Genomic DNA, 72,089 nt, shown 5'->3' on the forward strand with positions numbered 1-72,089 from the left:
TTCTAGAGCCAGCTAAGTGATTCCTTATTAAGTTTCCTTAATTTGTTTCAATTGTATCAACTTACAGCCTTGGGGTATTACCCGTCATTTCTGAAATTAACCTAAAGTCTAAGGTATCTAGGTTTCAATTCTAACCATTTAAACTTAATTGACAAGTTTACCTAACTATCCCTAAACAAACACTGAATTTAAACTTGTAATCAAACAATAACTAAACAAAAACAGAATACTAATGCAAAGAAACCTAGAAATCAACCTACTTAGTAAGCAATTGAATAGATTAATCAACTAAGGCTAGGGTTTTCTTAATAATTAATAAGAGATCCGCCAAGTAAATTATTTAATTACTCCTAAAACTATTCTAATCAACTTCAAACTAAACATTGAATATCAAACAAACAACTATAAGAGACAAAAGAAAAACATAATAGTCAATTTTATCAAAACCCTAAAACTGATTAAACTTAATTAACCTAAACTTATGCAAATTGAAATTAAACTTCAAATGATGAAATTCTACCATGCTTTAATTACCCTAATAAATAGATGCAAACAAACATAACGTTGCAACTACCTAAAACATGCTGCTAAACAAGAAATTGTACAAGAAAGCAGAAGGTAAAAAATAAAAAATAATAAAAACGGGAAAGGAAATTACCTAAGGCTCGTTTGGAATCGACTAGTTGGAACTCGACCGATTAAAAGGGTAAAATAGGAATTTAGAAAACCATCAATCGACTGTTCTTAACAAGAACAGTCGACTAATGGACATCATGGGTTCATATGACCCAATACTGACCAAGAATTGAAAAATGAAAGTTAGGGTTTCTGGGGTCTAAGATCTAAGATTCGAGAGGTTGGGGACTGATTCGAAGGGAATTGTGGTGATATTTGGAAAGAGTAGGTAAAGACGGTTATGGGGTATTAATTTGGTGGAGTTTGGAGGTGGTCCGCCGTCGTGAGGCAATTTTCGATCGGTGGACCATACCGGAGGCGGTGAAGGGATTTAGGGCGACTACGGTTTGTTATTTGGGAGTGAGAGACGGAAATGAAAGGGGTCTAGGGGGACTTTGGTTCGGACAGTTATATGTAAAAATGAAGATCAATTCCCAGCCATTGGATTCATATGGATAAACGGCTAGGATAGTTTGGGGCGAAACGGGGTCGTTTTGGGGTAAGTTGCTTGGACCGGTGAAATTGGTATTTGGGCTTGGGGGTTTGGACAGGGTAAAAGGGAACTGGGGACCACCAGATTTGATCTCTGGGTGGCCCAATTTTGAGAGACCAACCATTCCCTTTTTCTTTTATTGCTTTCTCTTTCTTTTTCTATTTTTTCTTTAATTTTAAAACTCTAATTAAATTAATTAAGCCATAAATTAAATTCTAAATTAGTCTAACCTATAAAATCAAACTAATTATCTATTTATAATAATTACAAAATTAGTTAAACCTAAATTAATGAACGGAAAATTACTAATCTAGCATTAAAAGCTAAAAATGTAAAATGAATGATATTTTGTGATTTTCATTTTAATAAACTAATTAATTAACCAATTAATCCTAAAATATGAACACAAAATCTAATATGCAATGCATGATATTTTTGACATTTTTGGGGCATTTTTCATGATTTTAACAAAATTAAGTGTGCACAAAAATGCAAACAATTAATAAAATCCTACAAAAATCCTATAAAATTGAAAACAATTTGGAAAAAATCTATTTCTTTATCTTTGTAGGAATATTTTTAGTAGGGCAAAAATCACATATTCACATTGCCGGACCATCAAAAATGACCTAAGGAACAATAGTCACCGCCTCGCCATGACCATTCCACTTTTTTGGCTTTTTAGGGTCATAAAATTGAAATTCTACCTGATTGCTAGGTTTTCGTATGCTATAGCCCACGCCTTCTGCATGGGCCCGGGCGACCGGACCCGGATCGTCTAAAATTTTGTCGCACCATTACAAACGACCTAAGGAATAATAGTCATCGCCTCACCATGATCATTCCTTATTTTGTGGCGTTTTAGAGCCATAAAACTTGAATTCCTCCGAATTTCCAGATTTTCGTGTGCTATAGCCAACGCCTTTTTTATGGACACGACAAACTTACTGAATCGCCTAAAATATTGTTGGACTATCAAAAACTACCTAAGGAATAATAGTCATCGTTTCGCCATGATTGTTCCTCATTTTTTGGCATTTTAGTACTAAAAAACTTAAATTTCGCCCGATTCCCAGATTTTCGTGTGTTGTAGCCCTTGCCATCTGCATGCATCCGTGCGACCAGACCCGAATCGCATAAAATTTTCCGAACTATCAAAAACAATCTAAGCAACAATAGTCATCGCTTCGCCATGACCGTTCCTCGTTTTTAGTGTTTTTGGGCTATAAAAATATAACTTCGCCTAATTTCTAGATTTTCGTATGCTATAGCACACGCTACCTGCATGCATCCGGACGACCAGACCGGAATCACCTAAAATTTTTTCGGACCATCACAAACGACCTAAGAAACAGTAGTCATCACTATGCCATGACCGTTCCTCGTTTTTGGCGTTTTAGGGCCATAAAATTTAAATTTTGCATGATTCCTTAATTTTCATGTGTACACTATCTACATGCATCCGGAAGGTCGGGCCCGAATCGCCTAAATTTTTTCGGACCATCATAAACAATCTAAGGAATAATAGTCATCGCTTCGCAATAGTTGTTCCTCGTTTTTTAGCATTTTAGGGCCGTAAAACTAGAAACCCCCCCCCCCCTCCCGATTCCTAAATTTTTGTGTGCTATAACCCACGAATTCTGCATGGGCCCGGGAGACCAGACCCAAATCACCTAAAATTTTGTCGGACCATCAAAAATGACCTAAGGAAAAAAATCGTCGCCTCACTATAGTCGTTCCTCGTTTTTGGTATTTTAGGGCCATAAAATTTGAATCCCCCCCCCCCCCCCCCGATTCCCCAATTTTTATGTGCTATAGCCCACGACTTCTGCATGGGTCCGAGCGACCAGACCTAAATCGCCTAAAATTTTGTCGTACCATCAAAAACGACCTAAGGAACAATAGTCATCGTTTTAGGGCGTTTTAGGGCCTAAGGAACAAATGGGAACCGTTCCTCGTTTTTTGGCGTTTTAGGGCCATAAAATTTAAATTTTGCATGATTCCTTAATTTTCATGTGTACACTATCTACATGCATCCGGAAGGTCGGGCCCGAATCGCCTAAATTTTTTCGGACCATCATAAACAATCTAAGGAATAATAGTCATCGCTTCGCAATAGTTGTTCCTCGTTTTTTAGCATTTTAGGGCCGTAAAACTAGAAACCCCCCCCCCCCTCCCGATTCCTAAATTTTTGTGTGCTATAACCCACGAATTCTGCATGGGCCCGGGAGACCAGACCCAAATCACCTAAAATTTTGTCGGACCATCAAAAATGACCTAAGGAAAAAAATCGTCGCCTCACTATAGTCGTTCCTCGTTTTTGGTATTTTAGGGCCATAAAATTTGAATCCCCCCCCCCCCGATTCCCCAATTTTTATGTGCTATAGCCCACGACTTCTGCATGGGTCCGAGCGACCAGACCTAAATCGCCTAAAATTTTGTCGTACCATCAAAAACGACCTAAGGAACAATAGTCATCGCTTCTCCATTTGTTCTTCTTTTTTGCGTTTTAGGGCCATAAAACTGGAATTCCATCTGATTTTCAGATTTTCGTATGCCGCCATCTGCATGCATCTGGGCGACCGGATCCAGATCGCTTAAAATTTTATTGGCCCTTCAAAAATGACCTAATGAACAATAGCCATCGTTTTGTCATGACCGTTCCTCGTTTTTTTATTTTAGGGCCATAAAACAGGAATTTCACCTGATTCCCATATTTTCGTGTGAGCGACTATATTTAGTTTAATTCTTCTAATTTTTATCGCCTCTCAATAAGGAGCAAGAAAATAATGAAGTTGTGTGCTTGGAATATAATGGGATTGCAATGACCATAGAAGATCATTTTTCATTAAAACATACATAAATTAACTTGGTACAAGATCCAAAAAGGATTGAAGTGCCACACTTATTTAAAGTGTAACAAAAGGCTATTATGTGTGACACTGCATCCTTAATTTCTTCTAATTTCTAATTAGTTATCCATTATCTCTTCTTCAAGCAAAGTTTCAGCTCCTGTTTTGATCATCTTCTCATCAAACACACATGGCTTAGTGCATAGGCACCTTCTGAGGATTGTGCTACAACGACCATTTGTAAATCCCTCACAGATACAAGCTTCTATGCATGGTGTTTTGGTAATGCATAATCCAGAGAAGGTGATGCTTTCTGCTTTGCATTCTCTAGCTTGCACCTCTACAATCATTCATATTTACTAATAAATGTTAGAACAAAAGAAAAGATGGAATTGAAAGAAAGCCTTTAAACATGAATAAATTCACGGTTCTCAAAGAAATATGTTGAAGAGAAGCCTTGGAGCAACGGGTTCGAGCGTGAAAGCAGTGAAAATAGTCACTAATGCTTGTATTAGAGTGGATTGTCTACATCATATCCCTTGGGATGCGGCCGGTGGCGGAGGTAGGATTTCGCTGTGGAGGTTCAAAAAAGAAAAAGTTTTTAAAAAAAAAAAGATTGTGGCGAGTGGAAATTAAACCACAACCTTACAAACATTTTGAACCTCTTTGACCACTAAGCTATGCTTTTAGGCTCTGTTAAGGAGATTCAAAGTATAAAATATAGAGGTAAAAATCGGATTTTGCCTTATATTTACAGTATAATTTTCCGGCGAAGGGGGTTCGGTAACCTCCTTCCGCCCCCCTAAATCCGCCCCTGAGTACGACCCTTCCTCGGACCAGAGTGAATGCGACACACTTTGTGCACAGAAATATATTGTTCCTATACTATTTTGAAAGAACTAATGCAAACATGTATGTTTTTTCAGGATTTTTCAACGCCGCGAGACGTATACTACAAAATAATTAGTCACTCTAACAACAAATACATCAAAAAGATGACCACACTTGAAAATTTATGCGCGAAAAGAAATTACTTGAAAAAATGATAAGTGTAACTTCATATTCATATTTTATTATTTTTATGGGGTATTAGAGGAATAAATGGAGACAAACCATAGGCAACAAAGAGCATCATTGCCAAGACTGCAAATGCCATGAAACACAAGGAGCGAGCCATCGTTTCTCTGAATGAGTAAAAAAGGATAGGAATTTTAATAATAAGAAAGATTGCTATTTAGAGTTGTGAATGAGCAGTAACTCAATAGAGGTATTTATAGGCAATGAAATAAGAAAGCAAAATAATAATAATAATAATAATAATAATAATAATAATAATAATAATAATAATAATAATAATAATAATAATAATAATAATAATAATAATAATAATAATAATAATAATAATAATAATAATAATAATAATAATAATAATAATAATAATAATAATAATAATAATAATAATAATAATAATAATAATAATAATAATAATAATAATAATAATAATAATAATAATAATAATAATAATAATAATAATAATAATAATAATAATAATAATAATAATAATAATAATAATAATAATAATAATAATAATAATAATAATAATAATAATAATAATAATAATAATAATAATAATAATAATAATAATAATAATAATAATAATAATAATAATAATAATAATAATAATAATAATAATAATAATAATAATAATAATAATAATAATAATAATAATAATAATAATAATAATAATAATAATAATAATAATAATAATAATAATAATAATAATAATAATAATAATAATAATAATAATAATAATAATAATAATAATAATAATAATAATAATAATAATAATAATAATAATAATAATAATAATAATAATAATAATAATAATAATAATAATAATAATAATAATAATAATAATAATAATAATAATAATAATAATAATAATAATAATAATAATAATAATAATAATAATAATAATAATAATAATAATAATAATAATAATAATAATAATAATAATAATAATAATAATAATAATAATAATAATAATAATAATAATAATAATAATAATAATAATAATAATAATAATAATAATAATAATAATAATAATAATAATAATAATAATAATAATAATAATAATAATAATAATAATAATAATAATAATAATAATAATAATAATAATATGTCTGTCACCGGTTCCGAATTAGGACCTCAGTTAGTGTTGATTTAGCCCGTGTACGGGTAAAAGTACTCTTTATAATATACTCATGACTTGAAACCAAAACTTATATCTAAGGGTAAAGGAATCATATTAATTTCACTACAATTCTTGATGGTTTAAAGGTATCCCAAGGTTGGAGCTTTATAAGGAATCAATGGCAAAAATAAAACTTTTTCTAATGATAAATGTTGTTTTAGGCACCACTACGACACAAGGGTAGTTAACACTTTAAAAAAAAAATCCAAAATTTTTCAAAAATTTGCTTGGCCTATAGAATCTTGACGATGGAATTGGTTCTCAAATTTGTCCAAATTACTGCAAGTAATAACAACACGGAATTAATAAAGTAAAGAAGCACGAACAAATTTTACTTGCAATATAACTCTAGTTCAAAGGTGTAAAAATCACGACCTAATCGTCTAATAACATTTAATTCAAACACCACTGAATTTACTCTGCATGTTCCTTAGTTTGTTCATATTCTCCTGAATAATTATGTGTCCTCTAAAGAATCAATGGAAGTGTGTAACTTCTGGGTTCACGTGAATTCATGTCTCCCCATTTCCAGATCATTAATAATATTTTGTTTTAAATGCTCAAGAAATCGAGGTTTTAAATTCCACGATTGTCTTGTTGTTGTTGTTTCCTATCTTTTTGTATAATTGAAATCGTGGTGTTATATATTCTTTTTAAGAACTTAAAGATTAAACTCGTCCACTATAAATATTGAATTCATCGCTTCATAATAGTGTACGGTGCACTCAATTTCACAAGTCACACCAAAACTTAGGCCAAAAATTTAATAGAAGTTAAAGTTGTTCAATTTCGTATAATACAAAAACAAATTTGATGTTTTACCAGAACATAACAGATAAAAATTGTGGCATTCAAATTTTACCACTACTCTCGCGACACATGAAAGAAGAACCAGGTGCAGAATCACATGCTGCAGTTTGAAGTACAGTACTTTACTTCATAGGAGTTGTCAACTCATTTTCACAATGTGAGAATGCAGAGTCGGGTCAAGATTTGAAGTTTATTAGTTCGGAATTTTAGTCATTTTAAGTTGTTGGGTTCTAAATTAATATGTACAGAGGCGGATCCATGATTTAAATTTTATGGGTTCAGCTTTTAAGAATTTTAGCATTAAACGCATTATATTTTTAAAGTTATAGGTTCATATCTACTTTGTTTGCAATTTTAACGAATTTTTACATATAAACTTTTACTTCGCTTCGAAAGTTAAGGGTTCAATTGAATCTGTTAGTAACAAACTACATTTGTCCCTGAATATGTATGTATTTAATGAATTTCTTAAGATCATACAGAGTTTGGATCAAAGTCGTTATTGGGTTATGCTCACCCCAAATGAATAAACTAGATGAAGTTAGGCTCAACTCAAATGGATAAACTAACATAAACTAAGTTAACTAATGATTTGTATTCTATTTTCTGAAAATTTAAGTACAACTTATATATGATTAAAAATTTAATCTTAACTTTAGTTTATGTTTATGAGGGAATTCAATTTAATATCAAGTCGCTCCATTACTCTCGTGCATGGGCTGAATTAGGAGGGGTAAGGACATATGGATAAATTTCATTCGTCAGAAAATTATACTATTGCAACGATCCGACCAGTCATTTTAAGAATTAACGCCCCGATCCCCTATTAACTGCATTCCCCATATTTGTTTCTGCTATTGTGAGTTGCCGGGAGGATTTATTTGGAGTTTTGGAGAGTTTTGGGACACTTAGTCCCTAAATGAGAGTTTAAGTTTTGAAATTTGGACCGTAGCCGGAACAGTATGAAGACGGCCTCGGAATGGAATTTCGTTGGTTTCGTTCGCTCCGTTGGGTGATTTCGGGCTTAGGGGTGTGTTCGGATTGTGTTTTGGAGATCTGTAGCTTATTTAGGCTTGAAACTCCGAAAGTTGAATTCTTGAAGTTTCCGGTTCGATAGTGAGATTTTGATATCAGGGTCGGAATGGAATTCCAGAAGTTGGAGTAGGTTCGTTGTATAATTTGGGACGTGTGTGCAAAATTTCAGGTCATTTGGACGAGGTTTGGTAGACTTTTTGATCGAAAGCAGAATTTGAAAGTTTTGAAAATCTTTAGGCTTGGATTGGAAAGTGAATTGTGGTTTTAGCGTTGTTTGATGTGATTCGAGGGTTGGAGTAAGTTCATATGATGTTTTAGGATTGGTTAGCATGTTTGGTTGAGGTCCCGGGGGCCTCGGGTGAGTTTCCGGTGCTTAACAGAAGTTGAATTGGACTTAGAAAAATTTGGAGTTTGGTAGAACCTGTCATAACCGCACCTTCGTGAGACCGCAGGTGCGGCATCACAAAATGCGCTTGGAGGACAGCAGGTGCGGTCTGAGGAATTTTAGGATTGGTCGCAGATGCGGCCCAGGCACCGCAGAAGTGGCACCTCATCTGCGCAAAGAAGATCGCAGGTGCGGAAGTTGTTGTTTAAAGGATTGTCGCAGATGCGTCTTTTGTTCCGCAGAAGTGGGACCGTAGGTGCGATCCCTTGGCCGCAGAAGCGGATTTGCTGGGCAGAAATAAGATATTACGAGGGCTTGAAATCAAAAGTTAGAAAATCGATTTGGAGCTCGGGTGAGGGCGATTTTGGGAGGATTTTGAAGAGGAAATCAGTGGGTAACGATTCCTAATCCCTTTCTAGTTTTATTCCTATAATCTAATCTTAGTTTTGTCATTTAATTTCGAATTTGAGATGAAAAATTGAGGAAAATTGGAGAAATGTTCTTAGGCCTAATTTTGGGGTTTTGATCTAGATTTTGATGTCGGATTGGAACAATTTTAGTATAAATGAACTCGTGGGAGTATGAGGATTCTGAATTTGTAAATTTTACCCGATTTTGAGATGTGGGTCGGGGGAGTTTTGGTCATTTTTTCTAATTTCGCATATTAGCTTAGAATTAATTAGTGAAACCAGTTACTTGAAGTTATATTTACATTATTCAATAGATTTGAATATATTTGGGTCATTTGGAGTCTAGTACTCATGGTAAGAGCGTGATTTTGGGTTGATTTTGAGTCGGTTCGAGATAAGTGGCTTGCCTAACCTTGTGTGGGGGAACTCCCCTTAGGATTTGGTATTGTTGATATTTGAGATGCCTTGTATGTGAGGTGACGAGTGCGTACTTGTGCTAATTGTTGAAAATCTTGTTTTCATTAAGTATCTATAACTGTGTTTCCTTTCCTGTTTATACTGCTTGCAATTTAAGCCTACTGTTAGCTTAGGGAAGCATGTCTAATTACTTAATTGCTTACTTGCTCAAACTGCCTTATTTGGATTATGTGCAGCATGCTAGGTTAGAAATACCTGTTTTACCTTGGTATGAAATTTGAATTGAGTATTCTTCGTGTTGCTGCTGTGTGTTTACTTTAGGACTACAGGACGGTATCCCGAGAGATCCCCCTGCCTTTTTATTTTGGGACTACGGATTTGTATTCCGGTAGATCCCTCTGCACATTTATATTGGAACTACGGGACTGCACCCGGTAGATTCCCCCAGTACTGGGTATTTACATTTGGGAATACAGATCGAGATTCCGGTAGATCCCCGCGCCTATGAGTTGGACTAAGGGACAACACCCGAGAGATCCACTAGATATTTACATTTGGGGACTACAGGATGGTATCTTGGGAGTTCCCGGTTGTTATCTATGTGTTGAGTTGTACCCTTCTGTGATTATTTGCCTCTGTTATAGTTGTTGCTACTCGTATTACCTTTTGTTACTTCTCTACTGCTTCTTTTCCTTATATATTATTGTATATGACCGGTAGAGCCCTAACCTTCCTTGTCATTACTCGACCGAGGTAAGGCTTGGCACTTACTGGGTACCGTTGTGGTGTACTCATGCCCTTTCTGCGCATGTTTTTCATGTGCAGATCGAGGTACTTCGACTCAGCCCTACTACCCTTGAGGCGAGGCGATTCTCCAGAGACTTCGAGGTATATCTGCCGCGTCCGCAGACTGAGGAGTCCCTTTCCATTCTCTCTTATAGTATTAGCCCTTCAATATTTACTTTTGTTTAGACATTCTGGAGTTAGACACTTATAGTTATTCAACAGCTTGTGATTTCATGAGATTCCGGGTTTTGGGAAATGTTGTTCAGTTTTGTGATCTTGTATTAGTATATGCCGAGCGGCATCTTAAATGCTTCTATATTTGCTTATCTCCAGTTTTTATTAGTTTTTTCGTATTTTGTTTCTTTTCCGAAATTTTTAGGTTTACCTAGTCGTAGAGACTAGGTTCCGTCAAGACAGTTCACGGAGGGCGAACTTGGATCGTTACAACTATATAAAGACAATCTAGTGTACAAAATATTACACATTTATATAGGGTCCGAGAAAGAACCGCATTCCTAGGAGTATGTTATAGAAAGTCTACCCTAATGGAAGCATTAGTGACTGTTGTAAGTCCTCAAATATGTAATGTATAAGTCACATGGAGATAACTTCATTGTTTTCCAAGACTCCCCTTCCAAAATTTATATGTTGTTTATCGTTAAAATACTTATTCATTATATAGTAGATGATAAATTTTTTAATTTTATTAATTTTTTTATATTTTAAATTTCCATAGTAAAAATCCTCACGTCACGTCGTAACTACGCTCGTATAAGAAAGAAGTTTAATATCAGCTCTACTTTTTTCATGAATATCCAAATGGTCCTTAACAGACAAACGAGAAGTTTTATTTTGTATTTCATATAATTGACATTAGTTGTATGAAACTCTTTTTTATCTTATAAATTTTTGGGTTCCAATCTTACACTCGTGAATCCACGGAAAACTGGATCCAAACTTATGTGTTCCACAATGTCAGAATCACATGCTGGTAATACTTGAATAAGTAGTTTGTACTTCGTACAGGACTTAATAATTTGCCAATACACACGTTTTTATAAAATTAAGTGGAAAAAAACATTACATGTAGGACCAAACATATGTCACACCTACTATAGTACTATGGTGATAAATTGTGGTCTGTCACAACGGTCTAGTAGTACTACATAACTTTTTTTTTCTTTTTTTTTTCTTTGGATGAAAGTTTTACTCTTTCATTTTAAGTGTCTTAGTAGGTGTTTGGACATAACAATTGTAATTTTTTGAAAAAAAAGGTAATATTTGGATTAAGTAGAAAAAATAGTAATTGAAATTTGAAATTATATTTGACAAAATATTGCAGTTTTGTGAGCGGGGAGAAAGTTTTCTGAAAATTTTGAAAAAGTGATTAACTCATTTTCGAAAATTTTCAAAAACTTATAAAATTTTATGGACAAAGATATTTTTGAAAAATAATTTTGAAAAGAAAAAAAACTTATGCACAAACGGGGCTTTAATTTGACTGAACTTGACATTTAAAAAAAATCTGAGAGTGTGTGGATCTTATGTTCTTAAACTATATATATATGACCTTTAAATCTTGTAAACTTAAACATATTATGTGAAATATTAAAATTAAATTATTATAAATATTAAAAGTGATATTATTAGTCTTCAATACAGACTACTAAAAGCAAAGAGGCAAGTGAGATAGTCGAATTTGGGATCACCATTTAAGTCATAGCCACAGTGTACTTTGCAAGTTTAGTCACTTCGACCAACTTTAGACATGCGTAATTAAAAATCGCAAAATTTGGCCAAGCAAATATTAAAGCTTGAAGTTTGCCTTGTCAAGGACAATCATTCAACATTTTTGCATGAAGTTTGGCTTGCTAATGCAAACTTCCGACACTTTTGCCTGAATTTTCTGATATTTTTATCTGAAGTTAAGACATGATCACATATTCTCGACTTTTTTTATCTACAATTAGTTAAAATAAAAAAATCACCTTTTATTATTTGTTTTTCATCTCTAACAGTTTTTTTTTTTTTTTGCTTCTTCCTTCTTCATAGAACATTATCTTCGTGCCGGTACTCTGGACTCTCCTTCCGGATATTTAAATAACTATTAAAATAAGACTACTACAACAACAACCCAGTATAATCCCACTTAGTGGGGTCTGGGGAGGGTAGTGTGTACGCAAACCTTACCCCTACCCTAGGGTAGAGAGACTGTTTCCAAATAGACCCCCAACATCCTTCCCTCCAAGAACTTCCCACCTTGCTCTTGGGGAGACTCGAACTCACAACCTCTCGGTTGGAAGTGGGGGTTGCTTACCATCAGAGCAACCCCTCTTGTCTAGAATAATTTTCTATTTTCAATATATTGTGTCGCAATATATCGGAAACTTTGGTATAGATAATCTGGTGCATCCTTTATCGCAAAGAAAGGGCCGCGATCGCGAAGAGCAAAGTGTTGTTCCTGGCCTTGTGAATCGCGATCGCAGAAGGAAATTCGCGATGGTGTAGAAGGATTTTCTACTGTCAGTGATTTGACTTCGGGAGCATATAACTTGCAATCTATAAGGAATTTGGAGATGATTCAAAAATGAAAATTGTAGACTTTTGAATCTAGTTTTTAGAAAATTGATCCGTTTGTCATTTGAAATATTTTACAGAAAGGTATGCCTATTATACTGAAGGGTGCCTGTGAAGAGGAAACAAAATTTGTACATTGCGATCGCGAGGTTTTGGCCGCCATCGTGATGAAGGAAAACGATGTTGTAACTTTTGTTAATCGTGATCACATGGATAATGACGGCGATCGCGAAGAAGGAGGCCTGGCAGGTGTATTAAATATTTAATTTCGGGATTTTGAGCTCATTTCATCACTTTTAAGTTCTTAGAGCACATGTGGGGCGAAATGGGGTGATTCTTGAATATCGTTTTTGCCATATATCATAAGATAAGTTATATCCTGCTTGTTTTAAATAAAATACATGGGTTATATATGGATTTTAACATGGAAATTTGATAGAAATTATGGAATTTTTGGAAGAAAACCTAGAAATAGTATTTTTAGATTTTGATCACGAAATTGATATGGAATTAGGAATAAATTATATATTTGAGTTGGTAGTATTATTGGTAATTTTTACTTCGAAAATTTTCGGAATCCAAATACGTGGGCCCGAGGGTTGACTTTGTTGACTTTTCGAGCGGAGTTAGGAATCATTATAAATTGTTAAATTGTAAGCGTTGGAGTATATTTTGATTGATTTGCATGTTGTTTGACTAGTTTCAGATTGTTTATCTTTGAGTCGAGAAGTTAGAGGCATTGAGCCGGTTATGAAATTTTAGAGCGAGCTAAGTCTCATGTCTAACCTTGTGAGGGCGGATTACCCTGTAGGTGTTACTCTTATTATATGCTACATGTTGTGGGAGTTGCGCACGTATGAGGTGACGAGTATCCGTGCGCATGCTAGAATTCCTGATTATGTCTGGGTAGACTAGGATTCACGCCATGCTTTATTTGTATTAGTTGAGTTATTCTTGCTTGCTTAGTTACTTGATTTCGCATTACGATCTGAGACTAGGCTTCCTTAGAATAATGGAGTCGCTATTGTAAGAGATTTGACGAGCTAGCTACTTGATTAACCACGGAATAATTGTGCTTCTCTTATGAATTTTTCTCGCGTTATGCGTTTTCATCGAAAAGCTTCTTTAAATTTCATAAATCACATGTATATTCGTGAGTGGGTCCAAGAACCCGTTAAAGCTTATTATTCTAATAGGATCAGGTCGTTCGCCTCGACAGAATATTGTGACACACTCTTATGAGATCGGCTTGTTCGCCTGGGCTGTATCATATTCTTATGGGATAGAGCTGTTCTCCTTGTCATTTTTATAAAACACTCATATGAGATCGAGTCGTTCGCCTCAACAACTTCATGAAATACTCATTTAGAATCGGGTTGTTCACCTCGGCAGAATAGTGAGTAATATTTGACAAGAAGCCACCTCCGTGAGTTTTTCTGATTTGAGTTGTGACGACCTATCTGGTGGGGATAATTTTATATATATACTCTGGTTGAGGAGGTATCCGATAATTGAGAGCTAGTGTTCATCGTTTAGAGGATGATCGTACCGTGTACCTATATTTGCTTACATTATTTTTTTACCATGCCTCATACTTGTTTACTTTCTACCGTACTTGATTTATTGGACCACTAGTAAGTGCCGATGTCGACCTCTCTTTACTACTTCTCCGGGGGTTAGGCTATATACTTACTGGGTACGCGTTGATTTACGTACTCATGCTACACTTCTGCACTTATTGTGCATGTATATATTTCCAGTGATCTTTTGGGCGCAAAGGCGCGGCTATTGCGGGAACTTTACGGTGAGCTGCATCTCATGTTATGATCCGCAACATACAGAGTCCCCATTAGTATTATCTACATTTTCCTGTCTAATTTGTATTCCATACAGATGTTGTATTATTATTGTACCTTCTAGTAGATGTTCATGCACTTGTGACACCGGATTTTGGGGATGTTCTAGAATTGTTATGGATTATTTTACATTGATACACTTTTACTTATTATTTTTAATTAAAGTGTGCGTAACTACGATTTATTTTAATGCACTGACCTCTCTATTTAAATAAGATTCATAATTTTAAAAATAATAAAATAAATAATTAAGTGTTGGCTTGTCTAACAGCAACGTTGGGCGCCATCACAGGCTATTTTTTTGGATATGTTATATATGACCATAACAAAAGAAAAAAGTCTTATTTGATAATAAATATTTTATACATAATTAAAGTTTGTAAGGGTTGGACGAGTTGGATTATGACCCGAATTTTAGCCCATCTTGAGCCAGCCATCTCAGCCCAAGTATGACCCGCTCATTTATACCCGTTCAAAATCAGCCAACTTGCTCATTTATTGACTTTACCCATTTTGACATGTCCAAAATCAGTCCAATCCACCAATTTGACACCCTTATATAAAAGATTATAAAGGAGAAAATAACATAAGTGAAAGTTAGCAAAATGGACAATATAAACAAAGACCATAGAAGGTCATTTTCATTAAAAGTACACGAATAAACTTAGTGCAAGATTGCACAAAGGATTGAAGTGCCACACTTATTTAAAGTGTAACAAAAGGCTACTAAAAGCCAATTAAAACACAACATTAGCTACACTTTTAAGAAAGGTAGCAACTTTATTATGTGTGACACTGTGTCCTTAGTTTCTTCTAATCTCTAATTAGTTATCCATTATCTCTTCTTCAAGCAAAGCTGCAGCCAAAGTTTTTGCTTCCTCAACCAAAGTTTCAGCTCCTGTTTTTATCATCTTCTCATCAAACACACATGGCTTAGTGCATAGGCACCGTCTGAGGAGTTTGCTACAATGACCATCAGTAAATTTCTCACTGATACAAGCTTTTCTGCATGGTGGTTTGGTAATGCATATTCCAGGGAATGTATTGCTTTCTGTTTTGCATTCTCTAGCTTGCACCTCTACAATCATTCACAAGTACTTACCAATGTTAGAACAAAAGAATAGATAGAATTGAAAGAAACCATTAAAACATGAATATATTCAAGGTTCTTACATACATACATACATACTACATACATACATACATACATACATACATACATACATATGTGTATATATATAAGGGCAGCCCAGTGCACAAAGGGTCCAGGGAATCGAGTCGCATCCCAAAGGGTGTAATGTAGATCGACAGCATACCCTAAAAAATATATTGTCCCTATACTATTTGGAAGAACTAATGCAAACATATTTTTTTCAGGATTTTTCAAACCTTCCAGACGTATACTATAGATTAATTCGTCATTTTAACAACAAATACATCAAAAAGATAACCACACTTGAAAATATACTTGACAAATCATAAGAAGTGTAACTTGATGTTCATTATGATAGCTAAACCAGTCATAGCTTTTATATTTATTTTCTTAAAAGCAGAGTTGGGTAATTAAGTGACTGGATAGCAAGAAATAGAATCATATTATAAATTATATTTATTATTTTATGTGGTTTTGGAGGAATAAATAGAGACAAACCATAGGCAACAAACAGCATCATTGCCAAGATAGCAAATGCCATGAAGCACAAGGAGCGAGCCATAGTCTCTTTGAATGATGAAAAATGATAGGAATTTTAATAAAAAGAAAGATTGCAATTCAGAGGTGTGAAAGAACAGTAACTCAATAGAGGTATTTATAGGCGCTGAACTAAGAGTAGATAAAATTTAAAGCAAAAAGTAAACAAATAAAATGAAATAATTATTGCACTGGAATTGTTGGTAATTTGAAGTTTGGAGATACATATTTCTTATTTTTTTTCTTTTTCTTTTTTGTCTTTAACCAATGTCCGATATTAGGACCTCAACTAGTGTTGATTCGGCCCGTGTATAGTAAAAAACAATAACATCAATAATAATAACCCAGAAAATTTTCACTAGTGGGGTCTGGGGAGGGTAGTGTGTATGTAGACCTTACCCCGACCCTGAAGGAGTAGAGAGGTTGTTTTCGGAAGACCATCGGCTTAAGAAAATAAAAAAGACAAAAGGAGATAATATTAGTATCACCTTAGAAATCATAGGAAAAATAGGAACAACATGAAATCCAGAAAAAAGATGCAAAGCAAAGCAAAAATTATAGCTAGTAAATAGGTCATGCACTGAAAAGCAAAAAGCGTAATAGTAAGACACAACGTTGTCACTATCTGTCTTAGACAAAAAACCTGTCAGCCTAGTCTCACAAAGGTACAAATTAAGACAAGAATCAACTACCTTCTAACCTAGAACTCTAATACCCGTGTATAGTTAAAAGTACTTCTTATAACATGCTCATGACTTGAAATCGAGACTTCTATCTAAGGGTGTAGGAATCATATCGATTGCACTACCATTCGTGATGGTTTAAAAATATCCCAATGTTGTAGCAAAATTAAAACTTATTCTAATGATAAATGTTGTTTTAGGCACACTACGACACAAGAGGAGGGTTAACTGGATAGTTAACACTTAAAAATTCTTCCAAAGTTTTTTAGAAATTTGCTTAACCTATAGTATCTAGACGATGGAATTGGTTCTCAAATTTGTCCTAGTTACTGCGCAAGTAATAACAACGCGGAATTAAGGAAAGAACAACGCACAAACTTTTACGAAAATACTATTGTCACTCAAAGGTGTAAAGATCACGACCTAACCTAATAGCATTTAACCCAAACTCCGCTAAAATAAAGAGCCATTACTCATATTACAACTTTGTAACCTAAGAGATTAAGTCCAATCACTTTCCCCAACAATCACTAGGTTGTTGCCCTTCGATTTAACTCTAACTTGAAATAGATTATTTGGTATCCTAAGCTCAAAGAGTCATATGGTGCAAATTATTCGGTGTACCTTTATAAAATCGAGTTTTCAAATTCCATGTTTGTCTTGTTGTTTTTTTCTATCTTTTCCTACAATTAAACCCGGTGGGTAATATATTCGTTGTAAGAACGTCAAGATTAAATCTGTCCAATGTAAATACTGAATCTATCTCTTTATAATAATGCACGGTGCACCCATCTTCTTAAACTACTGGTTTTTTACCCCCACCAGTGGCGAAGCCACATGGTCACAAGGGTGGTTAGTTGACCACCCTTTGTTGAAAAAGTGTACTGTTTATATAGATCAAATATTATATTTTAGAGGTATATAACACATATTGAACACCCTTTGTCGGAAAAAATTCCACTTCTTTCAAATTTGAATATCCTTAAAAAAATTCCTAGCTTCGGCACTGATCTCTTCACCATGAAGCTGAATCACTTAATCTACTTGGTTCTTCACAAGTCACACCAAACTTATGCCAAAAATTTAATAGAAGTTAAAGTTGTACAAATTCATATAGTACAAAGATAAATTTGATGTTTTACCAGAACATAACACTGAGCTCCACTGCTCTCGCAACAGGTGAAGGAAGAGGTTTAATATCAACCTTTATCTTCTTCATGAATATCAAAATTGTCCAAATGGCAGAATCAGATACTGCAGTTTCAAGTACAGTTTACTTCATATGAGTTGAGAACTCATTCTCACAATATAAGAATGCACAGTTCGGGTCAGAATTTGAAGTTTATGAGTTCGAAATTCTAGCAATATAAAAAAACGGAAAAGGCTTAAAACTGCCACTCAACTTTCAGAAATGGTCTATCCATGCTATCCGTTAAAAAATGCTCATTTCATGCCACTACCGTTACACATTTGGCCCATCCATGCCATTATTGACTAACGACTCAATTTTTATATTTATTTTAATATTTATAACACCCACATTTTCACGTGTCATGTCGTTATTGGTCCGAGTTAACCCATGCCCCACTTAATTTTAACCTTGGTTAGGTCCATCTACCCAAACCCACCCGATTAAAACATACCCGAATCATTCACCCAACCCAAACTCTTCATACCAAATCCCCTTCTCTCCAATCGTCTTCCCCAAGATGTAAATCTTGGCAGTGGTTGTTATGACGATGATGGTGATGACCACCGTAACATATCCGAACACCATCTCCACTGCCACCGCTTGTCACCGAAAACTTCCACTTTGCAACCTTGTCTTCTTCTTCTTCTTCTTCAAGTATTTCTTCATCATTTTCTTGAATTGCTTCAATCACCTCTTCTTCATCGTCCAGGGGGAAATCTTCATTTTCCTCTTATGTTTCTTCATCTTCATCACGAATGAGATGTAATTTCAGTCCTCCATCTTGGCCAGAAGTAAGGAGAGTTACGAGCCGACCAATTTTCACCTCTGTCAACTCTAACCTTCTATCTTTTCTCACCGCACGCATGAAGAAATTTGACTTTCCATCTTGGTTTAAGGACGATAATGGCGGCGGAAACTTCTTTTCTTTCTTCTTCGAATTACATCTTTGCCAGCACCTTGAACTAAGTGGGGAAGACGACCGGAGAGAAGGGGGTTTGGTATGAAGAGTTTGGGTTGGGTTATTGATTTGGGTATATATTAACCGGGTCGGGTTTGAGTAGGTGGACTTAACCAAGGTTAAAATTAAGTGGGGCATGGGTTAATTCAGACCAATAACAACAGGACACGTGGAAATGTGGGTGTTATAAATATTAAAAAAATAAAAATTGAGTCGTTAGTCAATAATGACATGGATGAGCCAAATGCGTAACGGCAGTGGCGTGAAATGAGCATTTGTTTAATGGATGACATGGATAGACCATTTCTGAAAGTTGAGTGGCATTTTTAGGCCTTTTTCGTATAAAAAATAAAAAGTTGCGGGTTAAATAGTAATATAATCAAATAGTATTTTCTTTTTAGTATTTATGTTATATCTCTTCGTTTTATACACTTTTAAGAAAAATATTAAATAACCCTAATCATAAGAGTATACGTTAGTCAAAATTTACCTTTTTTTATACCATAGAAGGTCATTTTCATTACAAATACACAAATAAACTTAGTGCAAGATTGCACAAAGGATTGAAGTGCCACACTTATTTAAAGTGTAACAAAAGGCTACTAAAAGCCAATTAAAACACAGCATTAGCTACACTTTTAAGAAAGGTAGAAACTTTATTATGTGTGACACTGCATCCTTAATTTCTTCTAATCTCTAATTAGTTATCCATTATCTCTTCTTCAAGCAAAGCTGCAGCCAAAGTTTTTGCTTCCTCAACCAAAGTTTCAGCTCCTGTTTTGATCATCTACTCATCAAACACACATGGCTTAGTGCATAGGCACCTTCTGAGGAGTTTGCTACAATGACCATCAGTAAATTTCTCACTGATACAAGCTTTTCTGCATGGTGGTTTGGTAATGCATATTACAGGGAATGTATTGCTTTCTGCTTTGCATTCTCTAGCCTGCACCTCTACAATCATTGACAAGTACTTACCAAAGTTAGAATAAAAGAAAAGATAGCTAGAATTGAAAGAAACCATTAAAACATGAATATATTCAAGGTTCTTAAAGATACATACATACATACATGTGTGTATATATAAGGGCAGCCCAGTGCACAAAGGGTCTAGGGAATCGGTGTCATGACCCAGATATCCCACCCTCGGGAGTCGTGATGGCGCCTACTAATGGAAGCTAGGCAAGCCGACCATTTGAACAAATTAATTTTTCCCCATTTTAATTCTTTAACAAGTGTGAATCAACAGTTTATAAACAAACAACGAAAATTTAAAACAAGCGGAAGAAACAATTAAACCATTTAAATGATTCCAACATAATTTCTTAATAAAAAACTACCCAAGACTGGTGTCACAACTCCACAGACGGTCTAAGAATTCTATAACCAAGGTCCGAAGAATAAATGCAACATTGTTTTTGGATTACATAAGTGAAACAGGAAGAAAAGATAGAGGGAGACGCTAGGGCCTGCGGACGCCTGCAGGACTACCTTGGATCTCAGTGTGGACTGAAGGTAGCCACCAAGCTACGGTCCAAAAGCTGCTGCTCCGGGATCTGCACACAGTGCAGAGTGTAGTATCAGCACAACCGACCCCATGTGCTGGTAAGTGCCTAGTCTAACCTCGGCGAAGTAGTGACGAGGCTAGGACAAGACTACCAAATAAACCTGTGCAGTAAAAGCATATACATATATAGCAAGTAATAATAAAGGACACTATCAGTTTAAGATGGGAAGGGGATATGTTATGGGGAATATCATTTGCCAACAGTAACTCAGGAAGAAAACACAAAGAACAATTTAAAATTCGAAGCAGAAGGAATAAGGAAAAAAAACAAATCAATATCCTTTTATTGAATATCGTGATGGTTTAAAAATATCCCAATGTTGTAGCAAAAATAAAACTTATTCTAATGATAAATGTTGTTTTAGGCACACTACGACACAAGAGGAGGGTTAACTGGATAGTTAACACTTAAAAATTCTTCCAAAGTTTTTTAAAAATTTGCTTAACCTATAGAATCTAGACGATGTAATTGGTTCTCAAATTTATCCTAGTTACTGCAAGTAAAAGCAACGCGGAATTAAGGAAAGAACGACGCACAAACGTTTACGTAAATATAATTGTGGTTCGAAGGTGTAAAGATCACGACCTAACCTAATAGCATTTACTAACTCAAACTCCACTAAAATAAAGAGTCAGTACTCATATTACAACTTTGTAATCTAAGAGATTAATTCCAATCACTCTCCCCAACAATCACTAGGTTGTTGCCCTTCGATTTAATTCTAACTTGAAATAGATTGTTTAGTGTCCTATGCTCAAAGAGTCATATGGCGTAAATTATTTGGTGTACCTGTATAAAATCGAGGTTTCAAATTCCATGTTTGTCTTGTTGTTTTTTTCTATCTTTTCCTACAATTAAACCCGGTGTGTGATGTATTCATTGTAAAAACGTCAAGATTAAACCCGTCCAATATAAATATTGAATCTATCTCTTTATAATAATGTACGGTGCACCCATCTTCTTAAACTACTGGTTATTCATCTCTTTCAATGGCGAAGCCACATGGTTAGACCACCCTTCGTCAAAAAATTGTACTGTGTATATAGATAAAATATTATATTTTAGAGGTATATAACATATATTGGACACCCTTTGTCGGAAATTTTTTTCACTTCTTTCAAATTTGAATACAACAAATTCCTAGCTTCGACACTGATCTCTTCACCATGATGCTGAATCACTTAATCTACTTGGTTCTTCACAAGTAACATCAAAACTTAGGCCAAAAATTTAATAGAGGTTAAAGTTGTTCAATTTCGTATAATATAAATGTATACGGTGAAATCGGAGGGTCCAATCTCTCATTATCAAAGCACCTCGGAAGACCGTCTCGAAGTCCCGAGGCTACAAGGCTACGATCAGGACTCCTCCCTCGAGGTTTGTCGACACTCGATGTTGAGATAATGTCAACCACGGCCACAGTGGAAACGGGGAGTTCCCATGGCACGTGGCTAGGACTGACGAAACCTAGAGAGCTACTCTAAGACCCGAGTCAGGGTGTCATCTAATTGTCGCGTCTCCATACCCTTGTAATTAATGCTTGTTATACTATGAAGGGATTTCCCTCCTATATAAAGGGGATCCTCCCCACTTTGTAGACTTTGTTGCTTCAGCTACTCCACACGAAAAATACATGAATATTCTTTTTGCCCTCTAGCATACTCTCTTAATATTATTGTTTTCATTTATTGTCTTCATATTTGTTCGTCATTCGCCATAAAAAGCCTTCGCTGATTATTTCATAACTGTTAGCCCTACCCCGATCACCCACGACAGCTCGAGCCCGAGCCCTGGCATCAACCTCGAGGCCACAAATCGATAGGCTCGAGGCCCTGAATAGCTCACGTAGCGGTTTGATTATAGCCTTCTCCCTAACTTTATTTCGTCTCTAAGTCTCACATACCCAGCATCAACTGCTTATCAAACTAGCATAAAAAATAGATCACGTATTTTTAGAGTCCCATCAACAAATTTAATTGTCATTACCATTTTCACGGTAAACAGTTTGGCGTCCACCGTGGGGCTAAAAATAATAGTGATTGTTTTCTTGCTGGTTTTACTACATAACGCAAGTTATCTTTCACGCTTTTTCTTTTCCAATATCTTCGATTTCAGGTAAAAATGTCTAACTCGGTAAACGGAGATGAAAACAACAATCTTGAGGACCATGGGGAGAACGGTGTGGCTATTCTAGGTATTGTTGTGCCGCCACAAAACCATGGGAATGCGCCGGAGCCAATCCCCGTGGACGCGGCCTCACGCGACGCCCAACGCATCGGCATAAGCTCCAACACTGACAGGATCGTGCACCAAGGGGATCAACAAGAAGCATAGAAAACCCCAACTAGGGAAGAACGTGAGGTTAGCCTTCATGTTATTTTTGAAATGTTGCAGGCAAAACATCTAGTTATTGCTCAGCTGCAAAGTCACCAGAAAACTCCTGGCACGGTAGCACCGGGGACAGCTCCCCCGGTCGAACAGGTACCTGAGAGATCGAGCAATAACGGGTTGATAGCCGACCCTGTCATCGTAAAAATACTCGAGGACCTCACCAAAAGAATCAAATCAGGCGAGAAAATGATAGAAGCCAACGACAAAAAGGTCGAGACCTACAACTCCAGGGTCGACCAGATTCCGGGCGCGCCACCGATCCTGAAAGGTATGGATTCGAAGAAGTTCATACAAAGGTCGTTCCCTGAGAAAACGGCCCTAAAACCCATTCCATAGAAGTTCAGAATGCCGGAGATCCCAAAGTACAAAGGGGCCTTAGACCCCAATAAACACATTACTGCCTACACTTGCGCAGTAAAGGAAAACGATATAAAGAACGACGAGATCGAATCCGTATTACTGAAATAGTTCGGGGAAACACTCTCGAAGCGGGCCATGATGTGGTATCACAACTTAGCTCCTAACTCCATAGACTCATTCGCCATGCTAGCAGACTCCTTCATAAAGGCACATGTCGGTGCCATCAAAGTAGCAACGAGGAAATCTGGCGTTTTCAAAATTAAGCAAAGGGAGAACGAGATGCTGCGAGAATTTGTATCTCGTTTTCAAATGGAACTAATGGAGCTACCGCCAGTCTCCGACGACTGGGCGGTGCAGGCTTTCATTCAAGGTCTGAACGAACGAAACTCTATGGCTTCAAAACAGTTGAAGCAAAATTTGATCGAGTATCCAGCTGTGACCTCGTTGGACATCCACAACTGGCACCAATCGAAAATCAGGGTCGAGGACGACCAGTTGGGAGCCCCCTTGGGCTCAGTATACCAAAGCTGGAGCCAAAACAAAACAAAGCAAGATATCAGCCATACATCAAAGACAAGAGAACGCCTCGAGGCGCACCCCACCTCGCAATGATCGAAGGATAGATCGAGGACAGGATCCTCGGGGACTCACCAACAGAGCCAGGTTCGATAGGAACGCAGGGCCAACGGGGGCACCTCACTTGTCAGAATACAAATTCAACGTTGATGTATCGGACATCGTGTTTTCCATCAGTAAAATCAGAGATGCCAGATGGCCCAAGCCTGTACAATTAGATCCTTCACAAATGAATCATAACTTACTGTGCGAATTTCACAACACGCACGGCCACAGGACCGAGGATTTCCACCGAGGATTGACACCAACTCCGAGAAGAGGTAGCTCGACTACTTAAAAAAGGTCATCTCCGGGAATTCCTTAGCGACCGAGCCAAAAATCAATTCCGGAAAAGAGAGGCGGCTAAGAAGAACGAAGAAAACAAGCCACAACATGTCATCCACATGATCTTGGGAGGAGTTGATGCCCCACTGGAACCCGTAATGAGAAGGACAAAAATATCCATCACCCGAGAAAAGCAAACCTGGGGATATATTCTTGAGGACGCCCTCACATTCAGCAAAGAGGACACCGAGACCTTGTCTCAACCTCACAATGATGCACTGGTAATCTCTTTCCTTGTGAATTCTTTTCAAATAAAACGTGTACTCATGGATCTAAGTAGCTCGGCCAACATTATCAGGTCGAGGGTGATAGAGCATCTCGAACTGCTTAACCAAATCGTGCCCGCCACTCAAGTCCTCAACGGATTCGATTTGGCAAGTGAAACAACAAAAGGAGAAATCACACTCCCTATCACCGTGGCCGGCACGACCCAAAATGCCAAATTCCATGTAATCGAAGGAGTCATGAGGTATAACGCGTTGTTCGGACGATCGTGAATACACTGCATGAGGGCAGTACCGTTCACTCTACACTAAATGATGAAATTCCCGACAAAGGATGGGATTAAAACTGTCTACGAGGAACAACATGCGGCAAGGGAAATGTTCGCGGTACACGACGTGGCACCGACACCCATGCATCCGCTCGCAAAAAATCCAAAGGGTAATCAAGGCACACCCTCAATCAAGCTCGATTAAACAAAATAAAGGACCGTACTGCATCCTCATCTCAAGTGATTGGAACATATCAGTCCTCAAAACATCGTCAGCGCGTCTCACACTAAGGTATAGCCATTTCCTTTTTCATTTCATATTTCATACTAACCCTTATGCAGGCGCCCGATCGAAGCAGTCAGAATGTTAACCCAGCTCGAATACCTTGAGGTTTTAAAGCATCCGTTGCACTCTTTTCCTTCGACCGAGTTTTTGTCTCGAAAAGGGTTTTACCGGCAAGGTTTTTAACAAGGCAACATCTGCATGCTACCTAAGGGAGACTCAACAAGTGTCCGAGGCTTCTTTTACAATCAACCTGGAACACTGAGGGGTACCCCCCCCCACGAAGGTCATCCGCTTGTAAAATCCAAGAGATGTCGAATCGGGTCCCCATAGGAAAATGATGTATCAGGCCAAACGGTCGAACGAACTGTGTTCGTATAGCCGGGCCCCCGACAGTGAAAACATGTACACTTATACCAAATAATTGAAGAATATTTTTTTATCAAAGCATCTCATGCTCCAAAAGAGGCCCAGCACTTTCGCAAAAACAACTCCTCCGTCGAAAACGCCCCAAACAATCGGGGACTAGCGTCAACAATTCAACACCTAAACGACCTCCGGGTCAGGACTCTAAAATCATAAGCCCTTAGATACGGCAACGCGAACATCGTGAAACACCTCCAATGCCGAAAGTACCCAAATACTCGGGGACTAGCGTCAAAATCTCAAAGCAACACACGACCTCAGGGTTGAGATCTCCAAAATCGTAAGCCCTCGACGAGGCAATGCAAAGTTTGCAAAAAATGACTCCCGAGTCAAGAAACTCTCGACGACTCGGGGACTGCCATCAGGTGCCACCTCCATTGAATTAACAAAACCCGAGGCCATAAGACCCCGAGCAGGCAAACTCGGTCTCGTAAGACCTAGATAAGGCAACAATCATATCTGTAAGACCTCAAGCAAGTCATGAACAATACTTGTACCAAGTATCCAAAACTGTAAGACCTCAAAGGCATGAAAAAATTGTAAGACCTTACTAAAGGCATAAACCCGATCTCAAAGTTTCGGCTATATATTGAACTTGTAAGACCCCTAAAAAGGCATACCCTCGATATAGATGCCGAAACTACTTCACTAGGGATCAAAAATGGCTCCGACCAAACACAAGTGACCCCGGTCACACAGTTGTACCGGCCGAACTAACGCGACTCGGGGACGCCCGACCGTCGCTAAAAAATCACAATCCATTACATCGCATCTACTTCGAAAAGCACCGGTTAAATAGGCTACCCTCAGCATAGTCAAAAAAGCTTCGACTATGTCAGCTCCAAATCACAGGCTTCGAGCTACTCAGCCTCCGATCCAACACTCCCGAGATGCTCGAACATCGCCCTATGTTACTCGAAATTGAGGTTCTTCCCAAACCGATGATGAGTAAGGCAAAAATTACTTCAAAAGTCCTTAACGAGAGGAAAATAAAGCCTACATAAAAGGTTGCATCAACCAAACACGTAAGAGCCATTGTAGCCAGCCTAATGAGCCTTAGGGCCACACAGGCAAAAGGTTACTTCAACCAAAAGCATAAGAGCCACTGTCGCCAGCCTGAAATCTGAAAACTTGAGGGTCAAAATGAGCTCGAGTCGTAACCCGATTTGGAGACTGGATCCAAAATAGTTAACCCAATATGCCTAAGGGCAAAAGCGTAAGAGCCACTGTCGCCAGACCACTTACATTAAAGGGTCGCATCGGCCCAAGGCGTGAGAGCCGTTGTCGCTAGCCCACTTACATTAAAAGGCTGCATCAGGCCCAAGGCATAAGATCCATTGTCGCCAGCCCTCTTACATTAAAAGGCCGCATCGGCCCAAGGCATAAGAACTATTGTCGCCAGCCTACATACACTAAAAGGCCACATCGACCGAAATCATAAGAGCTACTGTCACCAGCCTAAGCTTCGGCCATTAGAAGGTCAAATAAGCTTGAGTCGATGCCTGACTTAGGGACTGAGCCTAAAACAGGTGGCCTAAATATGCCTAAGAGCGAAAGTACGTAAGAGCCTATGGGCTAGTCCAATGAGGCTCGGGGCCACATCACTACTCTGAGGATTCCTACCAACGCAAAAACCAGCTCGCCTGGTCAAAATCAAGATAGAAAAAGATATGAAAAAAGTAAAATCGCATGGTTTTCTTTCATACACATGCAAGAAATGCAACCTCCAGCTACAAACATACTTTGAAAATGCTACAAACAGATGACAAAACTTATGCCCCCCCTAGAGGTTACGATCTACCAGTCTCATCCTCGGTTTCCTCGGCATCGGGCAAAAGCAATCGAGCATCACGCTCATCCGCCCATTCTAATGCCAATTCTTCCGAGAGGGCGAAACCCTATCACGGATCTCCTCGAGGGTCTTTCTTCGAAACTTGCAACAAGCATATTCTTCAATCCTCCCTTCGCGATCAAGGATCCTTCTCAGCTCAGCTTGAGCATTAGCAGAATCCTTTGAGTAGATCGTCATCTCCTGGTCAGCCTTAGTCCGGCTCATTACAGCTTTTGCACAGGCATCAATGATCTCAGCCCTAACTTTCAAAAGGTCGGACTCGAGCTTCGCAATCCTTTTTGTCTGAACCAAAGCATTGTCGCGAGCTAGGCGAAGTTGATTTTCAAAAGTAGGAACTTTGGCTAGAGCATCCTTCCCCCTAAAGCCTGAGCCTCCGCCAGAGCTTTCAATTCATCACGCTCATGCCTGGCCCGACCAACTTCATCTCGAAGGTGTTCCAGGGCCTCCGTCTTTCTCTGCAACTGAAATAAACTAAGTATTAGCCCCAGGATCCAGGAGGCGGAGTGCACACTCACCCAAGACAGAAAGCTACCTGCTCTTTCAGGTGGTTTTCGTAATTCAAGCTTCGGCCCACCTCATACTGAAAATGTGCCAACTCGACTTCTTTTTCATCACAAAGGAGACTCAGGGATCTCTCCTCTTCCAGAGCTTTCCGTAGCCTGGCTTCACAACAAAGTAGCCCGGACTTAAGCTTGTTGAATGCATGCAAAAGAAAACTCAATAAGGAAGGGAAGGCGCAAAGCTCAAAAAACCTGTGCCAAAACTCACCGCAAAGTGAAGCCACTGGGATTCCTCGAAAGCCGAACGCACACCTACCAATCCAGTCCCTTCGGCCCTGAAAGAGCCTACTCTGGTTGAAGCGCGATCACTCGGTGTACGCAACCCCAGGTTTCTAGTATATCCCGAAATGCTATCGACGGAAAAAGAAGGTGACAGCAATGGAGAAACCCTCATTCCAGCACCAGGAGCCGCGGACACTGTCACACCTCCTTTTCACTACACCAAATGGGTATAAGGGAGTTTTTTCCAATTTAAGTGACAATCGAAACAGGATTATTTATATTAAATTCAGAGTCGACACTTGGAATAATTTATGGCATCCCAAATCACTGGTTTAAAATCTCGAATCGAGGAAAGTTGACTCTATTTATGGTCTACGAACACAGAAATCTGGGTAAGAAATTCTGTTAACCCGGGAGAAGGTGTTAGACATTCCCGAGTTCTGTGGTTCTAGCATGGTCGCTTTGATCATACTTGGCTTAAACAAATTGTTTGATTATTGATTTTAGAACCAATGTGCATTTGCCTTTTTTAATTAAGAAATTATCTTGAAACGGGTCACGCGTACGTGTACCCATTTGACTGGCGCATCAAAAATCATGTCACGCGAATGTGTCCACAATTAATAACATTTTATTATTAAAAAAAATTGGTCAAAGTTGCACGAACTCATACTCCGGTTTTATTTTTAGAATTGTAATTATGTCACGCGAACGTGTCCACAATCACAATGATACATTAAACGGGCCTAAAGCAACCACGAGCATTTGTCATTTTTATATCTAAGTTATGAAATTAATACGAGGGCCATAAATGATTAAATTGTGGATGGCACACCTCGGGCTATGTGAACTATATTTCAATTAGCGGCCTATTACAAGAATTTTATTATTATGAAGGTTTGATCGAAGTTGCACGAACGCATACTCCGAATTAGTTTTTAGAATCGTAATTATGTCAGGCGAACGTGTACACAATCACGATGATCTATTAAATCACGCCTAAAGCAAGCTATGAGGTTGAAAGCATTTTTCTATATTAGTAAAGATATAGATGTGAGGGTCATAGACTATGTGATCGGAGGGCCAGAGCTGTCACACTATTCGAGCCAACATCTACAAAGTGTACATGGGAAATCAAAATTTCTTATAGAAAATATAGCTAGTTTTAATGAGTGTCAACTTTTAATTGAATTGGGTAACTATCTAAGACAATACTCAAAAGCAAATCCTATAAGGTAATGCCTTTTTGCAATGATAGCATGTCAAAAGGATGATTGTGGTGATTTTCTACTCGCTTGCATTATAACCCTCTCAGTGAAACAAGTTACCTGTCCATCAATAGTATCATAAGTAATATCTCACTTTCCATTTCCCACTATTATTGACATGGAGTGTCCAGTTGTTTTCTCTGATCTGAAAGTAAGGAACCTTTTCAACGACTTCATATCCAATTTTGAGCCTCACATCTTGGTCTTTTTTCACATTCATGATGTTCCAAGTAAATTCAGCAGCAATTCTTGAGAACTATAAATTAGATCTCTCAATAATATACACTTCTATGCACTAAAGTTTTCCATTTCCAGAAATTAAACTATATTATGATGTATATAGAGATTCAGATATGAAAATACTCAACCACAAATAATGTATTCATAATGTGTAACTTCAAATCCATGTCATCAAAACCATGTATATGAAATTAAATGGAGATAGCAATTAATGATAGCAAGAATTTTATAAACAGAGCGTCGTAATAGACATAAATAGCACATGTATATGAAAGAATTGAAACTCAAACCTCAAACCGGAAACAAAGAACAACGATCTCAAATCGAACCCCGACGGAACTCAAGCTGGACCGGAACATGACAGAAATTCTTCCTCAAATCCTTCAATGGATATATCAATGCTGGCAGTTTCATCCTTGGCATTCAAATCGCCAACAAAAATCCAAAATCCAACAAAACTTTCGGCTCATTATTTGCCCCTCATTCTAAAAGACGGAAGGGAGAGGATTTGAAAATACACACAAATATTTCCTTCCCTAATACACTTACTCACGATTACACAAAAAGAAAACTGGATTTTCAGAGAAAGAGAAGGAGGTGGGCAACGACTATTAGCCTTTGGAGATCAGGTGGCCGCTTGATAACTAGGGATTTTAACGCATTTTATACTCCTTCTTGCTTATGCTTTGATTAGAAATTCATAGAAAATAGTTCCAAAAGGCTCACAAGTTATGCTTGATTGTAGGTTTGATCAACAAAGTGACAAAATATCTAAGATCAACTAAAAAATGAGTGAAATATACACAAGTCCCAAAACAAGACAAAGCTCAGGCAAAATAGGCCCAGTGCGGCCGCACACCATTCTGTGCGGTCTGCACTAGGGGATTCAGCGAGGTTGACATTCAGGCACAAAGGCAATACGGTCGCACTACGTTTTGTGCGGACCATACAGAAGTTAATGCAGCCGCACTCGACTTAGTGCGGTCCGCAGACCCAAGAATCATAGAGATGCCAGTTTTGAAGTTTCAAGCCAATGCGGTCCGCAGTCCATTATGTGCGGACCGCAATAGAAGCCTCTGCGGACGCAATCCGTTCTGTGCGGTCCGCATTGCCTAAGTTTAGAGAGTTGGATTTTCAGGATCAGAGCCCTAGTGCGGCCGTACACCATTTTGTGCGGTCCTCACTAACCCCGCAGGGACATTTTTGTCCAGATTTTCAGCTTAGTATAAATAACTTCTTTTTCCATTTTTAGGGTATCAGATATTGTAATTAAGCAGTTGCACTCGTGGGTTCGAGATTCTTAGCTATTTTGGGCAATTTTATCTACTTTTCATCATTGAATCTTGTTATTTAGCTTAGAAATTAATTAATATGAGTTGTTCTTCATCTATTTCTTGCTTTCCTTCTTTAATTATGAGTAGCTAGACCCATAAGCTAGGGTTGTGGCTCAACCCTAGTGTGGATAATTGATGGTTCTTGTATTTTAGGGCTAAATTGCCTATGAGTGTTTGATATTTGGGCCTATTTCATGGTTAATTTCTGAATTAGTGGTTACAAATACTAGTTTGTGTTTAGTTGACTAAGGCTCTTCTTGAGAAAGAGAGCCTAAGTCTCCAAAATTGGTCCAACAAGGAATTGGGGCATACTCAAGAGATTTATAGCCCCAATTAAAGGGTTAAATCTCGAGAGAGTAATACCCGACTTGAACCCTAGTTGCTTGTGCAAATTTGCATACCCAATTGGTCTTAAGAAAGTCAATTCGGGCAAAGTCACTCGAACCACCGAGAGGTGTAGAGTGGGTAATATCGTGCAATAGTTATATCATACTCCCCAATTATGTCAATGGTGTCTTAGGTTCAATTACCCATCAATTAACGACCTAGGTGAAAGTCATTACCCTAGTGCCTTTTAAACCATTTTGAACAACCCTTTTTAGTTTAACTCTTAGCTTAATCTAGTTACATTTACCATTTGTAGTTGATAATAGTAGAAGTAAAACGAAAACCCCAAAAATGATTAGAAGTGTTATTTGGAGCACATACACAATCCTAAACTAGATAGATACTAGATTCCAAATTCTAGCTCTCTGTGGAAATCGATCCCGATCCTAAGTCGGGTAAAAGCTGCTCCGACCCTCTCTCGCTACTCAATAGTAGTGCGGAGTAGGCCGCGATCACCTTTTTGGCACAGTTGTCGCGGAGCTAATGATTTTGGCTATCTATTTAATTAGTCTTGTGTATTGTTCGTCTTTCCTTCTTTGTTACTAACTTGTTTGTGTCACAACTCAGGTACCAAATGGCAGCGAACAACGCTAATGACCCTCTTGGAAATGTGATTGCGGGAGAGGAGGTAGATGATGTCGGAGATGATGAGGTCCCTCTTGTACCTCAAGGATAACGTAGAGGCCACAATGCCAATGCTAATCCCAATGATAATGTTCTAGACCCTCCTCCACCACCTCCAAGAGTGGCTCTCAGGGTACTTCCGAACCAAGGGTATACGAGTGCTATTGTCCCACCCCGAATTCGAGCGGGCAATTTTTATATAACCAATATGATGTTGACCTTACATGAGCAGCGTGGGTATTTCACGGGCGCTGCAATTCAAAATGCCTACAAACATCTCAAGGGGTTCGTGGATACATGCTGGGGGAGCAAGCAGACGAATGTGTCCGAGGATGCTCTTAGGTTGAGACTCTTCCCATTCTCACTTCGGGGGAAAGCATTAGATTGGCTCGAGAGACTTCCCAACCATTCCATCACAACTTGGGATGAGTTGGCGGATAAATTCATTGCTAAATTTTTCTCACCGCGGCATATGGCGGCATTGCATGATGAGATATTGGCTTTCAAGCAAGAGCCCACAGAACCTTTGCATGAGATTTGGGAGCGTTATAGAACAATGGTGAAAGAATGCCCCAACAATAATATGACCAAGGCTATGATACAACAAACCTTCTATCGGGGCATCAATACAACAAATAAATGCATAATGAACCAACTTGCCGGGGGCAACTTTATGAAGCTGTCATATGATAAGGCATGTGATATACTTGACGAGATGGCTGACACTTCTTCTGCATGGCAAAGTAGAGCCAATGAGCCTCAGGGTGACCCTACGGTTATTCATTTGCACAAGGAATTACATGATCATGGGCAGGCTATAGCGGAGTTGACAACTACTATGAACCAATTAGCAAAGGCACAGTTGCAACAAGTTCAAAATCCTCACCAAGTGAATGCCATGGAGGGTGTCAATATCTTGTCAAAAAAAGAAGGCAAAGAAGGAAACAAAACCAAGGTAATTCTGAGTAATTTGATGATGACTGTGATGGATTTCAAAATGATGGTTATGATGACCAAAGTGAAGAGGTTTAATATGTAAACAACTATAAAGGCTAACAGGGCAACTCTTCCAACCAACAATAGTGGAGACCTCAATGCAACTAGGGCAACCAAAAACAAAACAGTGGTAATTGGGGGAACAACAACCAAAACAACAAATGGGGCAATCAGAACAACAATCAAGGCAACCAAGAGAATTGGAATGGTAATAACAACAATTGGGGTGGCAATAACAGTCAAAGTAGATGGAATAATGGAAACCAAGGAAATCGGGGGCAAGGCTTTCAAAGGCCCCCAATGTACCAATAACTGAACAATCCACCCCCATTTCCATCTCAAGGTCCTAGTTCTCCTAGCAATGATATAAGTAGAATTGAAATGATGTTAGAACAGATGATGAAGAAGAATGCGGATTCGGATGCACAGTTGGCTTCCCACAATACCTCTATCAGAAATTTGGAGGTACAGTTAGGCCAAATCTCTCAGTCTTTAAATACTCGCCCTACGGGTGCTCTACCAAGTGATACGGTAGTGAACCCAAAGGGTAGAAATAATCATGTCATGGCGGTAACAACGAGAAGTGGGAGAGGCGGTGATGTGAATGCCTCCAAACAAAAACAAATCTTGGATGATGATGTTGAGTTGCAAGAAGATGAAGTCCCTTTGGTAGTTGAAGATGTGGTTGAAGAAAATGTGAACAACAAAGTGAGGATTGATATTCAAGATGTCGAAGTGGAAACTCAAAATGATGTGAACCCGTCTAGGGAACACATAATAGACATGTCGGAGCCGGTTGTGCCTAAAGCCAAGGCTCCTTTGCCAAGGCCACCTCCACCTTATCCTCAAAGGCACCCGAAGCAAAAGAATGATAATCAGTTTAAGAAGTTCATTGACATGATGAAGAGCTTGTCCATTAATGTCCCTCTGGTGGAGGCTCTTGAACAAATGTCTGGCTATGCAAAATTCATGAAAGACTTGGTCACAAAGAAGCGTTCTATGGATTGTGAAACTATAAAGATGACTTACCAAGTTAGTGCTATAGTGCATTCAATGGCCCCGAAGCTTGAAAATCCTGGTGCCTTCACCATTCCTTGCACCATTTAAAGTGCGGATTTTGCAAGGCTCTTTGTGATTTGAGAGCTAGTATCAATTTGGTGCCCTACTTAGTGTTCGAAACATTGGGTATTGGGAAACCTAGGCCGACTTCCATGAGGTTACAAATGGTGGATAGATCGATGAAGAGACCATTGGGTATTATTGATAATGTACTGTCTGTGTGGACAAATTTATCTTGCCAGCTGATTTTGTGATCTTGGACTGTGAGGTGGACTACGAAGTTCCTATCATACTGAGCAAACCTTTCCTAACTATGGGGAAGGCATTGGTAGATGTGGAAGCAGCAGAACTCACCTTCCGGGTGGGTGATGAAAAGGTGGTCTTTCATGTGCAAATCTATGAAGCAGCCCAACAGTACCGAGGTGTGTTCTTTTGTTGACCTCATCACAAGTGATAATTGATGACACCAGTGCAATGATCAATGTGGAGGACCCATTGGAGGTCGTATTATTGAATCTTGATGTCAATGAGGATTCAAGTCGAGTAGAGTGCGTGAATGCTTTACATGGAATGGGCTCTTATTCTTATGATCCTAGGAAATTGTCTTTAGATCTCAAGAATAGAAAGACTCCACCAACTAAACCTTCAATTGAGGAGCCTCCGGTGTTGGAGTTGAAACCACTTCCTCCATACCTCAGGTATGAGTTCTTAGGCTCAAATTCTACTTTACCAGTTATTCTTTCTTCTTGTCTTACTAACATGCAGGTTGATGCCATATTGGAAATGCTTCAAAAGCGGAAAAAGGCAATTGGATGGACTCTAGCTGATATTCGGGGAATAATCCACGCATTTTGTATGCACAAAATTATCTTGGAGGATGATGCAAAGCCTTCCTTGGAGCATTAAAGAACATTGAACGAAGCAATCCAAGAAGTTGTGAAAAAAGAGGTGATCAAGTGGTTGGATGCGGGGTTGTGTACCCCATCTCTGATAGCTCTTGGACTTCGCCGGTGCAATGTGTACCGAAGAAGGGTGGCATGACTGTGGTTACAAATTCTCAAAATGAGTTGATTCCTATAAGAATAGTCACTGGTTGGAGGGTATGCATGGACTACCGCAAGTTGAATAAAGTGTCCCACAAGGATCACTTCCCTTTGCCTTTCCTTGACCAGATGTTAGACCAACTTGCTGGGTGTGCCTTCTATTGCTTTTTAGATGGGTATTCTGGGTACAACCAAATCTTGATTGCTTTGGAAGATCAGGAGAAGACTACATTCACTTGTCCATATGGCACTTTTGCTTTCTCTAGGATGCATTTTGGGTTGTGTAATGCATCGACTACATTTCAGCGGTGTATGATGGCCATTTTCACTTATATGGTGGAAGACATTTTGGAGGTGTTTATGGACTATTTTAGTGTTGTGGGAGATTCATTTGATAAGTGCTTGAAGAATCTTGATAGGGTGTTGGCCCGTTGTGAAGAAACCATTTTTGTCCTAAATTGGGAGAAATGCCACTTTATGGTGGAAGAAGGAATAGTTCTTGGGCATAAAATTTCGAAGCATGGTATTGAGGTAGATAAAGCAAAGATCGATGTGATTTCAAGGCTCCCTCCCCCTACATCCGTCAAGGGAGTTCAAAGTTTTCTTGGGCATGCGGGGTTCTACCGGAGATTTATCAAACACTTTTTGAAGGTAGTGAACCCCTTGTGCAAGTTGTTGGAAAAAGATGCTAAGTTCGTGTTTGATGAGAAATGTATGCAAGCCTTTGAACTTATCAAGCATAAGTTGGCCACCACCCCTATCATTACCGCGCCTAATTGGAGCTTGCCCTTTGATCTCATGTGTGATGCGAGCGATGTTGCGGTTGGGGCGGCTTTGGGTCAAAGAGTGAACAAAATCTTTCATCAGATGTACCATGAGAGCAAGACAATGAATGATGCTCAAGTGAACTACACGGTGACCGAGAAAGAACTTTTGGCTATTGTGTTTGCTATGGAAAATTTCCGGCCATATCTTATGGGTGCCAAGCTTATTATTCATACTAACCACGCCGCACTCCGGTACTTGATGGCGAAGAAGGACTACAAAGCTAGACTGATGCGATTGGTCTTGTTACTTCAAGAGTTTGATTTTTAGGTTGTGGACCGGAAGGGTAGTGAGAACCAAGTGGCAGACCAGTTGTCCCTCTTGGAGAAGGAGGGGAGGCTTAGTGATGGCCTAGAGATCAATGATTCATTTTCTGAAGAACAACTCCTTTCGATGTCGATGAATGATATGCCATGGTTTGCCGATGTTGCTAATTTCCTTGTGATCGGTATAATCCCGTGTGAGCTCTCTTCTAACCAAAGGAAGAAACTCAAGCGGGATAGTTTGAACTTCTATTGGATGAGCCGTACTTGTTCATGATTTGCACGGATGGTGTGATCCGAAGGTGTGTCCCGAAGGAGGAGCAATTGAGTATCTTGGAGGCTTGTCATTCCTTTCCCTATGGTGGCCATCATGGCGGGGAGAGGACGGCTTCTAAAGTTCTTAGTTGTGGGTTCTATTGGCCAACCTTGTTCAAATTATGCGGGTGATATTGTGAAGAGATACGACGAATGCCAAAGAGCAGGTGGAATTTCGAAGAAAGATGAAATGCCTCTCAATAACAACCTTGACGTTGATATTTTTGATGTATGGGGCATTGATTTCAATGGGCCCATTTGCTAGCTCTTGTGGGAACACTTACATTCTCGTGGCGGTTGACTATGTTTCAAAGTGGGTTAAAGCTATGTCTTTTCCCAACAATGAGGCCCCGAGTGTTGTTGCATTCCTCAAAAAAAGCATTTTTACAAGGTTTGGTACTCTGTGTGCAATCATCAGTGATGGGGGTCTCATTTTTGCAATAGAGCTTTCGACACTTTGCTTTCAAAGTATGGTGTCAATCACAAAGTTTCTACTCCCTATCATCCTCAAGCAAGTGGTCAAGTTGAAGTCTCCAACAGGAAAATCAAAAGCATCTTGTCAAAGACAGTCAATGCAAATAGGACCGATTGGTCAAAGAAGTTGGATGATGCTCTATGGGCTTATCGAACTGCTTACAAGACTCTGATTGGTATGTCTACATATCAGTTGGTATTTGAGAAAGCTTGCCTTCTACCGGTTGAGTTAGAGCATAAGGCCATGTGGGCTTTGAGGAAGCTTAATATTGAGTGGGATGTTGCAGCCAATCTTCGTGTGGAGCAGCTTAATGAACTTGATGAATTCAGATTCCATACCTACTCCAGTTCGTCCTTGTATAAGGAAAGATGAAGTACCTTCATGATAAATATGCTCGTGGAAAGGAGTTCAAAGTAGGTGATTTGGTTCTCTTGTTCAACTCTCGGTTATGTCTGTTTCCGGGAAAGCTCAAATCAAAATGGAGTGGACCTTTTGAAGTGGTGTGTGTGACCTCGTTTGGTGCTCTTGATTTAAAGAACAAAAATAGTGAAGTTTTCAGAGTTAATGGGCACCGGGTCAAGCATTATCTTGGAAAAATTGATGACAGCCACGTGGTGGCACTTCTCCATTTCAAATGATGTGATGGTAACTTGCGTCGTGCTGCGACGTTAAATCGGGTGCTTCTTGGGAGGCAACCCATGTGTTTTTATTCTTATTTTTCTTTGATTTTCATTGTAGGATAGGATTTATTTTTAGGCTAACTAGTTGTGAGATGTTACAGGATTGTGTTAGTGCAGTGCAGGATATAGTGGAAAAAAGTATTAGGTCTTTGAAGTTGTTAGTGTGGCTGCACTACAATTTGTATACACCGCACTAGTGAAGGGTGAAATGATGACCTCTCTGAAGTTTGTCACTGCGGCCGCACTACATTTTGTGCGGTCCACAGTGGACCACTGCGACTGTCCATTTTATGCGGATCACAGTGGGTTACTTTGTCAAACTTGGCAAAAGCTGTGTAGTGCGGACCGCGGTCGATTTTGTGAGGTCCGCACTGGTTGGTGAGACTGGGCCCCAGGTCCTTTTCTATAAATAGGGCCTGAGGCTCTCCTTTTACCTTTTTCGAACCCTTGAATCTCGGACTAATTCAAACAACTGACTAGCTTCATTTCATCTTACATCTGGTACCATTACTTGCCTTTTAATTTTTCAATTTTGTTAATTTTTTTTAATTTTAGTTCTTATTGCTTCCCTCTCTATGTTTCCCGTAGTTTTTCCTCAATTGATTAGATTAGGGTTGTTAATTTCTTGATTAGAGTAGGTTCATGTAGTTAAAAACAATGGGAAATCACGTAGGGACATGATTCAGGTGTTAATTAAGCTTAAAATCAAAAATCCATGGAACACTAACTTAGTGCCACAGCTGGGCACTCAGTGCGGACCGCGGTGCCCTTATGCGGTCTGCAGTAACATTTTGTGCAAACCGCACTGGCCCCAGTGCGGTCGCACTACATTTTGTGCGGTCCTTATTGCCTGGATACAGAGGGTGGGTAGTCTGAATCCCACCCCTGTGCGGACCGCATTGGCCCCTGTGCGGCCGCACACCACTTTATGCGGTCTGCACTGGGTACCTTTTGCAACATGTCTGCAACTCTTTTCTTCTGACTGCAATTCTGTTTCTTGCCTGGTATTATTGATACTAACAAAGTCATTTGAATTGTGTTTGCAGACAATGGTACAACAACGAGGCAAATGATCTAAACAACCTGGCGGAGGTAAATCTTCCCGGGGAGGAAAGTAGAAAATGATAAGACTTACTCCCCAAGCTAGGCAAAATATCAAGAACATGAGGAAAGCAATAAAAGATGGTGACAGAGCCATTGACATGTCGGGGAGTGAGTACGAGCTTTCTCGGAAGATCTCTTCGGACTCTGTGCCAGAATACATCCCTGACTGGCTGGAGAGGCATAGATTGAGAGATATCACCTCCAGCATCCCCCACTGCCCAAGCATAAGTGAACATCTCTTCTAGGTCGTCTGAGGGCTCAGGTGATAGTAGTGGGGAATACTCCACCTCTCTCACAGCTTCATTATCCGGAAAAGGTGTAGTAGGTGATGAGGAGGAAGTAGGGGGAGATGATGAAGTAGGAGAAGGAGGTGAACCACAAGTGGGGGGTATTGCCCGAACTAGGAAGCCGGAGGTGTGGCAGGACCAGTTTGTTAGTGAGGTGGCGTACCACAAGTTCTGGGAATGGTGGCCGGTGAGGAAGTTAATCCCGGAGCGGAGTTTTATTGATAGAGACTTGCTACCTCACAACCCCAACGTGAGGAGGCAGTTTAGGACAAGAGTGGGCTGGGAACATTTTCTAGATGAGTGTGTGTATGTCAACGAACACTTGGTCAAGGAATTTTACAACAATGTAGCCCACATCAAAAAGGGCTCCAAAGTTACCAAGGTTCAAAATATGAAGGTGTTGTTCAACGGGAAGACAATCAATGACTATCTTGGGTTTAATGAGGAAAATGAGACCCTGTACATGGCAAAGATGGAAATGGGTGAGGAGGTTCGTCCCTGGCTAGCACAGTACCTGGCAATCCCAGGTACCACCTCTGACTGGTTAACTGCTGGAGTCAAGATCTTGAGATGGAGTTTGAACTTTGAGGCACGGGGGTGGGAGACCTTTGTATGTAGCAGGTTGGACCCCACGACACATGACAACTCCCTCCCTCTCCATCGCGTTGTGTTAATGGCTTCGATCATGGCGGGGTACCCAATCAATGTGGGGAATGTAATGTCATGGATTATTACTATTATGGGTGCCAAGCATGACAGAAACTACGTGTTCCCCTGTTTCCTCACTATGTACTTACGGGGCCTAAAAGTAGAGAAGAGGCCCTTCGATATCAAAGTCAAAGAGAAGGCCCCTTTCTCCTGGTACAGCATGCAGGGGGATGACAACCCCAAGAATAAGAAATTCAAGAGTACAGTTACTGCTCCAACGAGCCAGTCTGAAGAGCTAGTTGTGGTAGTGACTCCAGCTGAGCCTGCATCTACTTCCATTGCTGCACCTCCTGGTCCATCCACCTCAGCGGACCCAGATATTCCATCTTCTCGGGCCCATCCTATTACTGCCCACCGACTGGATGCAAACTGCCTCATCCAAGTTGTCCATCCTGACTACCACGGTGGAGGCTCAGTCGGCACCTCCAGTCCCACAAGTTTCCCAGTCGATAGAGGATTCTTTGAAAGAGATTTTAGACAACCAGAAGAAAATCCTCAACACTCAGAAGGTGCTCACAGATGCAGTTGCTTCACACAACCAGTCTCTTAAGGAGCTTTCTAGGGAGCACAAGAAACTGAGAAAGACACGTGCATCCAAGGAGTTCGTGAAGGCGTTGAGAGATGATGTTGACAGACCGAAGGCAGACCAGCTGCCTTTAGACTTACTGCTATAGAACCCATTACCCGTAGCTCATTCCCAGCTAGAGCAGTCATAGAGGCCTTCCAAGAGGAAGAGGATGATTCCTAGAGCGGATGATGCAGTCATCCAGTTGGCCGACCCACCGGAGGCTTCCTCCAGTCAGCCCCAAGATGCACTTCAGGAGCCTGTCCAGGTCCAGGCCTAGGTCCCAGCAGCACAACAGCAGGCCACCGGGAACCAGTCTGAGGTTCCTGAGCACAGTGAGGACCCTAGGACCACTCAGGAGCCTATGCAGACAGACATGCCATAAGGAGCCCCTATATCATTTTTCCTATCTCTTTTTGATGTTTTATTTGGTTTAGTTGGCATTGGGGACAATTCCAGCTTTCATTTGAGGGGGTAGGCCCTACGTTTTATTGATTTGGATGATTGTATATATATTTGATACTTTTTTATGCTTTCTTGATTTTTCACCTTTGGGTTGTATATAATTTTAACATTTCGTACATTTATCGCACTTTTATTTTACTTTGGGTCTGTATATAAAGTTATGTTACATTGTACATATTCATCCCATCTATTGTATATTCAAATCCCCTCTTGTATATATTCATTCTACTTTCCGCAAATTTTTCGTTCTTAGCTTCTTATTTGTGATTCGTAGCTTCTTGTTTCTCAAGTTTGCAATAAGCCTTTGGTTTTCTTAATGCCACGGTTCTTTCCAAAGGTGGAGTGTTGTGTGAACTGCGTGGCTCTTCCCAATGATGGATGGCGTGACAACCTTCTTAAGGATTTGAGTCCGTTTTTCTTTTCATTTTTAGTAGTTAGTAGTAAAGGGTGCCTCAAGCAAAGCTTCACTTGAGACGTGATTATAGGCTCTCCTTAGTCCAAATGATAGCTGAACATACCCATAACCTACCAATGATAAGATCCCTAGTCAACCCTTTTGAGCCTTAGACTATTTTCCTTCAAGAACCATAATACAAGCCTATACCCTTTCTAAAAGATACCCCCTTTTGGAACTCGATCTTTTCTTTAGTACATGGCAAAATTATAAGTTTGGGGGAGACGAATATTGCAACAAAGTGGTAAAAAGGCACAAAAATGAACAAAAGGAAAGGCAATGAAAAAGAAAGAAAAGCAAAATGGCAAATAGAATGTTTAATATGAAAAAGAACAAAAAGGGATTCAAGAAAAGCAAAGAAAGAAAGGTGTGGAAAGTTAGAAAAGGAGAAAAGGTTTGAAATGTATAAGAAAGAGTGACATTGTGTCTCTCTAACCCCTCAGAAAGAAGTGTAATGACTCATAGAGTCAAGTGAATATGTGCCAAATGAATCAAAGAAGTGTTTAAGGGAAGATGGAACCTACTTAGACCAAAACATTTCCTACCCTGAACCAAAAGCCTTCACAATGTCTCCACAAAAGCCCTATATGATCTTGAGATGAATGAAGCTTACATTAGTGGATACTCACATAAGGGGCAAGCATATGGTACCTAGAGCTGGACTTGTGGTTTTTTCTTGAGAGAGATGAGTGAACTTTCATTAACCTCGTTTTGAGTGCCACTATTCTAAAGGTGAGGTTTGCTTAGGGAGAGTTGAGGATGTGTGATTTTGGGTTCCACAATGACCAAAGTAATAGAAAGAGTCCTTTGATGTGTTGAGCCAACTCTTGATGCTCTTGTGTCGCACTTAATCCATGGTGTTTCAAGGAGTAAAAGTTGTTAATGATTCATTTGTATTGAGGGAAATTGTTAGTCCCAACTGATGCTAGATGAGGTTACTTTAGGTCAGCTGAAAAGTTTTTGGATTTTCCCATAAGGGGTGGGTTTTATTTTCTTTGCTTGAGGACAAGCAAAAGCTTAAGTTTGGGGAAGTTGATAACTAGGGATTTTAACGTATTTTATACTCCTTCTTGCTTATGCTTTGATTAGAAATTCATATAAAATAGTCCCAAAAGTCTCACAAGTTGTGCTTGATTGCAGGTTTGATAAACAAAGTGACAAAATGTCAAAAATCACCTCAAAAAGGAGTGAAACTTTCACAAGTCCCAAGACAAGACAAAGCTCAGGCAAAACAAACCCAATGCGGCCGCACACCATTCTGTGCGGTTTGCACTAGGGGATTCAGAGAGGTTGACATTCAGGCACAAAGGCAGTGTGGCCGCACTACGTTTTGTGCAGTCCGCACTAAAGTTAATGCAACCGCACTCGACTTAGTGCGGTCCGCATACCCAAGAATCAGAGAGATGCCAGTTTTGAAGTTTCAAGCGAATGCGGTCCACAGTCCATTCTGTGCGGTCCGCATTGCCTGAGTTCAGAGAGTTGGATTTTGAAGTCAAGATCCCTAGTGCGGCCGCACTCCATTTTGTGCGGTCCACACTAACCCCGCAGGGACATATTTGTCCAAAATTTGAAGCTTAGTATAAATAGCTTATTTTCCCATTTTTTAGGGTATTAGATATTGTAATTAAGCAGTTGTGCTCATGGGTTCGAGATTCTTAGCTATTTTGGGCAATTTTGTCTACTTTTCATCATTGAATCTTGTTATTTAGCTTAGCAATTAATTAATATGAGTTGTTCTTCATCTATTTCTTGCTTTTCTTCTTTAATTATGAGTAGCTAGATCTTTAAGCTAGGGTTGTGAATCAACCCTAGTGTGGGTAATTGATGGGTCCTGTATTTTAGGGCTAGATTGACTATGGGTGTTTGATATTTGGGCCAATTTCATGGTTAATTGCTGAAATAGTGGTTGCAAACACTAGTTTGTGTTTAGTTGACTAGTGCTCTTCTTGAGAAAGAGAGCCTAAGTCTCCGAAATTGGTCCAACAAGGAATTGGGGTGTACTCAAGATATTGATAGCCCCAATTAAAGGGTTAAATCTCGAGAGAGTAATACCCGACTTGAACCCTAGTTGCTTGTGCAAATTTGCATACCCAACTGGTCTTGAGAAAGTCAATTCGGGCAAAATCACTCAAACCACCAAGAGGTGTAGAGTGGGTAATATCTTACAATAGTTATATCATACTCCCCAATTATGTCAATCGTGTCTTAGATTCAATTACCCGTCAATTAACCACCTAGGTGAAAGTCACTACCCTAGTGCCTTTTAAACCATTTGAACAACCCATTTTAGTTTAACTCTTAGCTTAATCTAGTTGCATTTACCATTTGTAGTTGATAATAGTAGAAGTAAAATGAAAACCCCAAAAATGATTAGAAGTGTAATTGGAACACATATGCAATCCTAAACTAGATAGATACTTGATTCCAAATTCTAGCTCTCTGTGGAAATCAATCCCGACCCTAAATCAGGTAAAAGCTGCCCCAACCCTCTCTCACTACTCAATAGTAATGCGGAGTAGGCCGCGATCACCATTGCTACTGGTTTTCGGCGAACTACGAGGCGGGCTGGCGCTGGTTAATTCTTGGTGTTAAAAGCTGATAAGCGGGTATCTCGTTTTTTGTTCTGCCGCTGCTTAGGTCTTTTGGGTTGTAGTCCTCTCTAGGTCTAGGTCTTGTTGTTGTAGAATAAAGGGCAATGGCTGAAGATTTTTTGTGTCTCAAGAAGAAGAAGCTCAAGGCTCACTGGGTGGGGGTTTAAAGAAGACGAGTTTCAGGGGGTAGGGTCTAATTTGCTGAAACGACGCTCATTAGGTGTATAGGTCTTTAGGTCTAGGCCGTATATTTTGTGTATTTTTCAGATCCTCTCATTTAGGGTCCCTAGGTTAGCTTTTGTAGGTTTTTTTTAGGTTAAGGGTATGGGCCTAGGAATTATGGGCTTGGGAATTATCGGTTAGATCCGAAAAGTAAGCCTAAAAATGGGTCATTTGAGCATAAATTTTATTCTTTCCCCGCGAATGAGACTAAAAATACGATCTCATTTATTAATTAATCCTACTTAAGTAAAATAACTATTAAAATAAGACTGACCGTTAAAACAAAACTATTTTTGGTATTTTTCAAGATTAAAAAATGACTACAAAACATTAATGAAACTATTTTTGCAATTTTTATTTTCTTGTAATAAAATAAAGTAAAAGAGTCAAAATTAGTTGAAATAGCCATATTATGAGCCTAAATTAAATATTTGCATGCTAAAATATAAAAAATCTTGGGGAGGGTCAAAAATCACATGTCTACAGTTGCCCCTCTTTGACTGGAAACACGAAGAGTTTTCAGAAAAAGAACGACTAGAGAGGTTTTTTGACCCGACCCTTATTTAAGGAGACCAAAAACTAAGAGGAAGGAGAATGTGATCGAGCCCTGGTATCTAAGTTGCCTACATATCCTTGGCTATAAAGGAATCAGGCCACGTGTAGTTCAGAAGTGAGTGAGATGATGAAGTATACCGAGGTGGAGAGCCGATCGAGGTGCCATTCCATTGAGGTTCCGGTCCGCGGTCCTGTTATTCCATTCAAAATTGAAAAATGAAAAAGACTAACTAAACCTGTCAACTATGAGTTACAAGATTCCTATTTATTAGTCTTCTGAAGCTTGATCTTGAGTCTTGAATGGTTCTTCATGCAGACTTTGGATTTGAACCTTGACACTTGCTAGTTGTAGGTGCTAGTTCATTCTTCTTCAGCTTTTCAGATCAAAACCGGACACACCATGCTTGTGACTTCAGTCATGTCTTGGGCAGCTCACATCTTTCATCAACTTCTGCACTTGGATTGACTTCTTACCTTTTTTTTAATTCTGGATTGTGACTAACTTCCGTTGATCATCTCGGACTGTTGAGTCGCATTCTTGCCGCGAGCTTCTTTTGTTGTTGACTTGAATTGCATTTTGAAGTGAATTCTCTTATTCTCCAGGTGCGCGCCTAATTGCCAATACTTGCACTATTTTTCCTCGAAACTTGAACTATTTTCCCTTGTTCTCCAGGTGGGCGCCTGATTGTTGAACTTGAACTGTCTTCCTTTGAACATTGTTTCTTTCACTTTGTTCTCCAGGTGGGTGCCTGATTACCAACCCTTGTACTGCTTTTCCCTCGAAACTGAAACTTGAATTGTTTTCCCATTGTTTTCCAGGTGGGTGCATGATTGCTGAACTTGAACCATCTTCTTTTAAACATTGTTGCTTTCCCTTTGTTCTCCAGGTGGGCGCCTGATTACCAACATTTGAATTGTCTTCCTTTCCTCTGAAACTTGAATTGTTTTCCCTTTGTTTTTGATCATAGGCTAAAAACGCGTGTTTTAGTCATTGTAACAACACTATAACTATTGCATTTTACAAAGGTTTGAGCTTAAATGATAACGAATTGCACTAAATTCATGATTTATGCCTTGCAGGAAGCTAATCCGACTTAAGAATTAACTTTGGGATGAATTAGATTAATTTGGGACTTTGAAGTTTGAGTAAAATCTAAATAAATCAAGTCGGGATCGTGTTCGGGGGTCGCAAAGCAAGCCCAGATAGAAAAACAAGAGAAAAAATGAAGCAGCGCAGAGCGGCAGTGCAAAAATCTACGTTGCATTGTTTTGCTCCGTTAAAATGCATTCTGCCTCTGTCCAATCGATGTACGCGGCGCACGGGGCGCCGCGAATGTGTAAAAATCGCAGAACTACTCTATTTTGGTCCTAAAAGGGCATAATTATCAAAAAACCCTTCACACACGATTAAAAAAGGGGAAAGCATCCATTATTGACAGACCAGACTGTTTTTGAGAGAGAAAAAGAGGAGGAAATCCATCTTGGAGGATCAAAATCAAGAGGAGACAACACTTTGGAGCAAGGATTAAAAGGGTTTTTCTAAACTTTCTTCTAGTATCTATTTATTTGATGTTTATGACTTATATTGTTGATGTTTGTATAATTATGAGTGGCTAAAAACCTAAATATTCTGGAGTTATGGGTGTTAGATGATTATGTTGTTTGAAGCTTAAATTGATTATCTTGAATTTATCGTTAAGGGTTATTTATTTGATTATGCTGTTAATTATTTTACTGCCTAGCTAACAGTGAAATACCATTTACGAATCTTGAGTTAAACTTGAAAAAAGAAATTCTTGATTGCATATAGAATCAAATAGAGCAAGATCTGGATCCTCGGCATCGGGTGAAAGATTCGCGATTAAGATAGAACTATACTTAATTGCCTTGTTTGGTTGAGAAATAGAATTTGTAAATGCATTTGAGTTAATATTAATACCATAGAAATATAGGTATTAATTTAACTTGAACGGGTGCATAAGAAATCGACAGATTCTTATGGGTATTATTAACCCTATAAACAATAACCCAAATAATTCAATAAATTATTTTTAAGCTAAAAACGTAGCATGATCTCTAGCAAGCCCATGACCCCGGAATATCTCTTTTATTAATTGTTAAAAGAAAAATTCATAAGTGGCGTAGTAACTTTGCGTTGTATTATTGTTTGTCTACTAGTTAAATTGTAAATTGGTTATTTATGTATTTTGTGATGAATTAGCTTGAATCGATAATAGTTTGAGTTTGCATCAGTATATAAGTTGATCACAAGTCCTCGTGGGAACGATACATTACTTATTACTATATTACTTGAAGATCGCGTACACTTGCGTGAGTGTTTTGGTCGCAACAAGTTTTTGGTGTCGTTGCCGGGGACTTGGAAATTAGCTACTTGACTAAGTTAAGCTTTTATCAGCTATTGGTTTAAGTATTAATTTTCAGTTCACTTTGTTTGTGTCACGCAGGCTCTTCTCTTGAATGCGGAGGAGTAGAAGCACAAGCAATCTCTTCCCTCTTGATCCTGAAATTGAAAGAACACTTCATAGAGCGAGGAAGGAGTTGGAAGCTAGATACAAAACAGAAAGAGAGTTGGACATCTTAGTTCAACCACAGCCAACAGTGATGGCAGGTAATGGAGGGCGTCCGGTGATAGAAGCTGCAAGGCCAAATCTTGCTAATATGACTCAGGCTATTGTGAAGCCTGATATCACTGGTCACTTTGAGCTTAAACAGTACATGGTACAGCTGATTCAGTCCACCAGGCAATATGTAAGTCTATCTCATGAAGACCCGTAGAGGCATATTCAGAATTTTTTGGAAACCACGGATACTTACAACTATCCAAATGTTTCCAAGGACTATGTCAGGCTAAGCTTGTTTCCTTTTTCATTGTTGGAGGAAGCTAAAGAAGGGTTGCAGAAGGAGCTTGCTAATTCAATCCATACTTGGGATGATTTAGCAAAGAAATTCTTAATCAAGTTTTTCCCCACTAAAAAGACAAAGTCTTTGCGGAGCCAGATTCTTGGGTTTCAACAACGGGATGGTGAGACTCTTCACCAAGCTTGGGAAAGATACAAGAAACTACTCTGAGACTGTCCACATCATTGTCAAACTGATAAGGTATTGGGCCATACTTTTGTTGATGGATTAGATGAGACTTCAAAGATGAATCTTGATTCAGCTTGTGGAGGTAGTTGCATGGCGAGACCATATAGTGAAGTACAACTTCTGCTAAACAACTTCACTGCTAATGATCATAATTGGCAAGGTGAGGGAGAACCAAGGAGAGCAATGAAACAGAAAGCAGCAGGGGTACTTGAACTTGATGATTTTTCATCCATGAGAGCAGATATAGCAAAATGGGCAAATCAAATGAATAGAATGAGAATAAACCAGACACAACAAATGCAACATGTTTAACAAATGTCGATTTGTTGTGAAATGTGTGGTGACAATCACACAAGTGACATGTGCCCAACGAATCCTGAATCTATTATTATGTAGGACAACAAAGCAGAGGTCCGATGAACCAACAGGCACAATATGGGAACACTTACAATGCAAATTGGAGAAACCATCCTAATTTCTCTTGGGGTAGAAATCAATCAAATCAGAATCAATATAGACCCCAAGGAAATTTTAATCAACCTCAAAGGCCACCCCAGTAGGCAGAAGAAAGTAGAAATGATTTGTTGAAGAAATTGTTGCATGACAAGCAACAACTCAGAACTGATTTCAGAAATATTGAAAGGCAAATGGGACAACTAGCTGTAAATCAAAACACTAGACCTGCAGGTGCTCTTCCAAGTGATACAGAGAAAAATCCGCAAGTTAGTGCAATTACACTTAGAACTGGAAGGGAATTAGAAGAAGTTCCAAAGAAGAGAAAAGACAAGCCTATACCTGAGGGTGAATTGATTCCAAAGCAACACAGGAAGCAAAGAAAGATGATACAGTTTCAGCGCATGTGAATGTTCCAAGGCCACCACCACCTTTTCCATAAAGATTGCAGAAAAAGAATGATGATCGCATGTTCAACAAATTTCTCTCTATGTTGAGTCAGATTCAATTGAATATTCCGTTGGTGGATGCGATTCGTGATATTACAAAGTATGAAAAGTACATAAAAGATATTGTGGCTAACAAGAGGAGATTGACTGATTTGAAACAGTTGCACTTACTGAGGAGTGCACTTCAAGGGTCCAAAATAAGCTTCCTTAAAAGCTTAAGTATCCTGGCAGCTTTACTATCCCTGTGAGAATAGGCAATGTTGATATAGGCCATGCACTTTGTGATTTGGGAGCAAGCATAAATTTGATGATATTGTCCTACTGTGATGTTGCAACTAGCAGACAGGTCCATAGCTTATCCGGAAGGGGTGATTGAAGATGTGCTGCTAAAAATTGGGAAATTCATTTTCCCGGCTGATTTCATTATCTTAGATTTTGAAGCAGATGAAAAAGTTCCTATTATATTGGGAAGACCTCTCTTGGCTACAGGTGATGCTATAATTAAAGTAAGAGAGAGAAAAATGATCATGAGAGTTGACAACGAGGAAGTTGTTTTTAATGTATACAAAGCAATTCAACTTCCTCACCATTATGAAGAATTGTCTATGATATATGTCATGGAGATGGATGAGCAACTTATTACCCCAAGTGTATATTTGAAGGATTCTTTAGAGAAAGCAATTGTGTTGTTCGAGAGTTTGGATATCAATGATGAGGTTGAAGAGATGAAGCATATTTTGAATGCATCATGTGAATATATGAAAGGTTTACATCCCTTTGAACCTTTGAACAGACCAAATGGTCCTCCTCCGAAGCCATCACTTGAAGAAGCTCCAAAATTGGAACTAAAGCCTTTACCTTCTCACCTTCATTATGCTTATTTTGGTAATTCTGATACGTTACCTGTTATTATTTCTTCTGACTTATCTGAATTGCAGGAAGAAAAGTTGTTGAGAGTACTATGTGAGCATAAAAGAGCAATTGGGTGGACAATATCTGACATAAGAGGTATTAGTCCAGCTTTTTGCATGCATAAAATTCTCATGAAGGAAGGGCACAAGCCGAGCATAGAACAACAATGCCGCCTAAATCCCAACATGAAAGAGGTGGTAAGAAAAGAAGTGATTAAATGGCTTGATGCAGGTATTGTATTTCCAATCTCTGATAGAAAATGGGTAAGTCCAGTCCAATGTGTTCCAAAGAAAGGAGGAATGACCGTAGTGACAAATAAAAACAATGATCTGATTCCCATTAGAACAGTTACTGGGTGGAGGATTTGCATAGATTATAGAAAATTGAATAATGCCACCCGAAAAGACCATTTTCATCTCCCCTTTATTGACCAAATGCTTGATAGATTAGCTGGGCAAGAATACTACTATTTTTTGGATGGTTACTTGGGATATAATCAGATTGTTATAGTCCCAGAGGACCAAGAGAAGACCACATTTACATGTCCCTATGGGACATATGCATTTAAAAGAATGCCATGTGGTTTTTGCAATGCACCTGCGACTTTTCAAAGGTGTATGATGGCTATTTTTACTGATATGGTTGAAGGATTTGTGGAAGTATTTATGGATGAGTTTTTTGTATTTGGATGTTCTTTTGATGAATGTTTAATGAATCTTGACAAGGTACCTGCTAGGTGTGAAGAAATAAATTTGGTACTAAATTGGGAAAAATGTCATTTCATGGTAAGAGAAGGCATAGTCCTAGGGCATAAAGTGTCCAAGAATGGATTGCAGGTAGATAAATCAAAGGTGGAAGCAATTGAAAAATTACCTCCACTGACATCAGTTAGAGGCATTCACAGTTTCTTGGGCCATGCAGGTTTTTATCGTTATTTCATTAAAGATTTTTCAAAAATTTCATCTCCTTTGTGCAGGCTTCTTGAGAAAGATACATCCTTCAAGTTTGATGATGCTTGTCTAAAAGCATTTGATGAGCTGAAAAGAAGATTAGTTACTTCACCAATTATCATTGCTCCAGATTGGAAACTTTCATTTGAGTTGATGTGTGATGCAAGTGATATAGCTATTGGAGCTGTTTTGGGGCAGCAGAAGGAGAAAATCTTTTACTCCATTCATTATGCGAGCAGAACTCTTAATCCAGCTCAAATGAATTGCACTGTTACTGAAAAAGAGTTGCTCGCAGTAGTATGAGCATTTGATAAGTTCAGGTCCTATCTAGTGGGAACCAAAGTCATAGTTTACACAGATCACTCAGCTATCAGGTATTTATTTTCAAAGAAAGATGCCAAGCCAAGGTTAATTCGATGGGTTGTTCTTTTGCAGGAATTTGATTTGGAGATTCGAGATCGAAAAGGGACAAAGAATCAGGTTGCAGATCACTTATCCAGGCTGGAAAATCGAGGCCATGTCACTGAAGGAGAATCAATCAAAGAAACATTTCCTGACAAAACATTTGCTAGCCATCACTTCATATGAAACCCCATGGTATGCTGATTATGTGAATTTCATTGTAAGTGGGGTGACTCCACCAGAATTCGCAGTTGATCATAGAAGAAGATTCTTACATGACATGAGATTCTACATGTGGGACGAGCCTTTTCTATACAAGCAATGCACAGATCAATTGGTAAGAAGGTGTGTGCCTAAGGAGGAGATGAATGTAATATTGCATGATTGTCATTCTTCTCTTTATGGAGGTCATCATGGTGGAGACAGAACTGCACAAAAGGTTCTACAATCAGGTTTTTACTGGCCAAAATTGTTTAAAGATGCACATGCTTTTGTTAAAAATTGAGACAGGTGTCAAAGAACAGGTACAATCACGAAGAGGAACGAAATACCTTTGCAAAATATTTTGGCAGTAGAGCTTTTTGATGTCTGGGGAATTGATTTCATGGGACCATTTCCATATTCTAATGGGCACAGATACATTTTGGTTGCAGTCGATTATGCGTCTAAGTGGGTTGAGGTCATTGCTCTTCCTACTAATGATGCAAAGGTAGTAGTAAGTTTCGTAAAGAAACATATTTTCACACGCTTTGGAACTCCAAGGGTGTTGATAAGTGATGGAGGAACACACTTTTACAACAAATTGTTGAAAAATGTTCTAGCAAAATATGGGGTAAGACACAAGGTTCCACCCTCAAACGAGTGGTCAAGTTGAAGTGTCAAACAGGGAGGTAAAACAGATTTTGGAGAAAACAGTGAGTGCAAATAGAAAAGATTGGTCCGGTAAGTTAGAAGATGCATTGTGGGCTTGCCGAACTGCATACAAGACTCCAATAGGTACTTCTCCATACAGGTTGGTTTATGGAAAGGCATATCATTTGCCTGTTGAGCTAGAACACAAAGCTTATTGGGCAATCAAAAAGCTAAATATGGATATGGACTTAGCCGGTGAAAAAAGACTGCTACAACTCAATGAACTTGATGAGTTTCGGTTGCATGCTTATGAAAATGCCAAGTTATATAAAGAAAAGACCAAGAGGTGGCATGACAAGCACATCCAACATCATGAATTTGAGCCGGGTCAAGAAGTTCTCTTGTTTAATTCAAGGCTAAAGCTTTTTCCTGGAAAGCTTATGTCCCATTGGGCAGGCCCTTTCGTTGTGGTAAGTGTGACTCCTCATGGAACAGTTGAATTTTGGGACATAAATTCAAGTGGTACATTCTTGGTGAATGGGTAGCGAGTAAAACACTATTGGGGTGGTGAAATTAAACATCACAAGACCTCGGTAGATTTGGTTGATGCATGATAAAGTGTTGAGTGGTGCTGCGATGTTAAATTAGGCTCTTGTTAGGAGGCAACCCAATGACTAACATCACTAACTTTTAATTGTAGTCATGAATTTGGCATAAAATCAATGTACAATGATAGAGGGGGTAAATTGTGAGCTAAAAAATCGAAAAATAGGCTAACTCTGTGAAAAATTGGCCTACCGCGTCGCATGGGGCGTCGTACCACACACCACACCAAGCAAAATTGCACAGATGAGGCAGAATACAAAATTTTTGGAGCAGCTAAAAAATTTGGCCTTCCGCGTCGCGGCAGGCCATTGTCATATAAAATAAAAAAAATTATTTCCTTAAATCCGAACCCCCTCCCCTTATTTCCTTATTTCATTATTTCACTCCCCAAACTCTCTTCTTCTCAAACGGTAAACTCAAAAACCCCAACCAAACAAATTAACTCAAACATTCATCCACAAATCCTTATTTTTCTTGCAAGGTAAGTAGTCTCTTCTCTTATTTCCTTAAAACTAGTAGTATTTCATTTGTTTATTTCTTTCTATTTTCAAGTATATTTGTATTAACCCTAACAAGAATTGAGTTCATAATTTTCTTTTAGTTTCTTTTGTTAATATTGTTGAAATTAGTATTAGAAGCTTAGCATGTATATTCTTTTTGTGGTTATGGAGGATTTGAAGGTGTGTTGAGGTGAAATGGGTTGAAATGGGTTGAAATTCTTGTTGAAGATTGTTGAGGATTATACTAATTCGAAAATACATATAAGAAAGTGAAAATTTGTGCTTTGAATATTATTATGGTGATGTTGTAGTTGTGAAGTGAGGTATATTTGGTTGTTGATATGGTGAATTCAACTCATTACAAGTTAAAATTTGAGAAGTGCAAGAGATGCACACAATGTGTTTGATAAAATGTCTAAGTGACATGAAATTAAGTAATGTCGCAAAATAAGAAACAAATTGCATTGTGAGTTGTTATTATTGGTAACAACTATAACATTAGGATAAACCATGATTTTTTGCTTTCTTTATGTAAAAATGAAATGTAAGATTCATGCTAATGTGCCTATGTAGTATACTTTGTATAATAATTTTGAATTTTGTAAAATAGACTAATTTCTTTTTATGTTTATGTTTAATAATAATCTAGCTTAATTTTGTTTAATATTTATGTTTATGCTTAGTATTAATCTAGCTGAAAAATCTAGCTTAGTTTTTGATTTTTATTTTATTTTTAATTGTTGTAATTGTCTCTGATATTGGGTAGGTCGATAAGCATTATACCATTCTAATTGAAGAACAGGGCAGTCTGAATCCATGTTACATGTTAAGTGTCAACATGATGATACCATAAGTGTGGAGTATTTACTCTACTTGCTCTTAAAATAATTTTGTGTATCTTTAACTAATATATCATGTTGCGTAGGTATAATATCTCGGCGCCAAAGCAAATGATCAAACGCTGGCCTATCTGAGGTTGCATCTACTATCCGACGTGGAGGTAGAAGGGCACCACCTCCGGCACCAGTGGAGGAGGAAGAGGAACACTTTGACCCTGATGCAGATGAGGTGCTAGAATGCAAATATAGCATCAGGGCTATTCCAGCCCATACAATACAATGGTTCCAATCCTTTGTCCATGTTATGACACCAACCCCAGAAGTTGCCATAGATGAAGCAAAGCTTGCCCATAAGTATAATGCCATATATACTAACATTCGAGCTTTGGGTTTTCAAGGGTTGTTTCGCAAAGGTGATAGTGTGACCATCAACTTGGTAATAGAATTTTATGTCAATTGGCAACTAGGAGGTGATTTAGATTCAAGCTATCAAGTCAGAGTCAGAAACAGAGTAATCTCATTTTCTTCAAAGGTCATCAATCAAATAATGGGTTTCACTGAACATTCTCATAAGTTGTTTCATAGGTTCCTTCGTAGACAAGATTACCCTGACATTCGCAGGCAGTTATGTCGTGCAGATTCCTTTGCCTTGTGGACTAGAGATTCAAATGAGTTCCACAAGGAGATGAAAAAAGGATCATTCCAGCGTCCTGCACGAGTTGTTTTGAAGATAATAAATGCCAAAATCATGCCAACACAAAGTGATACAGACGTATCAAATCTAAATGTTTGCTTGATTTATGAAATTTTAACAGGAATGCAGGTTGATCTAGGGAAAATTATGCTGGAACACATGTCAAAGGTGAGACCTTTTAGGGGACGCCGCTTACACTATCTGAGTATGATCACTCGGTTATTGCGGACGCACTTCATTGAAGAAGAGTATCACTATGATCGGCTAATAGAAGTAACATATCCTATCAAGGCGCTTGATGTCACGACTGTGATAGATCCGCCTACAACTGCACTTAATACCGATCAAAGGTTTGTCCGGGTGGAAGAGACTTTGCATATATTATTTGCTGACATGCGCCTTCGCGCATCTAGAGGGGAAGTGAACTTGGAAGAGTTGCAAAAAAATCACCCTCTATCTCCTTTCACTCAACAGTGGTTAGGACTGGCTCAGCAAGGACAAATTCCACTTGATGAAGATGTAAACTCTATTCCCTCAGATGACGAGGAATATTTGCGCACCTTTGAGGATGAATATGCTTAGGCCAATGGCCTCAGGGAGTCTCTTTTCTAATCTATTTTAGATCTTTTCGCATTAGGGACAATGCAAATTTTTTTAAGTGTGGGGTGTTTGGCCCCTATTGTAATGTACTTACTTTTATATTTTTCGTATTTCGTTTGATCGAGTTTAGTTATTTTGTTTGATTTTGTTTAGTTTGTTAAAATTTCTTTTAGTTTGTTTTGTTAGATTATAGTGTTGATAGATAGTAGGTAATCCTAATTTAGGTATATATCCCTGCTGGATTTTCTTGTTGAAAAATAAAGTCATTTCGAAAAAGAAAAAAAATATCCATCAGAAAAATTCGAAATTTTTGAGTTTGCAGTTTTTGTTTTGTTTTATTTTCAGTTTAGTGTATGCTAGTTTTGGTTTAAATTAAAAATTTCCCCTTGGTTTTTCTTTACACCCGATTCTTTTCCAAGGGTGTATTTGAACCGGGTGTAGTGTAACTTTTTATTTCAATTGAATAAAAAGTTTCTAACTTACAGAGTTAATCTCCTCAAATGCACATGCTTAAGAAGTTATATGTACCTTATTTATGATGTTCAAATCTCAGTTCTTGATTCTAAAGTAAGTGCCTTAAATTGTGTATTTATAACTATGCTTAACTGCTTTGACTAGAGAGTCGAGAAAGATCCAAGCTTGAATGAGTTGTGTGCCAATGTGTGAGTGAGGTTGTTGAAATATTCTGTGTATAATAGTTGATATCTAGAACTTGCCTCCAAGTGTTTGCAAAGCAAAATAGTAGCATTATTCAGTTTAGGAGATAATATAGGTATTTCTTTGTTGAACCAATTTTATAATTGTTCCCACCTAGTTGTATATATCTTCATCAAACCTTTTGAGCCGTTAATCCTATTTTTTGGAATCCGCATTATAAACCTTACCAATTTATGTAAATATTTCAGTTATTTGAACCTCTATCTCTCATGAGCACTTAGTGTTGTTTTAATGTTGTTAAAGTTGAGAAGAGATTTGTTTGTTTATATAAAAAATACGTGTGTGTGTGTATATATATATATATAGGGGATGGATTTTCATTAGTAACATTCCCTAGCTTATGGTGCTTAAAGAGAATGGGATTTGTTGTTATTATGTAAAACCTCAAAAAAAAGGTTGGAGATGGTTTAACATAAGAGTAATGCTGAAATTATGAATGAAATGGTGTATGTATGAAGTGCTCAAAGAGATGTAGCTACTACATTCTATATTTATCATACCCTTCCTCAGCCTGCATTACAACCAATTAAAGTCCTATTTGATCTTTGATTGAATAAGCTCAATTAGTTAAGTATTACACTAGGGGCAAGCATATGGTATGTCATCTGTTGCACATGAATTTCAATTCTGCGAGTGGGTTAATTCTACCTATTTCGAGTTCCTAAATATTCGTGAATACTATGTTGAGAGGAACTAGTCTATATTAGTTGTGGGACGGCACATGATTTGTGAAAGCAAGGAAACGTTTTGACCTTAGTGTTAGAGTAAGTGAGCAAGTTATGAAAATGCGTGGCACTTGTGAGTCATGTCTTTAGGTTGAACTATTATGAGTTGGTACTTAAGTGTCGGCATGTGTTGTTAGAAAAATTGCTTGATAAAAAGGTCGTCCTTATGTGAAATGTATGTTAATTGCTCGAGTACGAGCAATGGTCTAAGTGTGGGGTGTTGATCATAGGCTAAAAACTCGTGTTTTAGTCATTGTAACAACACTTTAATTATTGCATTTTGCGAAGGTTTGAGCTTAAATGATAATGAATTGTACTAAATTCATGCTTTATGCCTTGCAGGAAGCTAATCCGACTTAAGAATTAACTTTGGGATGAATTTGATTAATTTGGGGCTTTGAAGTCTGAGTAAAAGCTAAATAAATCAAATCGGGATCGTGTTCGGGAGTCGCAAAGCAAGCCTGGATAGAAAAACAAGAGAAAAAACGAAGCAGCGCAGAAAATTACACTGCCACGCCGCGGGGGTGCACCGCGTGGGGCGCCGCGACAGTGCAAAAATCTGCACTGCATTGTTTGCTCCGTTAAAATGTATTTTGTCTCTGTCCAATCCATGTACACGGCGCACGGGGCACCGCGGACGTGTAAAAATCGCAGAACTACTCTATTTCGGTATAAAAAGGGCATAATTATCAAAAACCCCTTCACACACGATTAAAAAAGGGGAAAGCATCCATTATTGACAGACCAGACTATTTTTGAGAGATAAAAAGAGGAGGAAATCCATCTTGGAGGATCAAAATCAAGAGGAGACAACACTTTGGAGCAAGGATTAAAAGAGTTTTTCTAAACTTTCTTCTAGTATCTATTTATTTGATGTTTATGACCTATATTGTTGATATTTGTATAATTATGAGTGGCTAAAAACCCAAATATTCTGGGGTTATGGGTGTTAGATGATTATGTTATTTGAAGCTTAAATTGATGATCTTGAATTTATCGTTAAGGGTTGTTTATTTGATTCTGCTGTTAATTATTTTACTGCATAGCTAATAGTGAAATACTATTTACGAATCTTGAGTTAAACTTGAAAAAGAAAATTCTTGATTGCATATAGAATCAAATAGACCAAGATCTTGATCCTGGGCATCGGGTGAAAGATTCGCGATTAAGATAGAACTATACTTAATTGCCTTGTTTGGTTGAGAAATAGGATTTGTAAATGCATTTGAGTTAATATTAATACCATGGAAATACAGATTTTTATGGGTATTATTAACCCTATAATCAATTACCCAGATAATTCAATAAATCATTTTTAAGCTAAAAATGTAGCATGATCTCTAGAAAGCCCATGACCCCCGGAATATCTCTTTTATTAATTGTTAAAAGAAAAATTCATAAGTGGCGTAATAACTTTGCATTGTATTATTGTTTGTCTACTAGTTAAATTGTAAATTGGTTATTTATGTATTTTGTGATGAATTAGCTTGAATCGATAATTGTTTGAGTTTGCATCAGTCTATAAGTTGATCACAAATCCTCGTGGGAATGATACTTTACTTATTACTATATTACTTGAAGATCGCGTACACTTGCGTGAGTGTTTTGGTCGCAAGAAGTTTTCCAGGTGGGCGCCTGATTGTTGAACTTGAACCGTCTTCCTTTGAACATTGCTGCTTTCCCTTTGTTCTCCAGGTGGGCGCCTGATTACCAACATTTGAATTGTCTTCCTTTCCCCTGAAACTTGAATTGTTTTCCCTTTATTTTCTAGGTGGGCGCCTGATTGCTGAACTTGAATCGTCTTCCTTTGAACATTGTTGCTTTCCCTTTGTTCTCCAGGTGGGCGCCTGATTACCAAAATTTGAATTATCTTCCTTTCCTCTGAAACTTGAACTGTTTTCCCTCTGTTTTCCAGGTGGGCGCCTGATTGCTGAACTTGAACCGTCTTCCTTTGAACATTGTTGTTTTCCCTTTATTCTTGTCACGACCCGGATTTTCCACCCTCGAGAGTCGTGATGGCGCCTACTAGTGAAAGCAAGGCAAGCCAACCAACTGAACTATTTACCTTGTTTCCATTTTTAATTCGATAATAGTTAAGAGCCAACAATTAAGTAACAATAGAATTGGATAAGTGGAAGGCTGCATTGTAAAGTTTTAATAATACTGCTAATACCAATCCAAAACAAATCTATCCAAGACTGGTATCACAACTTCACAGAATGTCTTGGAGTACTACAAATAAAGGTCTGAAAGAAATAAATACAATGCTGTCTCTGGAAATACATGAAAGAAACAGGAATAGTAGATAGAAGGAGACGCCAAGGCCTGCGGACGCCTGCAGGACTACTTCGGGTCGCCTGAACAAGAAACAACAATCTCACTGCGGTCCGAAGTCTACAGCACTGGGATCTGCACAAAGGAGTGCAGAGTGTAGTATCAGCACAACTGACCCCATGTGCTGGTAAGTGCCTAGCCTAACCTCGGCGAAGTACTGACCAGGCTAGGACCAGACTACCAAATAAACCTGTACAATTAAATCATATACAGCAAAAAAGAAGAACAGTAATGTACAGTTAAGTATGGGAGGGGGTAACATGTTGCGGGGACATTGAATAATAACAGAAGAACAACAAATAAATATGAGGATCACCACAGTTCAATTGAAAATAGGAAAGGGAGATCATGTTGTGGGGTACAACAAGTATCAAGGAAACCAACAATTAAATGTAGAGAAATTGTAACTCAGTTATCAATAAAAAATCAGGAAAACAAAGATAAGTGCACGGCATCGCCCTTCGTGCTTTAACACTCTCTCACCAAAACAATACATGGTGTCACCCTTCGTGCTTTAACACTCTCTCACCAAAACAATACACAGCATCACCCTTCGTGATTTACACTCTTCCTCACCCAAGAAACAAACACAAGGCAAATAGGGTAAGGGAATCTATAACATCGAAATAAAATCAGGTAACAACAGAAAATCAGTGAATAAACGTAAAGGACAATATAACTAATTATCAGCAAGAATCAGGAAAATCAAGGACAAGTGCACGGCATCACCCTTCGTACTTTTACTCTCGTCCTTACCATAAGAATCAATATAAACTGCATTGTATCACCCTTCGTGCTTTTACTCTCATCCTCACCATAAAATCAATATAATCGGCATGGAATTGTACATCGTGCGGCACGGCATCACCCTTCGTGCATTACACTCTTTCCTCACAAATCATACACGACATCACCCTTCGTGCTTTAACTCTCTCTCACCAAAATAATACATGGCATCACCCTTCGTTCTTTAACATTCTTCCTCACCCAAACAACAACCACAAACAATAGGGAAATGGAATAAATGAAATTACGATAAGAATCCCGGCAAGGAGATAATATTAAAAGCAACAATATCCCGGCAAGGGAGATAATATAATGATTCTCTTCTCTTTTTCACTTTTACTTCACAACTCACTTCACAACTTTAAGCCAATGCTCTAAAAGGTTCAATTTCCACTTATACTTTCACATTTCATTGTACAACTTGAACCAACGCTCCTCAATGTTCAAATATCACAATTACTTCCACAAACTTTTCCCAATAATAGAAATCATTATCAAAGCATGAATAATACAATGAAGCCATAATAATCACAATATAAGACTTACGGGCATGCTTGACACTAACGTATAGATACTTGTCATCATGCTTATACGTCGTACTCGACAAATACCACATAGCAAATAGGACTCGACTCCTAATCTCTCAAGCTAAGGTTAGACCAAACACTTACCCCGATGCCACGAACATAATTCAAGCCTCTACTATCTCTTTACCTCTTGATTCCACCACCAATTCGCTCGTATCTAGTCACAAGTTACTTAATTATATCAATAAATGCTAAAGGAATCAATTCTAATGCATGAGAATAAGTTTTCTAAAGTTTTACCCAAAAAGTCAAAAATCACCCCCGAGCCCACATGGTCAAAACTCGAGGTTCAAACCAAAACCCGATTACCCATTCCCCCACGAATATAAATATATAATTTATTTTGAAATCGGACCTCAAATCGAGGTCCAAGTTCCCAATTTTTTAAAAACCTAGGTTCTACCCAAAATACCCAATTTTCCCCATGAAAATAATTGATTTTGAGTTGAAATCATGTGAAAAGATGTTAATGATTGAAAAAAATAGTTAGAAATCACTTACAATCGATTAGGAAGAGAAGTTGCCTTTGAAAAATCGCCCTAGAGAGTTTATGTTTTGAGAAGATGTGAAAAATGGTTGAAAATACGTCTAAGTAATGAACTTACAGGTTGCAGGTATCGCAATTGCAATTAAGGTTCGCAATTGCGAACCCAGGCTCTGCTAAGCTTGCATTTGCGAAGCAATTTTTGCGAACAAACAGCCGCATTTGCGATGACAGGCCCAAATGGGGAGCATCGCATTTGCGAAGGAAAATTTTGCATTTGCGAGGATGGGCTGGCCTGGCCTGGTTCGCATTTGCGACTCAGCCTTCACATTTGCAAACTCGCATTTGCGAGCTAGGCTTCGCAAATGCTTGCAGGCCTACAATGAAATAGCTGAAGTTTGTAACTTTCCAAGTCCAAAATCCACCCCGTGGCCTATCCAAAACTTACCCGAGCCCTCGAGGCTCCAAACCAAACATGCACACCAACCTAAAAACATCATACGTACTCGCTCGTGCATTCAAATCACTAAAATAACATCAACAACTATGAATTTAGCATCAAAATCATGAAATTTCTTAAGAACTTCAAATTTTCTAATTTTCTCAAAAACGATCTGATTCACGTCGTTTTAAGTCCGTTTCTTACCAAATTTCACAGACTTATCTTAAATTACATATAAGACCTGTACCGGGCACCGGAACCAAAATACGGGCCCGATACCATCAAATTGTAAACACATTTCATTTCCAAAACTCATAAATAATTCCAAAAAATAATTTTCTTTAAAAATTCATTTCTCGGACTTAGGACCTCGGAATTCGATTTCGGGCATACGCCCAAGTCCCATATTTTTCTACGGACCCTCCGGGACCGTCAAATCACGGGTCCGGATCTGTTTACCCAAAATGTTGACCAAAGTCAACTTAAATCCATTTTAAAGTCAAAATTTATTATTTTTCACAGATTTTCACATAATAGCTTTCCGGTTACGCGCACGGACTATACGCACAAATCAAGGTGATGCTAAAAGAGATTTTTAAGGCCTTAGAATGTAGAATTTACTTTTAAAACAAGTGATAACCTTTTGGATCATCACAGTTCTCCAGGTGGGAGCCTGATTACCAACATTTGAATTGTATTCCTTCCCTCTGAAACTTGAATTATTTTCCCTTTATTTTCTAGGTGGGCGCCTGATTGTTGAACTTGACCCGTCTTCCTTTTAACATTGCTGCATTCCCTTTGTTCTCCAGGTGAGCGCCTTATTACCAACATTTGAATTTTTTTTCCTTGAGACTTGAACTGCTTCTCCTTGTTCTCCAGGTGGTCGCCTGATATCCAACACTTGCACTGTTTTTCCTTGAGACTTAAGCTGTTTCTCCTTGTTCTCCAGGTGGGTGTCTAATTTCCAACACTTGCACTATCTTTCCCTCGAAACTTGACTTGTTTTCCCTTGTTCTCCAAGTGAGTTCCTGATTGTTGAACTTGAACCATCTTCTTTTGCTACTTGGAACTGTTTTCCGTAGAAACTTGCACTATTTTCCCTTGCTCTCCAGGTGGGCGCCTGATTGCTGAAATCGCGTTGTTTTCCTTTGAAACTTGAGTTGTTCCATTTGTTCTCCAGGTGGGCTCCTGATTGCTGAACCTGAACTGCTTTCTCTTGAAACTGCTTTTCTTTGAACTTTCTTCCCTTGTTCTCCAGGTGGGTGCCTGATTGCTGAACTTGACCCGCTTTTCTTTGAAACTTGAGCTGTTTTCCCTTGTTCTCCAGGTGGGTTCCTGATTGCTGAACTCGAACTATCTTCTCTTGAAACTTGATCTACTTTCCCTTGTTCTCTAGGTGGACGCCTGACTGCTGAACTTGACCCGCTTTCCCTTGAAACTTGAGTTGTTTTCCCTTGTTCTCCAGGTGGGCACCTAATTGCAACAAAATAGACAAAACAAAAGAAATTTTTCTGCCCCAGTTTGATATTGGGAACATCTGTGAGTGTTAACTAATTCTTGTTATCAAAATAAGTTCTAAGCTAAATTCCCTTATCCTGAAAAATTTCAAACCAAGTCTCGTCTCAAAAGTGAAAAACTTTAAATGCTAATTATACTTCCCCAAAGTAGAACTTACGTCAGACCTTGTCACTTGCGAGGGTCTCAAAAGTTACTAAATCCCGTTATCCAGGAGGGTACTCAAAACTTACTGCCGAGCCTATCTGGCACCTGCTTTCCTCACGGAGGGTTTCTTCGGAACAAACAAAATTTCCTGCCCCTGTTTCAATCAAAGAAAACTTGTAAGTTTAAACATGGTGGTTGGTTTGTGGCCTTGACTTTGAGGGCGATTGCTCTTTCACTTCCTATGATAACTTCGATTTCAACTCAAAAGACCTTGCTAATTTATTGATTGACCACTTTCTTTGTTACCCTTATCACAAAAAATACCTCTGATCCGTTCAAACCCAATATCATTCCTCTGTTGCATTATGCTCATGCATTGACATATATTGAACCTTTGTGTTTCACACGAATCCCAAAGCACGTCAATTGCCACCCACTCAGTGTGCATGCCGTTCATTCCTGACTTAAACCACTGGCCTTGGCCATGAGGTCTATTGCTCCTTCACTTGCCATGATAACTCTAATTTCCGCTTGGAAGACCTTCCTTGTCATTGGTTAACCACTTTCTCTGTCAACCTTATCATATAAAATACCTCTGATCCGTACAAACCCAATACCATTTATCTATATACCGAACCTTTGTATTTCACATGAATCCCAAAGCACACCGATTGTTATCCATTTAGTGCATATACTGCTCTTTCCTGACTTATGCCACTTTGATGTGCTAGCTAGATCCCGTTTTGTGCAATTGGAAAGCTGGTAGCAAATTTTGAAGTCATTTCTCACTTGTTCTGACCAAACAGACTCAGGAAGAGGAAATAAACAAGATAAAATGAATAGAGTAAAAGACAATGGAAAGAAATGATTCCTAACAAGAAAACTACAAAGTAAAAACTTATCAAATATGGATACCAACTCTAATGACCATGATACGTATTTTTGGATTAGTGGCATAATCTGTCAAGAAAGTCTAATGTTCAACTATTGTTGTACCTCTTGGCCGTGAAACTGGGCTTCAATGCTCTGATTATCCTATCTGATTCACAATCCTTATTTGACTTGTAGTGCCTGAAGGGTTTTCACCATCAAGCCTCTCTCATTTTGTTCTTTCTCTCAACTTACTGTCGCTTTATGGTTCCTGTGAAGGTTTTCACCAATAAGACTCTCTCATTTTATTTTTTTCTTCTTATTTCCTCTGATTCTGCAGATGACAAGGCATTAACCATGATAAAAACATCATATACTCTTGGCATGTCTAAACTTAGGACTCACAGAAATTATCTGGGAGGTCTTTTTTGGACTATAATGTGGCTTTTGGACAGGGTTAAAAAGAAAGGATATCATAAAGGCTCAAAATAACTAAGACAGCGGGGTTAATTTATTTACAACTTTTGAAATCCATTCTAGAAACTTTGCCCCAATTTCTAAAACAAGGGAATTTGATTCTTTTTTTTCTTTTCTTTTGATGGAGTTACTAAGAAAGACTGCCCCACTCTCGACTTCATGGGATTATGAAATATTTTATTTGGCATGACCGAATGGTAAGGCTGCCTACGTATCTTGTGGTGACAAGAATCAGGTCAAACATAGTTTACAAAGATACGTTTTGTTACTATTTTCCTTTTTTCTTTTTTTTTTCTTTTTCCTTCTTCTTTTTTTCCGTTTTTTTTCTTTTTCTCTATTTTTTCTCTTTTTTTTTTTTTGAATTTTCCTTCTGGAATAAACTTTCCAAAATAAACCTATGGGGACATGAAATTTATTTTTCGTATGACTCTAACTTGATTCCAAAAGAAGGGAGGTCAAAGAAATCAGTACATGCTCAAAAGGGGATCGAAGGGTATAAGTGTTTGGGTGGCTGAAAGAGGGCTTCCCAATCTCTGAAAATGCCAAGTACAACACATGCAACTTGAGGATGAAAATTGAAGAGCACACACAATATTTCTTTAGCAGCTTCGCCATTGAATCACTAACATGCCTTCCACTTTCTTTAGCGCTTTGTCAAGTACAGAACTCTCGTTGGGCAATTTCTCCTTCACAATGGATACCGTCCGCCAATTCGGAGAAAACTTTCTTGACTTTATCTTGTAACTTGAGATGCACTTGAACTCAAAGTTGCTTGCTTCAAATTGTCTGGGATGTACTCTCCTTTAACGAATCCTTATCATCCTATTAACTTCCCAAATTAATTACCTCAGTTTCACACAGTTCGGGCTTCAAATGACCTCAAAATGTCCAAATCTGTATTTATTTCCCTCAAGTGTTCCCATCATCTTTAAAATTGTTTCATTGCTTCATGATTAAACTAATTTTTAAGACCAGACCTAGAACTATGCGAGCATGTCATGTCCTAGAGCCGGCATGAAAAGAACTATAAAAGGAAAAAAAGAGAACTAAACAAAAATAACTAGAAATAACAGAAAATAAAAAAATTCATTTGACAGACGGTGAAAGAGTTTGAACAACAAAACAAGCAAAATAAATTGTGTTATAACCCTGGAACAAACCTAGATAACACTAAATGAGTTTCTACGGTTAAAGGAACTAGGCAAAATAAAAGTATAGGAGGGTTTGGGTCACAAGACAATATCCGGATTACAGCCCTGAAATAACCCGGACAACAGAAATAACAATAAAATTAACCATCAAAACTCCTCCCTAGCTAGCCAAGAAAGGAGCGTCTTTCTAATTACCAAGCTCGACATCTTAGCCACTGAGTTCCACATCAATGTTACCAAGACCATTGCCAATTTCCATATCATTAACTTCAGTCAGCAAGTTCCCAAGAGAATTCTCATGCTCCCTATCACCACGCATCATCCCCACAAAGTGTGCATCATCATGTGCAGGTAAAGGATTCTGCGTGATATGCTAGGTGTCACTATCCTGGATCACAATTATCCCTTCTTGAATCATTCTTTCTATTTCCTTTTTCAAAGCACGGAAATCTTCAATGCTATGACCTTGGACATTAGAGTGGTACATGCACCGTACAGTAGGATCAAAACCTTTTGCATATGGGTTTGGAGTATAGATGAGGAGCGGTTCAATCAGGCCAGAGTATTTTAAATTTTCAAATAGGCTTGTATAGGATTTTCCAATTGGCATGAAACTATTTCCATGTCCCAGTTTTCTAGGGTTGTTTGATGCTCGAAAAAGCTATGAAGGCACACGAGAATTTTGGGATGCTGGTGCTCGCCCTAAGGAGTGACCTAGTGGTTGGACAGATGGCCGGATGTTGTTCGGAGGATAATACTAGGGTGGATTATGTGGAGTTTGGGGATGTTCATGGGGTCGGTATTGAGGCTGAAAGCATTTAGCAGGAATGCCCACTAGATCCTGTCGTTGGCTGGGCTCAGCAACCTTTTTTCTATTGATGGGTGGACTACCCCGAGCAACTTGTTCGTTCCATCTGAACCAAAATTCCCTAAAACTTTCCTTGGGTTTCTTTTCTGAGATAGGAGGAGCGATCTGGGACAATGTCTATATTGTACTGAAAGTGTCGCACAAAATCTTGAGCCATGTCATCCCATGTATGCCACTTACCGACATCTTGACGAGTATGCCATTCCAAAGCTTCCCTAGTCAGGCTCTCATTGAAATATGCCATTAGCAACTCATCTTTCCCGCCAACACTTCTCATTCTATTGCAATAACCCTTCAGATGGGCTACTGGATATCCACGCCCATCATACAAATTAAACTTTGGCATCTTAAACCCTTTTAGCTTTCTAGATATTTCATCTTGCTCCACTGTCTTAGTAGGCTTTGTAGTCTCACCGGGAGGCTGAAAATGAGGAGCTTAAGAATATGGACCCAAGACCTTAAAAATTGGTTCTGGAGCATATGTTGGGCCTCTGGAATTTTGAACACAGTCTCGCCAGAGGATCGAGGAAAGGTAGCAGGTGGATGAGCTACAAAAACATGTATGGTTAAAGGAGCAGGATATGAGGTGGTTGTAGGGGTGGAGTGTGAAAAGGTTTTGAGGAGATATCCTGGACTTGTGACAGTGGCAGAATGGTGACAAGGCTTTCAGTATAGTTAGTGGGAACTGATAGTGGAGGACGCCCACTAATCCAGGCTTGGTATATTTCGGCCATCTGTCCTTTCAACCTTAAGACCTCTTCTTTCAACTCAGATTCTGATTCAACAATTCCCTTAGACGGATCAATAACCCATGTGTCCAAGTCTTTGCTAGTCATTGCTACCTTGCTCTTTGACCTTGTGTTGTATAGATGAGTTACTTATGAACCACAAACCAACCACCCTTCTGCTCAATGAAGATAACAAAAGGAACAAAATGGGGTCATCCTGTTAGCGTTAGGGCATTTAGCAGCTAAAAATATCACATCGCGTGCAATGCACCTAGCAACAATTAACGGTTTTAGAATAACTTCGAGGGTCACAAGGTCACTTGGCATCATTCCAATTTTGTTCATTTCAACCTTCTCTTTTCTTTCCTTTTCTAGTACTTGCTTGCTCATTTTCCTTCCATTTTTTTTTTAATTATCACTCTTTTCTTTCCTCTCATTTCTCACATCCCATAATTTCATCTTTTTTTTTCTTTTTCTTTTTCTTTTTCTTTTTCCTTTTTTTCCTTTTTTTTAAAAAATGATTCGATTGAACTCTATGTAGGTTTCCTACGTATCATGACGTCGCATGAGTCAGATCTTTGTGTAGTTCAGGAAGATCGGGAAAAAAGTATACAAACTAACGTTCTCTTTCTTTTTTTTACCTTAGTGACTACTCTGATGAGAAATGAAAAATAAAAGTAGCAAACCCTTTTTTATGAATTTTCTAGACTTAATGTTCTATAACCTATTCTAAACTCAAGCTTAACGAGCATATATTTTTCTTTTTCTTTTTGAAACAGATACTCTATGAGAAATTATTAAGGGAAAAAAATCCTAGAAGAGAAAAATATTTTTTTTGATTCTTTTTTTAGGAAGGAAATCTATAGAATAGACCAAAGAAAAATATTTTTAATTTTCATTTGATATCCTGAAAAAAAATTTCGAAATGAGAAATGAAAAAGATAAAAAAAATATTGTTTTTGGATTTCAGTTTTTGATTACCTAAGGAAAAAACTCTAAAGATAAACAACATATAATGTCTGTATTTTTTCTCTTCTATGTACAGTATCCTAAAGTTCTAGCGAAAATAAAAAGAATATTTTTTTTATTTTTCATTAGTTTCCCAAAGAAGAGCCTCAAAAGAAAATCTTTTTGGATTTTTGAAATTAATACCTTAAAGAAAACTCTTTAAAGAGGTACTAAAGAAAGTTCTCATTTTTTTTTTGAATTTTTAGTCCTAATATACTAAAGGAAATATAAAAATAATTTTTATTTTAAATTCTAGATATTGATTTCCTAAAGGAAAAACCACCTCAATTGAAATTTTTTTTAATTCCTAGAATTAGTATTCTGAATAAGACTTCTAACGGAAATATAAAAACGCAAAATCTCTTCTTTTTTTTTAATTTTTGATTTATAAAACACTTTTTCAACTATAAAATAGAAAGTACAATAATAATAAAAAACTTGATATTACTATACAAAACTAGAAAGTAAAAGATGACATAAAAATAAAAACAGACTCAAAACATAAAAAAAAAACTTCTTTTAATCCACTTCTGATAAGCGATCCTGACTAGATGGTCCTGGGGATCTGTCATACTCAAACTCCGGTAAGTAAATCCACACCTATTTGAGAAAATTAAAACCAAATAAGTTAAAGACCTAGAACGCTATGTGAGACAATAACCCTTCATGTTGGACACATGCAAGACATGATTGAGGCAATTTTTGCAAAATAGCTTATTTGGCCCAAAAGATGGCTAGAAGTGAAAAATTTGGCTAAGACCCTACAAAGCCAAGGACCTAAACTCACTAGGAAGACCGGACCCTATGTGGGTTGCCTACGTATCACGACGCAAAAGACGAGAATCAGGTATGCGTAGTTCGGGCAGATTGGATACGCGCGAGAATTTTGTCTTTTTTTTTTGAAAAATGATGAAACATGTAAAATATTTTTAGATTCTCTTTTCCCTTTTTTTTTGATTTTTTGATTTTCAGAATGACGAAAAAGTGCAAAATCTTTTTTTGGCATTTTTCATGTATTTTTTTCTTTTTCTTAACAAAAATGTGAAAAAAAACATAACGGTGCCCTACTTGCTTTATTTTCATACTTCACCCTCTTTTCTCTTTTTTTCATTTGCCCTCAACTATCATTAGTCCGCCAAATGACCCTTTTACCCTTGAGGATATGCAACATGTAGCACATAGGATGCAGCAAGATGGTCTGTTATTTTGGGTACACATGTCCTAGACGGGCCCAACCCCTGTGTTGAGTCCCCAAAGTCAAATGCACATGATGCAAACAAACGTTCCTACTAGGGATCCGGCATGAGGTTATGTTATTCTAAGTTTAAACCTGGGGTTGTGTTCTTGACCTGGCTTACCCGACCGGACTAATGGGGTCGAAGAGGGGGCAACGTACCGGGAGCACTAAAGACTACTCGGCCTTGCTGCTGGCCCAGCCTCGTTCTATTTGGTATAATTTCTACAAAAAAAGCGGACCACACGAACGTGTGCACCATTTTCAGAAGACAGTTATATACAATTCAAACAATATTAAACTGGTAAATAGATAGCATTTAGCACAAAAGGTTCACAGAATACAGTAATATGAACAACAAATAAAGCCAAGTAAACATCATATTAACAAGCTCGAATTCTTGAACCCTGAACCAGAGATTCTGGGTTCCTGTCCCCAGCAGAGTCACCAGAGCTGTCACACCTCCTTTTCACTACACCGAAAGGGTGTAAGGGAGTTTTTTCCAATTTAAGTGACAATCGAAACGGGATTATTTATATTAAATTCAGAGTTGCCACTTGGGATAATTTATGGTGTCCCAAGTCACTGGTTTAAAATCCCGAATCGAGGAAAGTTAACTCTATTTACGGTCTGCGAACACAGAAAACCAAGTAAGGAATTCTGTTAACGGGAGAAGGTGTTAGGCATTCCCGAGTTTCGTGGTTCTAGCACGGTCACTTTGATCATACTTGGCTTAAACAAATTGTTTGATTACTGATTTTAGAACCTATGTGCATTTGCCTTTTTTAATTAAGAAATTATCTTGAAATGGGTCACACGTACGTGTACCCATTTGTTTGGCGCGTCAAAAATCATGTCACGCGAACGTGTCCACAATTAATAACGCTTTATTATTAAAAAAAAATTGGCCAAAGTTGTGTGAACGCATACTACGGTTTTGTTTTTAGAATCGTAATTATGTCACGCGAACGTGTCCACAATCACAATGATACATTAAACGGGCCTAAAGAAACCACGAGCATTTTTCATTTTTATATCTAGGTTATGAAATTAATACGAGGGTCATGAATGATTAAATTGTGGATGGCACACCTCGGGCTATGTGAACTATATTTCAATTAGTGGCCTATTACAAGAATTTTATTATTAAGAAGGTTTGATCGAAGTTGCACGAACGCATACTCCGAATTAGTTTTCAGAATCGTAATTATGTCAGGCGAACGTGTACACAATCGCGATGATATATTAAATCGTGCCTAAAGCAAGCTACGAGGTTCAAAGCATTTTTCTATATTAGTAAAGATATAGATATGAGGGCCATAGACTATGTGATAGGAGGGCCAGAGCTGTCACACTATTCGAGCCAACATCTACAAATTGTATATGGGAAATCAAAATTTCTTACACAAAATATAGCTACTTTTAACGAGTGTCAACTTTTAATTGAATTGGGTAACTATTTGAGACAATACTCAAAAGCAAATCCTATAAGGTAATGCCTTTTTGAAATGATAGCATATCAAAAGGATGATTGTGGTGATTTTCTACTCTCTTGCATTATAACTCTCTCAGTGAAACAAGTTACCTGTATATCAGTAGTATCATAAGTCATATCTCACTTTCCATTTCCCACTATTATTGACATGGAGTGTCCAATTGTTTTCTCTGATCTGAAAGTAAGGAACCTTTTCAACGACTTCATATCCAACTTTGAGCCTCACATCTTGGTCTTTTTTCACATTCATGATGTTCCAAGTAAATTCAGCAGCAACTCTTGAGAAATATAAATCAGATCTCTCACTAATATACACTTCTATGCACTAAAGTTTTTCATTTCCAGAAATTAAACTATATTATGATGTATATAGAGATTCAGATATGAAAATACTAAACCACAAATAATGTATTCACAATGTGTAACTTCAAATCCATGTCATCAAAACCATGTATATGAAATTAAAAGGAGATAGCAATTAACGATAGCAAGAATTTTATAAATAGAGCATTGTAATAGACAGAAATAGCAAATGTATATGAAAGAATTGAAACTCAAACCTCAAACCGGAAACAAAGAACAACGATCTCAAATCGAACCCCGATGGAACTCAAGCTGGACCGGAACATAACAGAAACTCTTCCTCAAATCCCTTAAGGTATATATCATTGCCAGCAGTTTCATCCTCGGCATTCAAATCGCCAACAAAGGATCCCAAATTTTGGCTCATTATTTGCCCCTCATTCTAAAAGACGGAAGGGAGAGGATCTGAAAATACACACAACTATTTCATTCCCTAATACACTTACTCATGATTACACAAAAAGAAAACTGGATTTTCAAAAAAAGAGAAGGGGTGGGCAACGGCTATTAGCCTTTGGAGATCAGGTGGCCGCTGCTACTGGTTTCCGGCGAACAGCGAGGTGGGGTTGCACTGGTTTCGTCTTGGTGTTAAAAGTTTATGAGCGAGGATCTCATTTTTTGTTCTGCCGCTGCTTAGGTCTTTTGGGTTGGAGTCCTCTCTAGGTCTAGGTCTTGTTGTTGTAGAAGAAAGGGCAATGACTTAAGATTTTTTGTGTCTCAAGAAGAAGAAGCTCAAGGCTCGCTGGGTGGGGGGGGTTTGAAGAAGACGGGTTTCACGGGGTGGGGTCTAATTTGCTGAAAACGGCGCTCATCAGGTGTATAGGTCTTTAGGTCTATGTTGTATATTTTGTGTATTTTTCAGCTCCTCTCATTTAGGGACCCTAGGTTAGCTTTTATGGGTTTTTTTAGGTTAGGGGTATGGGCCTAGAAATTATGGGCTTGGAAATTATAGGTTAGATCCGAAAATTAGGCCTAAAATGGGTCGTTTGAGCCCAAATTTTATTCTTTCCTTGCGAACGAGACTAAAAATACGATCTCATTTATTAATTAATCCTACTTAAGTAAAATAACTATTAAAATAAGACTGACCATTAAAACAGAATTATTTTTGGTATTTTTCAAGATTAAAAAATAACTACAAAACA

At 38.3% G+C, this 72,089-nt stretch overlaps 1 protein-coding gene and 1 long non-coding RNA gene across 2 annotated transcripts; both read right to left on the reverse strand.

Moving 5' to 3' along the window:
• Nucleotides 1-3,984: 3,984 nt before the first annotated feature.
• On the reverse strand, nt 3,985-5,272 carry LOC107831753 (uncharacterized). The gene is made up of 2 exons (XR_012694692.1): nt 5,134-5,272; nt 3,985-4,360 (listed from the first exon to the last, which is right to left on the reverse strand). It is a non-coding gene; the product is annotated as an uncharacterized LOC107831753 (long non-coding RNA).
• Nucleotides 5,273-15,156: 9,884 nt separating this feature from the next.
• On the reverse strand, nt 15,157-16,330 carry LOC107831752 (defensin-like protein). Its single transcript, NM_001425974.1, has 2 exons — nt 16,202-16,330; nt 15,157-15,628 (listed from the first exon to the last, which is right to left on the reverse strand). The coding sequence occupies exons 1-2, from the start codon at nt 16,263-16,265 to the stop codon at nt 15,375-15,377; spliced, it is 318 nt and encodes a 105-aa protein (NP_001412903.1). The 5' UTR covers nt 16,266-16,330; the 3' UTR covers nt 15,157-15,374.
• Between the last annotated feature and the right edge of the window lie 55,759 nt (nt 16,331-72,089).

Source organism: Nicotiana tabacum, chromosome 9 (genome assembly GCF_000715075.1).
Source record: "Nicotiana tabacum cultivar K326 chromosome 9, ASM71507v2, whole genome shotgun sequence".
Lineage (NCBI taxonomy): Eukaryota > Viridiplantae > Streptophyta > Magnoliopsida > Solanales > Solanaceae > Nicotiana > Nicotiana tabacum.

What these genes read in the sequence shown, in the direction of transcription:
- LOC107831752 (NM_001425974.1), bottom strand. Translation starts at nt 16,265, where the DNA reads ATGGCTCGCTCCTTGTGCTTCATGGCATTTGCTATCTTGGCAATGATG. An exon ending in GATGCTGTTTGTTGCCTATG is followed by an intron (nt 15,629 to 16,201) that starts GTTTGTCTCTAT and finishes GAATGATTGTAG; the next exon opens with AGGTGCAAGCTAGAGAATGC.